Consider the following 72,089-nt stretch of genomic DNA (forward strand, 5'->3'; position numbering starts at 1 on the left):
AGCGTTCTGCCCTTATGGTGGGAAACTGCCACTGAAAGGTGTGGGAATCAGCAATGATCAACGGAATGAGAATGAAGAAGGCTGTGGGAACCACTGCATTAATGACACGTGCCATATATCAACAGTACCTATGGCCTGTAACTGAAAAAAATGCCATAGCGATATCTCCATTGGCAAAAGATTCCAGGATAGTCTACCATTCGGATCTCCGGAAGCGGTTCCCAAGGAGAAGGTGAGAAAAAAATGAATAACAAGGGGAAGGGTAACATGCCACGAGTTGGAGAGTAGAATGTAAGAAGTCTGAACGTGCTAGGGAAGCTAGAAAACATGAAAAGGCAAAAACAAAGACATAATTTAGATATAGTGGGAGAACGTCAATTGAAATAGAAGGGGTTCCAGATCAGACGGGTGTAGGGTAATATCAACAGCGACAGAAAATGATATAACTGGATTACGATTCGTTACGAATAGGAAAATCGGTCAGAGTGTGCGTTATTGCGAACAGCTCATTGATAGGGCTGTTCTTATCAGAACAGGTATCAGGTATCAAACCAACGTCGACAAGAGTAGTTCAGGTATACATGCCGAAATAACAAGAAGAAGGTGAAGAGAAATAAAAAAGTATATGAGAACATTGAACAGGTAATTCTCACATATAAAAATGGATCTAAATTTGTATGTCCCACATATAACCCCCCCCCTCCACCCCCCGGGCCGATTTCAACCGAACGTGGTACACATATACCTTACTGTCAGTTAACAGTTGCTCTGAGGTGTAAGAACCACCTGCCTACCACAGTTCAGGAGATATGACGTCATCAACAATGATATCCACGAAAAAACTCCAGCATCATGTATAACGTTTATTACTTCTGTGGTACTGATTGTATTCGCAATAAATTTGGCAGACATTATCCGCATATGGCGCAAAAATGCACCTAGAAATTATATGATGTTCCCACACATAATTCTGGAGATATGACGTCATAAACACTTAACTGTGTCAAAAATTGCTGCATTGTGCATGACCTAATTTATTGCTTCTTTGCAACTAACTTGATTCCAAATACATTTCGCAGAAAATCTCCACATATGCCGTTGAATGTAACTGCAAAACTATATACCGATCATAAGATGATCATATATCCGTTGGACAACATATTTTAATACTCTTACTCTATTTATTTATGTTAATTGTCTTTGCCTTTAGTTCATATATATTCTCTTCGAGTTAATAACATTTTACTTCAGAACGCCATATGCCGTAGTCTACGTGCTACGCGAAGTTTCGTTGATCTACTCTTGCACGGTCCTCCGTAACATGGCAAGTGTAGATATGTACTCTACACGTCTGTTATAAACAATATATGTGAGGACTGGGCTGTTAACTTCCCTTTTGTAACGTTTGGAATCTTGCTTCTATTTCAACGAGGACAAAAGAGCTGAAATTTTGGACGTTATTCGAGTTCCCTGTACCCTGTAGACACTTCCATCAGCGTTAGCTGACAGCTTCTGCATTATTAACTCGAAACGCATCAATAGGAACAGGAGGCGACAGTTTTGCGACAGAACGGGCTCTGTCGCGTGACGTAAGCCACTAAGGCGGAAGGGACAGCCTGCGACAAGACAAACGGCGCGGCAAAGCGTGCGACACGTGTCCCTCTGCAGGCGGACACCGGAATTAATGTGCCTGATAACGCTGTCGCAAGCCAGCGCGGCATTTGCAGGTTGCCAGATAGCGTCTGCGTCTATCTCTCTCTCTATCTCTCTCTCTCTCTCTCTCTCTCTCCTGCTCTCTCCATACCTTCGTCCTTTCCATCCCCCCCTCCCCCCTCCTCTATCTCTCTGTGTTTCTCTCTGTGACTCTCTGTGCCTCTCCTACGACACAATAGCGACGTAGAGGTACATCAGATGATTCACTTGTGGGTACATCAGCGACGGTAAGTTTAAGTTTCTGATTTCTAGAGAAAAAAAATTCACGATTCTCAAATCCATGTTTAAGGATTATATTTTCTCCTGCGATGATTAATTTCCAGCCATCAATGTGTTGGTTTTTGGGAAAGGCCGCAGGTTCGAGTCACAGTCCGGCACACTAAATCTGCAGTAGTTCCAAATCAGTGCACATACTACTGCAGAGTTTATTCTCAAAAAATGTGGTTGTCGTTGAGTTATCTTAAAATTACTTCAAGAAAAGAAGGCCATTTCAGTAATGAAAGGCAACAAGTGTATATACTGAGAAATAAATACGCAAGCTTTTTAATAATTTTATTTTTCCAAGTAACTAAGGAAAATCCCAAGCTTACAAATTTCTATATCAAGAATAAAGGCCAATAAAGGTAAACTCCAGCGTTATTTAAATACATTTCCAGTTTCAACATTAAATTAGATTAATATTCCTTTGTAAGTGCAACATTATCAACAGCTTTTTACAGTAGCCGATGCGTCTAGCTTTCCACACATGTTCCCTTCGTAAATCGACATAAATTATTCACACAGAAGTGATCAAAGTATTCAGTGATCTAAAACACGCATAACAAGCAATTACAACAAATTTCTAAATATAGAATGAGCAACTGGAATCTTTTACAGTAAAAAATAAATGAACACTTCACAGGAAATCCCATTGATAAAAGATAATGCAACATTTTGTGTAATGTAATTTGAAATTCAATCAACAGTTCTAGAACACATCTGAAATCAGAGGGCCCTCATTAGATAAAAGTTTAATCCTTGAGTATGGCTTCGATAAACAAAGTTTTAGTGAAACTTGGACAAAAAGTAGATATGAAAGTATAAAAATGCCTTCCAAGGGAATGTTTTCAGAATCACATTGAGTGAAATGAATCACACACATGCCAAAATCCTCTCTCTTAAAAAAATAAATAAAATAAAATATAATAATAACATAGAATAGAATATGAATAAAATAAAAAAATAATCTTTACCAAACAAAGCTATAAAAACTTCATTTCTCTTAATACAATTTAAAAACAGTGTGACAACATAGTGTACCACTCACAATATACACTATGTGATCAAAAGTATCCGGACCCCTGGCTGAAAATTACTTACAAGTTCGTGGCGCCCTCCATCGGTAATGCTGGAATTCAGTTTGGTGCTGGCCCACCTTTAGCCTTGATGACAGTTTCCACTCTCCAGGCATACGTTCAACCAGTGCTGGAAGGTTTCTGGGGGAATGACAGATCGTTCATTACGGACTGCTGCACTGAGGACAGGTATCGATGTCGGTCGGTGTGACCTGGCACGAAGTAAGCGTTCTGAAACATCCCAAAGGTGTTCTATAAGATTCAGGTGAGGACTATGTGGAGGCCAGTCCATTACAGGGATGTTATTGTAGTGTAACCACTCCGCCACAGGCCGTGCATTATGAACAGGTGGTCGGTAGTGTTGAAAGATAAAATCGCCATCTCCGAATTGCTCTTCAACAGTGGAAAGCAAGAAGGTCCTTCAAACATCCATGTAAGTCTGTTCTGTGATTGTGCCACGCAAAACAACAAGGGGTGCAGGCCCCCTACAGGAAAAACACGACCAAACCATAACACAACCGCCTCCGAATTTTACTGTTGGCACTACACACGTTGACAGATGACGTTCCCAGGCATTCGCCATACCACACCATCCATCGGATCGCCACATTGTGTACCGTGATTCATCACTCCATACAACGGTTTTCCACTGTTCAATCGTCCAGTGTTTACACTCCTTGGTCTCCCCCTACGATTTTTACCCTCCACGCTCCTCTCTAATACTAACTTGATGATTCCTTGATGCCTCAGAACATGTCCTACCAATCGATCTCTTCTTCTAGTCAAGTTATGCCACAAACTCCTCTTCTCCCCAATCCTATCCAACACCTCCTCATTAGTTATGTGATCTACCCATCTAATCTTCAGCATTCTTCTATAGCACCACATTTCGAAAGCTTCGTCCATGTTTCACTTCCATACATGCCTACACTCCATACAAATCCTCTCAGAAACGACTTCCTGACACTTAAATCTATACTCGACGTTAAGAAATTTTTCTTCTTCAGAAACGCTTTCCTTGCCATTGCCAGTCTACATTTTATATCCTCTCTACTTCGACCATCATCAGTTATTTTGCTCCCCAAATAGCAAAACCTCTATACTACTTTAAGTGTCTCATTTCTTAATCTAATTCCCTCAGCATCACCTGAGTTAACTCGACTACATTCCATTATCCTCGTTTTACTTTTGTTGATGTTCATCTTATATCCTCCTTTCAAGACACTGGCCATTCCTCATTTGAAGACACTGCCCATTCCGTTCAACTGCTCTTCCAAGTCCTTTGCTGTCTGTGACAGAATTACAATGTCATCGGCGAACCTCAAAGTTTTTATTTCTTCTCCATGGATTTTAATACCTACTCCGAATTTTTCTTTTGTTGCTCAATATAAAGATCGAATAACATCGGCGAGAGGCTACAAAACATTCTCACTCCCTTCCCAACCACTCCTTCCCTTTCATATCCCTCGATTCTTATAACTGCCATCTGGTTTCTGTACAAATTGTAAATAGCCTTTCACTCCCTGTATTTTACCCCTGTCACCTTCAGAATTTGAAAGAGAATATTCCAGTCAACATTGTCAAAAACTTTCTCTAAGTCTATAAATGCTAGAAACGTAGGTTTGCGATTTCTTAATCTAGCTTCTAAGATAAGTCATAGGGTCAGTATTTGCTCACGTATTCCAATATTTCTACGGAATCCAAACTGATCTTCCCCGAGGTCGGCTTCTACCAGTTTTTCCATTCGTCTGTAAATAATTCGCGTTAGTATTTTGCAGCCGTGACTTATTAAACTAATAGTTCGGTAATTTTCACATCTGTCAACACCTGCTTTCTTTGGGATTGGAATTATTATATTCTTCTTGAAGTCTGAGGGTATTTCGCCTGTCTCATACATTTAGCTCACCAGGTGGTAGAATTATGTCAGGACTGGCTCTCCCAAAGCTGTCAGTAGTTCTAATGGAATGTTGTCTACTCCCGGGGCCTTGTTTCGACCTAGGTCTTTCAGTGCTCTCTCAAACTCTTCACGCAGTGTCATATCTCCCATTTCATCTTCATCTACATACTCTTCCATTTCCATAATATTGCCCTCAAGTACCTCGTCCTTGTATAGACCCTCTATTTACTCCTTCCACCTTTCTGCTTCCCCTTCGTTGCTTAGAACTGGGGTTCCATCTGAGCTCTTGATATTCATACAAGTGGTTCTCTTTTCTCCAAAGGTCTCTTTAATTTTCCTGTAGGCAGTACCCCCTAGTGAGATAAGCCTTTACATCCTTGCATTTGTCCTCTAGCCATGCCTGCTTAGCCATTTTGCACTTCCTGTCGATCACATTTTTGAGACGTTTGTATTCCTTTCTACCTGCTTCATTTATTGCATTTTTATATTTTGTACTTTCATCAATTAAATTCAATATTTCTTCTGTCACCCAATGATTTCTACTATGCCTCGTCTTTTTACCTACTTGATCCTCTGCTGCCTTCACTACTTCATCCCTCAAAGCTACCCATTCTTCTTCTACTGTATTTCTTTCCACCATTCCTGTCCTGAAACTTTGTACAACCTCTGGTTTAGTCAGCCGCTCGACCTTGAAATCCAAGTTTTCTCACCTCCTGCCTAACTGTCATAGTACTTGCTGTGGTTACTGATGCAGTTTGGAATTCTTGTGTGATGGTCTGGATAGATGTCTGCCTATTACACATTACGACCCTCTTCAAGTGTCGGCGGTCTCTGTCAGTCAACAGACGAGGTCGGCCTGTACGCTTTTGCGCTGTACGTGTCCCTTCACGTTTCCACTTCACTATTACATCGGAAGCAGTGGATCTAGTGATGTTTATGAGTGTGGAAATCTCACGTACAGACATATGACACAAATCACACCTAATCACTTGACCACATTCGAAGTTCGTGAGTTCTGCGGAGCGCCCCATTCTGCTGTCTCAAGATGTCTAATGTCTACTGAGATTGCTGTTATGGATTACCTGTCAGTAGGTGGCAGCACAATGCACCTAATATGAGAAACGTATTTTTGGGGGTGTCCGGTTAATTTTGATCACATGATGTGTAACTTGAATACAAAGTCTTCCAAACACCATCAAAGTATTAAATAAAGTTAATCAGTGGTGTACATTAATACCAGTAATAGCATATTAAGCTGCAAAGTGCTCACCGTTTGCTGGTTTGTTGTTTTTCTTCTTTTCATGCAATGGAAATCCAAAAGCAGTGTAGTGAAAGCAGTGTGCTCAAACAAAAACAGTGTGGCTAACCACTAATAGACTTCCTCATCCTGATCACCTTTATTGTACAATTTAAGTTGGCCAAGATAAAGTTCTGGACCAAAAACGGGACTGGTATGATTTTTAGGACAAACTTACATAGCTTTATTAAATTGATAACATGTTTTCAGTAACTCCCTGTCCATCATTACTAAGCACCCAATGATTCTTGACATAAACCAAGACCCAAACAGGAAGAGAAATGACGCTACAGCCTTGGTTGTACTGCCTAGCCCGTCTCTTAAATGCAGTAGAGATGTTCTGATGGGCCGTATTCCATTTCCGTTCACTTGGTCGGCAAAATGAAGCAGGGTATAATTAGGTACTTTAGTAACATGACAGACTACGTGATCAAAGGAGAACTTCCTAAGTGAACTAGAAAGACAAGTGGCTGCATTATCTGATTCCAAAAACCTTGAGTGTTACAAAACTAGAGAAAATGGCAGTCAAAATTTTTACAGCAGTAGTCACTGTAACTGTCCTGCTATGAAGGAACCAAACAAAACTACTAAATGCATTCACTGCATCAAGTATTTAGCGATGGCAATTTCTAATACGTGAAACTGGTTTTAAGTAATCATTAAATATCTGGGGTGTTTTCACTGGAAGAGCACAACAGACCTCGACACATGTTAGAATTCAGCTTAGATACCTTACATAATTCACATTGACCAACTGCTTAGATACCTTACATAATTCACATTGACAAACTTATTTACTAACATCTTTATAAAGCCACTCCCAAATCTGGTGTTCCTTAATTTTTTAACCATCTTAGCAAACGCAAATGTCCACCACACTAAAGCCGATTATCATAATGAGTTCGATAACAGGGTAATACTTTTCCAATGGAACAACGATGAATTATGTCCCCCTGACCAAGTTTTTTCAGGATTTTCTCACCTCCGGATCCCGTTCTTGCCCTTTCTTCAGATGGCTAAATAACAGCAGATTCTAAGTTAATACAGTAGCAATACTTACAGATGGCAGCTCAGAGCTTCATGAGGGGGTAGGTGGCTCTTCCTGGAACACATGACTCAGCATGTCAGCAGTTTGATTTTCATATTCGCGTGTATGGTGAAGCGTGAGTTTAAATGCTGAGATGCTTGCCACCCGTTGGGTAATGCCACTGATTTTCCTATACCTAGCAAGTACCCTACTCAACGTCATGGTATCAGTTTCTGAACCAAATGTTTTATGTCCGATGTAAAAATTAAACTTGTCCAGAGACAATAGCTAAAGCCCTAAACCATACACTGAGTTTTTCAGATTCCAACAGGAGTCGTGAAGCATGTACAAATGGCATGGGTTTGTCTTCCTTTTCCTTGAGTTACAAAGCACCAAGGCCCCTATTAGGCATGTCTGTTTGCACAGCAAAATCCTGGCAAAAATCCGAGATCCTAAAGGTAGGAGCGCTAACTAAAATCCTTAATCCGGCCTCTGTGACCGAGAGGTTCTAGGCGCTTCAGTCCGGAACCGCACTGCTACTACGGTCTTAGGTTCTAATCCTGCCTCGGACATGGATGTGTGTAATGTCCTTAAGTTAGTTAAATTTAAGTAGATCTAAGTCTAGGGGACTGATGAACTCCGACGTTAAGTCCCATAGTGTTTACAGCCATAATAAAATCCTTTCTAGTTAATCAAAGGCTGAGTCCAACAGAAACCCTCTTTCGGCACAGGCAAGCAAAGGGTCATTCAGGATGAACTTACAAAAGAAACTGAACATTCCAAGAAAATGTGCAACATCCTTTTTATCCTTAGGCGGTCGCAGATCATATACAGGGTGTTACAAAAAGGTACGGCCAAACTTTCAGGAAACATTCCTCACACACAAAGAAAGAAAATATGTTATGTGGACATGTGTCCGGAAACGCTTACTTTCCATGTTAGAGCTCATTTTATTATTTCTCTTCAAATCACATTAATCATGGAATGGAAACACACAGCAACAGAACGTACCAGCGTGACTTCAGACACTTTGTTACAGGAAATGTTCAAAATGTCCTCCGTTAGCGAGGATACATGCATCCACCCTCCGTCGCATGGAATCCCTGATGCGCTGATGCAGCCCTGGAGAATGGCGTATTGTATCACAGCCCTCCACAATACGAGCACGAAGAGTCTCTACATTTGGTACCGGGGTTGCGTAGACAAGAGCTTTCAAATGCCCCCATAAATGAAAGTCAAGAGGGTTGAGGTCAGGAGAGCGTGCAGGCCATGGAATTGGTCCGTCTCTACCAATCCATCGGTCACCGAATCTGTTGTTGAGAAGCGTACGAACACTTCGACTGAAATGTGCAGGAGCTCCATCGTGCATGAACCACATGTTGTGTCGTACATGTAAAGGCACATGTTCTTGGAGCACAGATAGAGTATCCCGTATGAAATCGTGATAACGTGCTCCATTGAGCGTAGGTGGAAGTACATGGGGCCCAATCAAGACATCACCAACAATGCCTGCCCAAACGTTCACAGAAAATCTGTGTTGATGACGTGATTGCACAATTGCGTGCGGATTCTCGTCAGCCCACACATGTTGACGGTGAAAATTTACAATTTGATCACGTTGGAATGAAGCCTCAGCCGTAAAGAGAACATTTGCACTGAAATGAGGATTGACACATTGTTGGATGAACCTTTCGCAGAAGTGTACCCGTGGAGGCCAATCAGCTGCTAATAGTGCCTGCACACGCTGTACATGGTACGGAAACAACTGGTTCTCCCGTAGCACTCTCCATTCAGTGACGTGGTCAACGTTACCTTGTACAGCAGCAACTTCTCTGACGCTGACATTAGAGTTATCGTCAACTGCACGAATAATTGCCTCGTCCATTGCAGGTGTCCTCGTCGTTCTAAGTCTTCCCCAGTCGCGAGTCATAGGCTGGAATGTTCCGTGCTCCTTAAGATGCCTATCAGTTGCTTCGAACGTCTTCCTGTCGGGACACCTTCGTTCTGGGAATCTGTCTCGATACAAACGTACCGCGCCACGGCTATTGCCCCGTGCTAATCCATACATCAAATGGGCATCTGCCAACTCCGCATCTGTAAACATTGCACTGACTGCAAAACCACGTTCGCGATGAACACTAACCTGTTGATGCTACGTACTGATGTGCTTGATGCTAGTACTGTAGAGCAATGAGTCGCATGCCAACACATGCACCGAAGTCAACATTACCTTGCTTCAATTGGGCTAACTGGCGGTGAATCGAGGAAGTTCAGTACATACTGACGAAACTAAAAAGAGCTATAACATGGAAATTAAGCGTTTCCGGACACATGTCTACATGACATATTTTCTTTATCTGTGTGTGAGCAATGTTTCCTGAAAGTTTGGGCGTACGTTTTTGTAACACCCTGTATAGCTTAAGTTATGCCTTTGGTCAATAGATATGCCACTCTCTGAAGAAATGTGACCAAGAACAGAAATTTCATTATGAACTAATTTAATCTTGGAAGGATTGACAGACCAGCAACCTTCTTTAAGTTAATATAAAACATGATTAATGTGTTCAAGACGTTCATAAAACATTTTGCTATGTATGACCACATCGTCAAAGTAATTGTGAAAGCAGCGAAATTGCATATTCCCCAAAATAACATCTAATAATCTCGAAAGCACAGAGGCTCTAGTGGCCAATTCGGAGGGAGGGCGTTTAAATTCAAAAATACAATTAAGGGCCAAAGAAACTGGTACATCTGCCTAATAACGTGTAGGGACCCCGCGAGCACGCAGAAGTGCCGTAACACCAGGTGGCATGGATATACTAATGTCTGATGTGGTGCTGGAGGGAGGGGCTGCCCATAAATCTGTAGGAGTACGAAGGGGTGGAGAACTCTCCTGAGCAGCTCGTTGCAAGACATCCCAGATATGCTCAATAACATTCACGTCTGGTGTGTTTGGTGGCCAGCGGAAGTGTTTAAACAAAGAAGGGGGTTCCTGTAGCCAGTGTGTAGCAATTCTGAACGTCTGGAGTGTCTGCTCTGCTGGAATTGCCCGAGTCCTTCGGAATTGTCAATGGACGTGAATGGATGCAGGTGATCAAACAGGATTCTTACGTATGTGTCACCTGTCAGAGTGATATCTAGACGTATGAGGGGTCACATATCACTCCAAGTGTACACGCCCCACACCATTACAGAGCCTCCACCAGCTTGAACACTCCTCTGCTGACATGTAGGGTCGTTGGGTTCATGAGGTTGTCTCTATACCCGTATGTGTCCATCCTGTCCACACAATTTGAAATGATACTCATCCGATCAGACAATGCTACCGTTAACCAGATTACCTTCATAATTTCCTCACTGTTAACTAAAGAAATATTTTGATTATTGATAATTGTTGATAATAATGTGTTTGGTAATTTAGAATAACTTTGCCAAAATTTTGTTTGCCTGTTATCACCAGTGTAAACATTGACTTATTGCGACTTAACTGCGGAATGTCCAGCGCCATTTCCTCTTCCTAATTTGTCAAAGAAATCACTGAGTGGTATTTGAATCTGAGGACAAAGGGAGACTTCAGCACTCAAAACATTCAATTCCGAAATCTTATTATACAAAACTTTGTACGTCCATATTTGTAGAAGATGGTAACTGGGACGTCGGATGGTCAGTTTGAAGTGAACAGCTATACAGCTTCAGATGTAAATTTTGAACTCTGTATTGCGCTACCGGTTTCGATGTTACATTACATCGTCATCAGGCCCACTGACAAACGTAGAATGGGTAAAAACCAATTGCATGTAGTCGTTTTAGGAACCACAATCAAATATCCGGTGTCCGCAGATCTCTGTGATGTATATGACGTGATCATTCCGTGCGTCTGTCAGTAACTGTTGTAGTTAGAGGCATGGAATGATTACATGGTTTGTACCAGACATCTGTGGACGCCAGTTATCTTATCTTGCCTCTTACAACGATTACATGAATTTGAATTTTATGCATCTAGTTTTGTCAAGGGACCTGATGATAATGTAACATAATGTAACATCGAACCGGTAGCGTAATAAAGAGTTTAAAATATTTGTTTGTTATGCAAATGGTGTCTGGATACGCAGCAGCTGTGATTGCAAATCCCCTACTTATTTCAAAATGTCAACACTTTCACGTGCATCAGTCAACAACGCGGCTCAGGCAGTGCAGGCGGAACTCACCTCTCCTATTGTTGCTACGAAAATGTGAACAGGCTGTTCTAAGAGACACAGCGACCATCGAATAAGTTCACGAATGGCACTTGTTGTGTTCTACTGGCGCTTTACAAGAATGAAGCTCAGGCAGGCCGCTTTTAGATACGTCACGTCCAGCACAGCACGTGGTCCAGATTCGATCCTGGAACAATAAAAAAGACGAACAGTACACAGAACCAAAATAAGTCGTCATTCACATATAGTATGCCCACCCGCCACCACCGAATGAATGCTCTTCCCTTCGCAATGTTGGTTCTGGAATTGGTTGATATGAAACTTCATTCACTGACAACATTCATTCCCATTATTTTTGAAACCTGTTGTCATTGACAGTGTGTGACAGTCGTTTCCATTTCTTATCAATTAGAATGTTTCAGTGACTTATCACATAGTGCTACGCCTGCTGATATGGCAACAAACAAGGGAATTTCATTCACGATATTGTCATGGTAGTATCACATCTGCTCCGTGCACTGGCTACTGAAATTCTCGGAGGTTCAGATGGTGACTGGCACAGTCTCTAACTGCAAACTCGCAGACACAGGTCTCACCATTTAGGTAAAGACCTGCAGTTCTTTACTATCGAAGCGCCAGTACAAGAGAGTCCACTTCTCTTTCTCTCTGCTTTCCTCACCAGCTCGGTAGCAAAGCACATTTACATCTTAGACTACTCCCACTTTGACACAAGCCAATCACGAGCTGGAGCGCCGCATCCGAAGATGGAAGACTGCTCCTTGCTCTGGAAGCACAGGTTTGACCAACCTGAGATTTTAAAGGTAATTGGGAAAAAAGAAAGAAATTCAGCTTTGCGGTCACTTTCCCACATGTTTACACCGTGTCTTTTGCTAACAACGGGACCTGGACGGTACCATAGCCCCCCATAGAAAGATAGTTACCTGCCCTGTTCCGTCAACTTCCAACTTTCCAAAGAACGGCCATAAACTGGCTAAAAGCCTCGTACCTTCGAAAATATGTTTTGTATGTCTGGAGGTCTGGGCGCCAGTAAACTCTTACACGGAAATTCGCAGTAAGCTCACAATCGTCTCATCGTCTTCCTGCCTAACAAGGGCCCATCTTCTGCTTTATTGCCGGTCGGTTTCAATGCACTTCCAATTTCAGCGGCGATCTCTCGGCGCTAGTCAGTCTACCTGAACGCGGCCGCCGACCGACCGTCGCCATCCAACATGTCTGCACAATGAGACCGCGGAACTCAGCGGTCCGCAAATATTTTCACCCAGGTTCCGCAGAAAAAATGCCCCCCCCCCCCCTCCCCCGGCCCACAGCCGCCGTATACTTTTACCCTAGTCATTTAAATCGGCACCCTGTACTAGAAGTGAGAGTGCCCTGCAATATCTCAACTAGTCTCATAAGGTTGCGCACGAACTGAAGAAGCTGACAGAGTAGCCGAAATAGAACTTTGGAAAATGCTACATAATCTTCGCAATATTCCTTCATCAGTGAATACTTTGCAATATCAGGAATAACAAGAACAATCAATGCACACACACCTTCACTTCAGCAAAGTTAATGTGCTGTTACTCCTCAAAGTTGTACATTACAGAAAGTAATCAAAATGGCGACCATCTCATTCAGTACAGCCATAACATCATCACAGAAAATTCTGGTGCTCTTTACTATGTATCACAATTTACAAAGCGCGCCAGGCATTGCACGAACCTCGTGAGACACTGCAAGTACCCTGGAAAGGAGGCTACCGAAAAAAAAGTGATAAATCATGGTGACCACGCTATTGGATCTCCCCATACGTCATGTACACGCAGATAAAAGTGAGCAGGTGCTCTGTCTGCTTGCGTCAAACTACATGTACACAGAAACAGTACTCTGTCCTTGCTGAACTTAAGGCGCACGTGCACTGATCGTCCTCGTTGTTCCTAACTTTTCATTGGCTCTAGATTACTTCCAAGTTCCCATTTCAAACTTGTATTTCAACTCGTTTATCAGATCCTTCAGTTTGAGTACTATGTTCTGAATCTTCATTCATAACCGAAGCTGGTGACCATCAGCATAATTAAAGTTTGGAGAGATAATTTTTATTTAACATTCCACCACGACGGCAAAAGTTCTTAAAAACGATGTTTGGCCGTACATTCATTAAAAAACAGAACGATGTAACATCTGCCATAAAATCCCAACTTCGTGACAATCGATTTACGATATATCTGGCTGGTGTATTAGAGCCTTATCAGTTTTTAAAACGTGGTGCAATGCTCAGTCACAAGATTTATAGACGAAAAACTCGTAGTATAATGAAAGAGAAGGAAATAAAAAAAGTGGTTGTCGTCATGAAAACGTATCATTATAAAAGACCTCATGCACACAAATATTTTGTCTTATTAGTTCTATGTATTACCGAGATACAGTAGAAAGTGCGTTATGCTTTGAGCAGTTTTTCTATATTTCAGTAATGACGACGGTATCGGGTATGCAGTTCTCTGTTGAATTTAATCACATAATATTTTATTGGGAAATGAATTTGCAAAAGCGTCTGGCACATCTTCCATCTGACACGTAATTCTTAGAGTGATATTCAAGTTTATTTTTCTTTTTTTCAGTTACTGATGCGTTCTACAGTTTGATCCTTAGTTTCTCTCGATTTGAATTGCAACACTTTGACTTATAAAGGACGTGCCAGTCTTGTGTACAGACTGTCGAACAATGCTATATTAGCTCCCGCTCCTGTCTCGTCGTTCGTTCTTCGCCGTCGCCCATTTACGGATCAATTTATTCGAGGGCGGAAAAGAAACTTTGTCGTTAGGTAAGAGACTGGGCATAAGTTACAGTCGGGTATGTTTACCACTGAATGTTTACCACTGATAGCGACCAACGCCTTGACTAATAAACTTTTAATGTTCATATAGCACCACAAACTTTTACAGACGTTTACAACAACAAAAAAACTCCATTTCTGATTAATGCAATGACTTCAGCCATTTCATTTTTAACTTCAGTGATACATTTGTCGAGCACATAGGAAGACACACTTCTTATCGAAGCGGAAGCGACCTAAAGAGTTTCTGCTCTGTGCAGTCAGAACAGTGCGTCATACAGCTGCTATAAGATGTACTTTGTTGTGTAACGTACTTCATAATTTTCTTCGCTGAATGTAGTGTCCCACAACGTGCTACTTACTCGTGGCTTAAACGATAACGGTATTCAGTGGGCGTTAGATGTACGCTAAGTGTTTGAATTAAGCCACAGGCAAGTTTCGTAACTGCCGACAACAGCTGGGAGAGCCGTTGTAAAGCACATTGCTCGTGCTGGCAAAGCCGGCTCTAATACCTCAACGCGCTTCCCAGACCACAGCGGCTGCGGTGATTCCGTCTGGCAGGTGGCCGATCGCTACCCAATTTGCGCTAATTGGCCATTAATAAGGAATGGCCGACTGGACAGACACGCGTGATGCTGACTCCTCGACGGATAACTTGGTGGCACAGTGGATGCCGCCGGTAATGCACTGGTGCGCTGATTAAAACATGAATTACTGATGCGGGCTTTCCGCCAAGCAAGTTGCCCCTGTCTGCGCCGCACAGGCAACTCGCAACGCGCTGGAGTGCCGTTCTCAGCGGTCACTGACCGCGAGTTGTTGGCCTAGTATTTTTACCAGAAGTGGCTGCCCTGGAATGCGTCCATTTCAACCGTATTTGGTCCACATGGGTAGACAATTACCTCTACGTATCGAAGTACTTCGCTAAAATTGAAATGTTACAAGTTAGTCGGTTTAAAAATGCAATTTTTATAATATACTAAAATTCTTTTTGCATTAAACATATTGAATAGTGTAAAAAAATTGAAAATGCCATGCGGCTAGGGCCTCCCGTCGAGTAGACCGTTCTCTGGTGCAAGTCTTTCGAGTTGACGCCACTTCGCCGACTTGCGTGTCGATGGGGATGAAATGATGATTATAAGGACAACACTACACCCAGCCCCTGAGCAGAGAAAATCTCCGACCCAGCCGGGAATCGAACCCGGGCCGTTACTTATGACATTCCTTCACGCTGACCACTCAGCTATAAGGGGCGGACATTGAATAAGGTTTAATGCCCCATCGACAACGAGTTCATCAGAGTCGGAGCAAAGCTCGGAAAGAAAAGTATGGGTAAGTAAACTGGCCGTGATAATTGATAGTAACCATCCTGGTATTTGTCTTAAGCTGTCACTGGAACTCGTAAAACGTAACTACGGATGACTTTAAGGTGATTTCAAAGTTCTTCCTCCCAAAAGCGGGGGGGTGGGGGGGGGGGAGGTGGGTGCAGAGTGCTGACACCTGCGCACTTCACTCGGTCCTCCCCACACGTGCAGGTAGTCACACTGTCCGTGTGGATACCTGTCTTGTTGTGTATAAGCCCATTTCATGCAGCAATATGTGTGCCTTATACGATCCTGCAAGGCTGGGTGAACATTATTTGTCCTTTTGGGCGCTTGTCTCGAGAGGCTGTTGAGATCCTGCGTTGTGTTGGATATGCCCTTTCTGAACCCACCGATTCTTAATCATATGATTGTCGTGGGATCACAGTCAACACGGGCAATAATGCCGTGAGTCATTAAACCACATTCTCGATAGCCCATGGTCCTGTCGCTGTTTGACACCAACATATGCTGGTAGACGTTTGCTATCCGTTATATTCTCATATGGAGCGCGGGAAGAATGAATGTTTAAATGTCTCTGTGCACCCTGCAATTAATCTCGTCCTTACGATACCTATCGGAGCCATATACAGGGAGTTTTAGTATATTTCTAGTCATCATTTCAAGCCGACTCTTCAAAATTTGTTACTAGGTTTTCTCAGTATAGTTTCCGTCTATCTTTAGTTTTTGAACATTTCTGTGACACTCCCCCGCGGGTCAAACGAACCTGTGACCATTCGTGCTGCCCCTCTCTGTATGCATTCAATATACTCTGTTAGTTGTATTTGGTACAGGTCCCACACACTTGAAAAATATTCTAGGATAGATCGCACAAGTAGACTGCCTGCATTTTCGTAGTATTTACCAATAAACTGAAGTCTGTTACCTGCTTTAGCCTTGTGCTTGTTTTTCTCACACACGATGCTGCCACAAACAAACAACACTGAAACGCATTTTCTGAATGAGAAACCCGTTGCTTAAGCTTTCCTTGTCGACAGAACGTGGATGGCATTACTTTACCTACTTTGTTCAGCTGCACTGAAACAATAATCATTTGCGCATCTGAACATGTGGTGCACTTGATGCCAATCTGACATCTTTTGCACATCCTGTTCAAGAAGTATGGCCTACATGGTTATTTTCCATTCTGATTTAAGTACTTCATATGTCCATGGATTAACACTGCGCGAGCGATACCAGCTATTGCTACATCGAGACGTCGTTGTTCCACAATTTTTGCTCAATGTAAAACGCATACGGTGCCAAACAGAACAGGTTCCAGCAGCCAAGCGCGGCTCCAAACAGTGGACCCGCAATCGTAAAACTAAGAGCTGTTGACAAACACCACTCAGGTGAAACATGACCTAAAGATACAGATTAAGAAAATGTAAACATCTTAATAACTTAATAGCATAAATCATCAAATCTGCCATCATTATCAAAGAGAAACGTTACTCAGAATTGCACAGAGCGAAGTTCGACAAACTTCCTTAAAATAATTGAAAGATTAAATAATAAATCCAAGAAAATATCCTAAGGCTTTAAAAACAAGCACTTAATAAACCAGATTCACCACATAGCTTATGAGCAATTAACAGCATTAAATACCCAATTTCATTAAACACTAGCGTAACAACAAACGGCCTGACGGGGTCACAGGAAAATAACACTGACTGTGAAGCCACCAGATTTATAGTACCAGACAGCTTGTGGTGTAAACAAGTAATAGTACGGCAAAACTTCGAGTACCACCTATAATGACAAGCAGCCACCATTGCACGTGCGGAACAAGCACTAACCATTAAATGGATCAAACTCAGACAGACCAGTGGTATTTTACAATAATTACAACGGGTAAAATAGTTTTTGAGATACATAAAGCGAGAGTCTCAGAGGCGGACATACTACAGCGCGAGCGGTACCAACTATTGCTACACCAAGACGTCGTCATTCCACAATTTTTGCTCAAAGTAAAGCGCCAGCTTGAAGAAAGCGCTCAGCATGGACATACAGGAAGACAATTCAGCTGAATCATACTGAAGTTAGTGGTGAAGACTTGGGTGCAGGTACACTCATAACTACTCAGTCACCGCACCAATAGAGCCAACAGCCCGCACAGGCGACTGGCCGACTACTGCCGGTGTTGCACTCTTGCCACGTACCCGGATACTTCGCAAGTCCAAACTCTCCGGCGTGTTTCCAATGCTCCGTGCCAGCGATAACACACACGAAGGGTAATTCATGCCACCTAGAGTGGCGCCAGAAAATGAAGGGCGAGGAAAAGCCGAAATAAAGTCGGCACGGCCCACCAAATGAATCCACACGTTTAGTAGTTTCAATAACAGGGCGAGAAATTATTTGAAGACACTTCTGACAAATCTATTTTTATTTTTTGCATCATGCGGTTTTCTGAATTTAAGTCTGCTGCTAGGTATATTCTTTAGCTGCTTGTAGAGAACTGAGTTTTGTTCACTTATACACTTGTGGATCTCTCTAACAGTTGCTGCTTATCTGATTGATGGTGGTGGAAAATAACATAATACAGAAAGCGGCCACTAATTATTCTCACTAGTTCATTTAGTTCAAAACCAACTTCGTGTGCATCTGCAATCTTTTTTCTCTATTGGCGCACAGTAACAGTGCCTATTCAGGTAATACGAAGAGTACCTGAAGCTGGTTTTCAAATATCAGTTGCGGTGTTCCCTTCTTAGCCATATTTTGTAAGTGGTTTTTAAAAATAAGGGTCCATTCCAAAATGTAGAATTAGTATTCTTCCAGATCAACATTTTCTAAAACTACATTTAATTTGCGATTAGCCTCACGGTTATTAAGATGGTAACTATTTACTCCTGTTTTTATTTTCCATTCTTGAAGTAAGCACTCATTGTGTACCGATCTGTTGTCAGAGCTCCTACATATTGTTATAGTTTTCCTGTTTGATAAGCTAGTGCTATATCGCCAGAAAACTGGATATTTTTAGAATTAATGTTGGGCATATCGCTGCTATGAAAATCAGAAAATGTTAGTGATAGCACAGGGCCCTGCGGTAGCCCATCATTCAACTTTCGTCTCCTACTACATTTTTCACCACGGAATACTTGGAATCACTTTTTTCAAAGTACGCTAGTCATTACATTAAGCTGTGGTTTTGGCGGTCATTGTGCCATGCGGTATCAAATGAGGCGATAAGATCAACGAATGCTATTGGTGTCTTTAGTTTACTTTGGAAGCCTGCTGCGATAAAAGATGTCAATGTCAGTACCTGATCAAAGTAACTGCGATTCTTTCGATAAGAAGTTTGCTGGTGTGGAGTTATTTTATCGTATTTACTTTGAATTCTCATGTGCGATTCACACGCTCACAGTGACAATTTTGTGGGTACTTCATGAATGTAAGATAACAATATACGATAGATTTTCACTGGTAGGATAAGCGAATTCCGTTCACAAGGTGTGTGTTTTCGTTCCCTAAAACTGCAGTTGATTTTCTTAGCATTTGAATGACATTATAATTGAAGTAAAATGTATCTTGTAGTAAACCACAGAAAAGATTTCTTTTTCTTTTTTTAGGATTACGCAAGAGACACACAGGATGTGCTAGCAGGATGGTTTCCATTAGACATCAGCACCTTCTTCTGTTTACATATAGTCGCTCAGCCCTCCCAGCATGTAACGCGCGAGTTGCAACAACAACAAAAACAATTTGGATGCAAATTTCTTTCTCAAATTTGCAGACGGCGTCTGGTTACACCAAAAAGCAGCCACTGCAGTCTTAACTTCACTGAACATTACCCTATAATCAGAAAATTCGCCTTTACTTTCGGATACGTGTTTCATTGGCCCAGCACTCCGGCGATTGGTTTTCCAAAATATTTAATGCATACATCACTTCTTCTCGTTTCACAGATAAAATCCGATCAACATGGATAATTTATGCTCTAACACTAACGAAGAAAATTTCATTACCTTTGTCTGAATAAGCAAAAACGTTGAAGACGCATTGGTTATCATCAAATTTAGGACTTTGCCTTCGGTATCCACTGCAGTGTATCTGAAACCAATGTGCAACAGAGAAAACGCTGCTACGTTCTACTTTGTTTCAGTGAGTGCCCACTAATGGAGACGTACCCTTCGCTTCGTGCGTTTGTAACACAGAGTAACCATTAACAAAACAGATCGATCGAGAGCTGATGACTTTTATAGTACACTGTGCAGCGTGTGTATTTTGATATAGACAGCTTAATGGTCTCAGCGCGACAGACTGTCAATCCTAAGATCCGGGGTTCGATTCCTGGCTGGGTCGTAGATTTTCTCCGCTCGGGGACTTGGTGTTGTGTAGTCCTAATCATCATCATTTCATCCCCATCGACGCGCAAGTCGCCGAAGTGGCGTCAAATCGTAAGATTTGCACCAGGCGAGCGGTCTACCCGACGGGAGGCCCTCGTCACACGACACCACCACCAGTGGACCTAGTTGTTCTAAATAATATTCTGACCTTAATACAGAGTTACGTATGGAAACAGGCTTCCCGCAGGACGCTAGCATTAGTATTCTTAAGTGTGGAGACAAGATTATCTACTGGGCAGGAAAATAATCCATGAAGGTGCTTGCACTCACGCTCAGAGTGGCACATTTTACATGGACGCTGAGTTCCACTCCGTCACGCTTGAATTTGTTGGAGTGCAGTTACAAGTTAACAGCACTCTACGACGTGCAGAGAGTTGTTTACTGGCGCCTTCGCAGTTCGCTACGCTGGCCGATGGAGATACGGGACGGAGTGCACGGATTGAAATACAATGAAGGTGAGACGCTTCGACAGCTCTTTGGAATCGAAAACCAAGGAGAAAACTGATAAAGGGAAGGAGAAAGGAGAAGGGGAGTTGCTGAGAGGGAGAGACGCTCTTGGTACAATGGCGGGGATTTGCTGCAGAAATCATGAACTCAACCAATTGTGACGATGCTAACCACAACGTTGCTGTTACTAGTAAAAGTGAAGGGAAACGTAGGTTACTATGGACATGGAAAATGAGGTTGAGGGACTGTTCTGCGTCAAGCTTTGCACTGGAGAAGCCTTTCAACTGAGGCTGAACGAGAAACCTCGGTGCCGAGATCAGCTGGCAGCCGTCTCCGGGGCAGAACGGTGGTAAGACAGAGGCCACTGACCCAGTAGTGCAGGGTGCACGTTCGATGTTTGGTCACTGAGCAGAATAAACTATCTGCAGTCACGACAGCAACAACATTCATGATGTATGCAGAGCAACGTAATGCTTTCCCCTATCCTCAACTTAGATCAGGTGACCCTTTGAGCAACGGGCATTCTTATTCATTCGTATAATTAGCTGTTTAAGAGGTCATGTAGAATAAGTGATATCTATATTATGTCGCAGTTATAATTTTATGCATAATTATCTCCAAACGCCTAACAAAAATGTTTATTTCGGGTTTAATCTAGGTGTAGCGCACACCGTAGGAGGCAATAAGAGACGACGGAGAGATTATGGTAAGCTCGGGGTAATCGTAAGGTTAATATTATTCCCGATAAGTCGATAAGGAAGCATTACAAAAATAACCTGTGCTAAATCTAATAATATGAACTCTGTGACACAAGGCGTAATACATCAAACAGTGTAAGCCATTCCTGATAGTAATTTTAAATAAAACCTGTTGTCGTTCCAATGACAAAATTTAAGATTTATAGAATTCAATTTCGCAACTAGAGTTTGATGCTATAAACGCGTTTTCCCTTTCTGTTTTAACAATCGTCGCTTTCAACTCCATCGCTTGTTATCAAACTGTAGTACAGCCAAAGAAATTATGAGATGACACATCTACTTTGCATCAGACATACGCATAAATGGTTCAAATGGCTCTGAGCACTATGGGACTTAACTTCTGAGGTCATCAGTCCCCTAGAACTTAGAACTACTTAAACCGAACTAACCTAAGGACATCACACACATCCATACCCGAGGCAGGATACTAACCTGCGACCGTTGCGGTCGCGCGGTTCCAGAATGTAGCACCTAGAACCGCTCGGCCACCCCGGCCGGCCGACATACGCACGGTTAACAAAGAATATTAAACGAGAGCTTTCAGAATACAACTTACTCTATTCACAGTAAGATGAAGTGCAAGCGGAAAGGTTCAAAAATGGTTCAAATGGCTTTGAGCACTATGGGACCTAACATCTGAGGTCATCAGTCCCCTAGAACTTAGAACTACTTAAACCTAACTAACCTAAGGACATCACACACATCCATGCCCGAGGGAGGATTCGAACCTGCGACCAGAGCGGTCGCGCGGTTCCGGACTGAAGAGCCTAGAACCGCTCGGCCACTCCGGCCGGCAAGCAAGCGGAAAGGAACTTCAGTCAGCACGAACTGCGAATTTACTCACTATTCAGCTCTCTATCAATCCCAGCAACCGATTTTGGTTGGGGTGGAATGCAAGTTAGTCGTTGTGGATGGCATCAATCGAGGAACATTAGTCATTTCCTAATGTCTCGCTCTGATATGTAGCTCATTAGAATTAATGGACACACATTGAGCTAGCTTTCATATGACTGGATATTAACTAGCATCTATCTAGGGCACTGACCATGAACTTACCGTTGTTACACAGGAGGAACTTCTTGTATGCTGCCCATTGCTGAAACAGCGAGATGTTAGTTCCATCTTCTTGCTTCCAACAACACTGCCGACCAAGAAAATTTGAATGTTTCCTACACTTCATGCTTCAAATCTTACTAATTCTAATTTGAGAAAAACAAATATGATAAAGTATAATTTTTATTATCTCTAGTTTCTGTTTTTACGCAACAGGCAGGGTGTGGCCAAGATTTAGGCTCGTGTGGCATGCCTGGGCTAGAGTGCCAAAGCGCTCAGCCTCGTTATTTTCCCCATCGCTACGCCGATCTGCCTGAGCTTGAAGAGGGCGAAGAGCAGTAAACAACGAAAGCGCCGCATTTAAATGGTAGTACGGTCGTATTGCATGAGACTTGGTTTTATATTTCACATTTCCCAGTAACATACATCGCCAAAAATAAGTTTTCACTATTAATTAATTATTTTTGGTACGCTGAAGACACAATATAATTTTTATGTGGTACAAACTGTCGGCATACGCACTGAAGCAGACAGTTCCACAAAATTTCACACTCAAGTTGCTACGTATTCATAACTTATTGAGTTTCGTAATCGAAAACGAGTCTTTCGCACAAATATGCCAATCTTAATAATGCAGCACTCTTGCAGCCTCTTAACGGAGACTTGGAAAACCTACCTGAGAAAGGAAATGTAAACATTACGGACAATTTTAACGTAAAACATTTGTAATTATAACTAAAATTACCTTGCATTTCAATCAGTTGCATCAGCACTTACACAGGGGCGCTTTCAACCAAAACAGCAAATAGTCTCGGAAACATCTCGAAAACAGATGTAAGATTGACAGTGTTCTCAAAACTTTTATAGAACTATCGTAATTCTTGCAAGGCCTTAATGAATTCTTTAAACCTCGGGCTTTCTTTAACGTCAGTGAGGTAAATGAACTGGATTGTCTTTGTCAGATTTTCTTTGTAAATGCATCTCCGTCAGATCAGGAAGAAATTACCTTGCAGTATCTTGCTGTGGACAGCGTGCGGTAAAGTTCACTCAAAATGCGAAGTTTGCTATACATTCGAAATGTTCTAATTTTCGTTCCTGCGCGCCTTTTTCCTTAATAAACTCAACAATAGCGAGATTTAAATCGAAAAATCGTTCCAAGCACGCCCCTTGGCTTTGCAGTGATATATGGAGTCTCCACACTCTTCATTTCCACTGAAAACTATTCCAACTGAAAGAAATTTTACTGTTCGTACCATCAATTTATTCAAGTGCTACAGCCTACAAATTCAGCAGGAAGTGCTTCTTGGTGTACAGAACAACGCATCCAGTCTGTCGACCTTTATTATTTTTTGCTCCGTCACTATCATATAAAAGTTTAGATTGTTTCTGTATGGTACTACAATGTCGTTTCATAGCAAACATACAGTACCCATCGCTTACGCTGACTGAGAATTCTCATCCGTATCTTGTGATTTTCCCATTCATTATAAAGGATTGTGACACTAGTTAGCTAGGCTGCCTCTCATTGTCAAGCAACCACATGACCTGTGGATATCCTCCATTCCACGAACAAATAGCGAAAGGTAAACAGAGGTGACACCACCATTCTGCCGAAATCAGAGTTATGCCGATCCCCAAATGCCGCACCGCAATGCTAAATGAAATGTGGCGTCGTTCCGGGTGCTTCGGAGAATTAGCGAGCAAAGCCGAATGACAGGCCGTGCTTTGATCCGCCCCCAGCCCACACACGCTGCCCACGTGAAGTTTGGCACGCCGTGGCCGGCCCTGCAATAGGCGGAGGTACGTTGTATGAACAGATTAAGAGAAAATCGTACATTTTAACTGCATAAACCAACAACACTGAAAGGCCATCTCATATATCTTAATGACAATTACACTAAGAATTCTAAATTGATAGGAAAAGATACCAGCCAGTCGGTTGGATCTGAAGAGCATTATGTGGTGATTCCACCCCTTGAAATTGAGTTTCGAAACTTCCCTACATAGTGCAGCTTTCAAACCATGGAGAAGTTTATGAATATCCTTAACCCAACTGCACTATGATTCATTCAAATATTTCATCAAGCCATAACATCGCAGGAAACGACAAGATTGTTTTCCTTCTCCAAAAAAAGGAATCAGATCCCTATGCCAGTGTCTGTACTGTGAGTCCCTGACATCACGTCGGAGGAGATGCCATAGCTGTCGTCTTGCCCCTAGACGTTCTGCCTTTTCCTTCGACAATGTCGAGTGAGATCACTCAAATGCTCTTGGCTTAGTCTGTGAGGTTTATTACCTTCTTCGTCAGAGTCATGGAATATGGGAGGATTGTCGTGTTTTTCTTCCTCCACAATGTCCTCACCTTGAACTTGAACCTCATAATTTTGGGCCGAAGTAGGAGCTGGTAAACTATTTGAACATGGAATAAGTCCAATATCGGAAGGAAGATTAGGGCACTGAACGATTCTTCCTTCTTCATTGACACTTCTGCGTTTTGATGTGGAGTCAGACACAAAGAGCTGAGATAGAAGAATCTTTATTTTTCCAGCTATATTCATTGAGTAACTGAACAAGAGTGGCAACGCAAGTTTATCCTAGCCCCCTACATTCATACCAAAATAAAGCTGATAGGCAGTCTTCACATCATACAGCGTTTCTGTGACGAAAATGTTATGTCACAACAAACGTAACAAAACTGGTCTTTGAACTTAAACATAATGGTGTCATTTTGATTCCACAAATATCATACTTTAAAATCACTTGAAACACGGAAATTCGGCACTAATTACGACACAAACAACATGAAACGCACAGTCATAGCAACAGTAATAATGTACATAATTTACAAACAGCTGAGAAACATTGTGTTTTGCCATTTAATAGGTGAGACTACTCCAAAAATTACTAACACCAAACAAAAAATGTAGTTCGGGAAAAAAATTACATGTCACTGTATCTCCAAAACAATAGCTAATTGACCATTTTTAACGTGACTTTTAAGTCAGCGGTGGGAAATATGTAAGAATAAGCGATTTTTGAGTCCAGAATGTTTCCATTGTCGGGCATTGTAATCTGCAGGCTGTGGTGATAGCAAATCTCGTTATTCCGATCGACAAGACTCGTTTATTATTTCAGTTGCTTTATTCATCATATTGTTTCAGAAATCAGTAGCCGCACGGACAACCAAAATCTACTCGTAATCAAATTCTGCTTCCCTCTTCAGTCAGCCTGGGGTCAGTTGTCTTCCTGACCAAGTATGAATTTGGGTACATGTTGAATTTCAGAATGCTTCGGAAGGAGTGTCATCAAACAAGATACAAGTGCTAAATAAAATTCCAATGAAGTTTCTGTCAAACAAAATATTACATTTGTATGCAGAATCTGTGAGACAGGTGATTGGCCTGTGGACTTATTGACAAAAACATCTACACAAAACCGATGACAGCACGAAGTCGTAACTCCGACGTTAAATTTTGTGCATTACTAAATTGTAGCAGCACGATGGCAACCATGGGTGAGGCAGGCTTGCGTACACAGAGACGCCTGATACGTAACTTCACAAGCGAGCCTTTTTGTACACCTCGAATCGGTCGGGTTAAGCCAATCAATGACTGTGACATCGCAGAAAGGCTTTGCAACGACGGATCGGCCTGTGGTACATTTCCACACAGTTGGGACACAGGTGTTCATCTGTATCTGCCTGGAAACAGTGTAACGTCACAACAAGTGTGCTAGTAAAGGCTACAAATAGGGTTTCATTCTAACACAGTTATGCGCAGTCTGCCAGAACCCTCCACAACATCACATCCACGTTAGTTTCAAGCAGGCTTTGGACCAGCAGCCGATGTCAATCTGGGCAGCCAGCTCCACCAGAGCAGATCATGTTGCTGTCCACCACAGTGGACTTAGGCAGCAATGGGCAGTCATAAGTCAGTGGCACAGCAGCACCGAAATTCTGCCGTGGAGGGCACCCTGGGCAGTACTACCGCTAGCCCTCCACACCGAGGAGAGCTCCTAACCCAGCAGCTCCGACCACTTGTAGGGATCCAGCAGACGTACACCGTCGTTGCCACTGCTCACTCAGGATGGCATAGTGCTAACCAAGGCATGCGCTGCCGAGCGAGGTAAACAGTGTCAGAAGCTTGCGGACGTCAACGGGCCATCACACCACCGCGGCTTTCCGACGAACTCGGCATCGCCGTGGGCCAAGCGCCCGCAGAAGTCGTACTCAGGGGCACAACGCCACTCCGACGTTGTAATCCAAGACAAATAAAACGTGTTGTATCCTGCAGCGGAGTTTCCCTGGCCATCCCCGACCAGCACTTCCACTTCCACAACTCGCCGCTCCACCACGCCTGAACCGCAGCGGCCCCATTCACCTCCGGCTCACCATAGCGTGATGTCAGAAGCACTGGTGGACCACGTTTGGCAACTGGTGCCAATGAAGTCGACCTCCACGTAGCACGGATTCACAACCACAGTACACAGCTTTACCAGGCAGTGGGGTGAGTGAGCAAACTTTGTAACTATAAGGACTAATAGTTCTTGTTGCTTGTTGTTTTTTCCCTCCTGTTTTATGTATAGAGAGCGTGGAGTCTTATGATTTTCAGGGTGAAGTTTGCACAATCATGGGGACCGACAGTTCTTTCGCAATTCTGTGTTAATGCGGCGGATCATTATTTTCAATCTGTAAGATGGGGTCAGCGTAGCTTTTGCATCATGTACGGAGTCAGTGCCAGTAATCTGTATGACTGCCTCGACGCACATTACTATTGGTGATGATACAACGTGAGATATAAGTGTTTATAGTGTTGTATGCCCTGCTGTGAATAAATTTCGTATTCCTCAGTGTACACTGGAGATTAAGCGCAGTCACTAGTCAGGAAGCAGTCCAAGTATTGGTTAATCAAATGGCACAATTGAAAGTGGAACTAAGGGAGCAATCTACTCCTTTCTCATATCCATCAAAAGCCAGTTGATCACGTCCTTCTCTGGAAAGTCGATCGATGACGTAATGTCCTTTGTTGGTGATTTACAATTAACAGTTTATTGGGGGGGGGGGGGGGGTACGGTCACTAGATTATTTATCACAGATGACAAAGTTACGGCTAGTAGGGAAAGCCAAGACATTTGTCGTATGTACAAAGGGATTAAGAGGCGCTCAGACATTTGAGGAATTGAAAAAAGACCTGCTACAATGGTACAAGAAGCAAAACATCAAGAAGTTCTTTCACTAGCAGTTAGGTAGTGTGACAAACAAGCTTAATGAGTTGACAGAGAATTTTGTGGATAGAATACGGAAAGTGCAACTGCACACTTTTGAATTAGGGGAAAGTGACGAAAAAACAGAGTTATAATTCTTGAAGTGGAACAGAAAGCGGTGGGCACATTTTTGAGGGGCCTGCCGTCTGATATGTCTGGAAGGGTGAGCACAAGTACCCTGAGTTTGACGAAATTGATGTAGTAACGGGAGTACAGGATAGGAGAGGAGTATTGTCCGTTAACGTGAGGTGTTACAGATACGGGAGAACGGGAAATGTGCAGAAATAATGTCACCAACCTCGGTGCAATGTGAGGGGCTGTTAGATCCATCAACGTGTTTGCAGCAGTGAAAAGGACAAACAAGGGTCAAATAAGTAGGTGTTAAACACAAAAGGGAACGCCAGGCCCACTACAGAAGTTCCTGATAAATCTTAAAGCAATTAATACAAATGCCGAAGTGAACTGTAGTACTTTAGGAATAGTGGAAGGTAGAAAACACAAGCTTTTATTGGAAACAGGAGCACATGTATCTGAGGAACACATTTGTCAGTGGCAAGCGTGGACCTCGTGGGTCCGAAGCGATTAAACTCTCTGCCTTATAATTCACTTAAGGTTGGTGATAGTGATGTGGAATCTTTGAGCTCAGCAGTGTTGGATTTTTCATGTAAACATTCAGTATTTTGGGCAATGCATAGAAGTCGTGTACCTAGTAAGTGATGGTTACTGCATGATCTTGCGACTGGATTCCCTGACAACACAATTGATCTTAGACAACATGTAGTTGAACTTAGGAGGCCAAATATCCAACTAGGGGAGACGGTTGCCTGTGTAGCACGAATGCAAGGCACACCAGGCTTAACAGGTGAACCACTTACGTATACTGCAGTCAACAACACTGAGGATAAATTCGCATGTTATTGTGCTGGAAGATACCAGGACTTTGGTCTGGGTAAATGTGGCACTGGAACGGCCTGTTAATGTATTGTGCTTGGCAGAAAATGCTGTATTAGGCACGTCACGTCGCTTTTTAAGGAGAAGCATAGTACGTGTACGGGAGGAATTGGATGGGAAAGTAGCGCACATGAATTTAAATAATTTTGAAACTGGTGGAATACACCCGACAAAGGGAATTTTGGTAGCTAATTTGGAAGTCCTGGATGATATGGGAAGACACTGAGTATCAGGACAATGTCAAACCGCCTAGAAAACTGCACTGTATAGGTAGTTAGAGTATCCTGAGATACTGGTAGGATGGAAATTTAGAATTTATTGTTTAAATTTGAGGATTTGCTGTTTCCTCAAGAGCCTTTATCAGCAACGCCTGTAATCCAACAACATATCCGTACAGGCACTGAGACGCCAGTATATCGTACACCTTATCACATACTGCGTTGCATGCAACCAGTATTAGAGTAATTCATTAAGCAATAGTTAACAAATGGGACACATGGGTTAACAGAGGAAAGAACTAGTCCATGGAGTGCGACTGTCGTAGATGTACCGAAGAAGTCACTGGATGGCTGCAGAAGATATAGACTCGGTTGTGACTACAGACTTCTTAACAGCAAAACTACAACCAATGCATATTTAGTCCCAAACATTACTTTAACGAATAATAATTTGGGACAGTGCAAGTACTTCTCTATTGTAGGTATGAAGAGTGCGTACCATCAGAATTATACACAAACGACCATCTGAAAACCACGTTCTCGATCCCCTGAGGCTATTTTCAGTACTGTAGGATGCCATTTGTCCTGAAAAACCGTTTCAGCGTTTCCTGGAGGATTGTAAACTCGTCAGCGCGTGTTGTACTTCTATGACATAGTCATTTTTGTGAAGGATGTGACAGGGCACATACAACATTTGTGAGAGGTTTTTAAAAGATGTGTTTAATATTAAACGTGGAGAAATGTCGTTTTGCATTAGAAGAAGTGACTTATTTAGGGCTTGGCATTAGTAATGGAGGGATTAACATAGATCTCAGGTTGATGCAAGAATTATAGGCACTTTTGATTCCAAGTAATACCAAGGCGTTACAATGTTTTCTAAGGTTAGGGAATCATTATAGAAAGTTCATAAATGGATGTACAGATATAGTGAGACCACTTATGCGACCGTTTAAAATGGGAGTAAAGTTCGAATGGATGAAGGAATACCAAGAGGAGTTCGAGGAGTTAAAGAGAGCATTTACATCACGAGCATTACTAATTTTTCTGGAGTATGAGGAAGAGTGTATATTAGCAACGGATGCTTTAAATCAGACCACAGGGTGTGTTCTCAGTCAAGTAATGAATGAAGAGGAGCTTCCAGCAATATATGCTTCTAGGTAAAGTGGAGGAAATCTACTGAACAACAAAGTTGCTTAGTATGGTATTTGGAATCACATATTTCAGGTGTTATTTATATGGAAAGAGATTAAAGTAGTAACGGACCATGTAGTCCTTAAGTGGTCGTTGGGGCTTAAAGACCCTGCTAATTGGATGGGCATTGACGTTAAGTGAATTCGGGTATGAAGTTGTACATAAGTTTGGTAAGAGACACAGAAATGCGAATAATTTAAGCCACATAGTAGCAGTGATACAGACACTAGGTCACGACCTTGCACAATTGCAAGCAGCTCCATGGTTTGACTCCGAACGTAAACAGTCTGAGTAGCAGCCTCGATTCACTATGTGGGACAGGTTATTGTGTGAGACAACAAGGTTGGGGCACAAGTAGTGGTGCCTGCAAAGCTAAAAGAGTTCTCGAAGGAACGTCTGATGACGTATTGTAGGGAAATGAACTTGTAGAACAATGAACAAACGAGTAGTGGAGCGCTGTTGGTGGAAGTCTAAGAAAGAGGATGTGAATCGGTATGTAAGGGGTTGTGCGCAGTGGCCAGATACGAGCCTAAGTTAATAACTTTGAAGAGGTAATCGGAAGTATCAGAGCCTTTCGGAATGATCGGGTTGGACGTTCACGAACCGCTCGACAAGACTCCAGCTGGGAATCGAGTTGCGTTAACCATTATTCAAAATTTTTCTTCATTTATAGAAATAATTGCAATCCCTAATCACAGGAAGCAATGGTGGCACAAACATTGGTCGAAACCTGGGTGATCAGATCTGGGGTGCCAGAAACTATGACTGCTGAACAAGGGACAAACTTTGTGTCCGATTTGTTAAAGCAACTGTGTAATTTTCTAAATATTAAGAAGTTAAGGACGGGTTTATTGCACTCTCAGGATAACGGTGGGCCATATGGGATGCATAGCACAGTGGGAAAGATGCGCAGTCACTATGTGGGCGTACACTATAATGATTTGGTCGTATATTTATTCTTCATTGAGAGTACTGAGCTCTAGCGGGTTCCCCCTTCGAATTCCTGTCCCGCGCACCTGGTGTATGTCACTTCTCGCGGTTCGGAGCTTGTGGCGCCAGGGGGCGTGGTAGAGCCGCCCTGGGCGGCGTTGAGCGGCAGAGGATCGCACGGGCAGTCGGTGTTTTGAAGCCGCGGGTGAGCCGCGTGGGGTCCGTGAGCAGTATGTGCCGTTCAGCTGAACTTGATGTGCCATGGAGTGATTGATAGCCCTTTAAAAATTTTGTCTATTTAATACTTGAGGTCACGAGTGTTATCAAAAGACGGAACATTGATGTAGACTTGTCTATTTGAATTTGCTATTGGCTCTTCTCGGTGGAAGTCACGTTATGCAAGGAGGTTTATGATTCGAAAAATTGCTTGATTCGAGTCGTGATGCGCGACTTAATACGTAGTGGCGTTGCCTTGTAAGGGGCTAGGTAACGGGTAGCAACAGAAGACACTTGTTATTGCAAGGAGCTTTCTGATTCGAAAAATTACTTGATTTGAGTCGTGATGCGCGACTTAATACGTAGTGGCGTTGTCTTGTAAGGGGCTAGGTAACGGGTAGCAACAGGAGACACTTGTTATTACGATTCAGTTTCCCACGTTCAGCAGTGGATTCGATGATTTGACACTCCTGTACATTGTTTTTGTTTTAAGTGCGACCATATTTAGCCATAGACCAAGTTTTTGAAGAGAATCATCTGAAGTGTCCTTTGATCTGCACAAGTACTGTGGTCACGGGGTCATATTAAGCTAGAATGACAGTGGAATTTAGACACTCCCTTAGACTGTTAGTTTTCTAGTATTGTGGCACGCATTGTCTGTGTTGGACCTCACCCAGTGCGTGGTCATCATATTGTGGCTGTTAACGTCGCCTCTGTACATCGTCTTCATGGAATGCACCACCGCCGGCTAACCAAATTATGTAAGTTATTGTTTGAAATTTCTATTGACATTGTGTACATTTTGATGTTTGGGGCTTTTTTGAGTAATGTGCTTTTGTCGGACAGTGTCGAGACCCGTTAGGAGGCCACATGTTGATCGGCTTTATATGAATCGCACTTGTCGTATCGAGATGTCGTCCGGACTTCTGAAAATACAGCCCATTGACGACAACTAACTGGTATACTTGAGGTTTACGGAGTGTAAAAAGCAAAAGGTTGTAACACAATTAAGTCTTACTATGCTCTGGAGTTTTCATATATGCTCGTTCGCTAGCCACTGGTGAGATGAAGAGTAAAATAAATTTACTCTCTGTCTCAGGGCTAGTTACATCTTACTAGATTTGATTGTTCAAACTATTTGTTTTTTAACTGTTTTCGTGGGGTGACATTTTATTATCTTCTATTTATTTATTTGTTTATATATTTACATTTTGCTACAAGTTGGTTCTGAGTACTAATTATAGATTTTGATAGGTTTTTTAATAGCGTTCTTGAGCCACTATGCATCCACGTGCACTTACTGAATCACTGTTTTCTGCAATATACCTTAAGAGAATTTTCAGTATCTGTTTGAAGGCAGTTACATCAATCTATGGACACTCGTTCTCTTTTTAATTACTGAACTGCTCATTGGGGTGAAATTTAAGGCAACTTGCCCTGACTGCCTGAAGGCAGCTCTATTTATTTGTGCACCTATTTGCTTTATTAAGGTATTTAGATGCCTTTGGAGATGTATTTCAAGAATTTCTTGTCTGGAGACTTCTGTAAGTTACTCTGTCTTTCGGTATAGCTATTTATGTTTTTAACCTTTTGAAATGATATATGCATCTACATTCTCTTAAAGAGCAATCTGTTTCCAAATATTGTTTGTTCATTTTGTTAAGCATATTCTGAGTTGTGGTTGGTAAAGGTGGAAATTTTGAGTCTGCAATTTAAGAAGTGGTCAGACCCAGCTTTCGTCTTTAACTGCAGCCTTATTTAAATTGTAATTAAACTAAAGTGTGTAATTTCTTATATTGCAAAAATCTCAGAGTGTTGTTTGTAATCCTGTTAATCGACCTGGTTTTTAGTTATTTTTGTTATATAAATATGTTTCAATAGAGAATGTTGAATGTTGTGAACCTCAGTCCGTCCAGTCCTTCCACTCTGCTGGACGTATTAAGTGCATATAATTCAAAAGTCCATCCTGCAACAAACGGTTTGAGTTGCAGCCACAGAGTGAGGTAGTCTACGAGAGGTGCGCTCCGTCACCGTTCGCCAAAATACGGCGGAGAAATGGCAAGGACAGCGAGTCCTTTAACAATGCTGCTAAAAAGGTGAAGGAAATTTAGAAACGTGTACAGGGAGCAAACATCAGTACCCTGGAACGCCAAGAGCTGTTCGGGAATCGTGTGTGCACATCACCGCCGTATAAAATTGGTAAGTTGGTAATGTTATCGAATCCGTACGTTTCGAAGCGTAAGGCCAAGAAATTTCCAACTCGTTACCAAGGGCCATATCACGTAGTTTAATCGGCGTCTCCGGTAAACGTCACGCTTTATTTAAGAACTCGTACAACAGTGTTTCATTTGGGGCGTATGAAGTCGTTTCGAGGTGCGGTTGAAGGTAGAACGTGGGTAGCAGGAAGTAAAGGAAGCACCGAAACCTGGCACGACGAGGGTCCAAGGAAGTAAGAGGGAATAGTATAGGTTTGAGCTAGTGTGTACATGTTCTTTGGGAACATCAGTAGTTATTATTACAGAATGAAATGAGAATAGGGAGAAGAAGTTTTGTCTTTTATGTTCATTTGTGTGTTAGTTACGTATTTTAGGGTTGAGGTTTGTAATTCTGTGCTACAGCAGATCTCTTGGAGTAGGGGAGGGGAGTGATGGGATTTCTCTGCTTCCAGGTTGCCGTGGGTCGAATTGAAACATGAGGGGAGTCCTTAGCAGTGTTTCACTTCACCAGGAGTGGCATGGGTGCGCTGAAAGTACTACCACTGGAAACCAGAGTAGTTTTTGCAAGGCAAGATGTAACACTCACAAGTCATCTTTGGGCGTTGAAGCTGACTCTTAACACTTGCGAAATGTGTGACGAGATAAGTAAGACGTTTGGAAAATATGTTAAGTGCGATGGAAGAGGTAGATATACTGAAATATAGGAGGAACTGCGTACGGTAAGCTGCCCCAGTCGTATTAGAAACTGCGAGAGCAAATGTAGCAATTAGTGGAATTAGTGCCACGCCCAGTATAACGTCGTAAGCTGGGTATATTAGACGATCTGCTACCTACATCTTACTGAATTACGGCAATATACAAAATTTACAAGACCTAAGAGAGAACAATAAGAATGGAAGACCAAGAACTAAGCACTTGGATTAAAAAGGTTTCCTTTTCTGCTGTTCCACTTGTATATCAAGAATTAGTTAAAAGAAAGAAAGATTCAGAAATAAATTTAAAACTGAATGTGAAAATATATCCACCAGTGATATTCATTGATCACTATGATGCTCTCTGTGAAACAAGAAGTGAGACAGGAGCTGCTGAATGGGAAAAATAGAGCATACGATTGAAACAGGAGTCTATTAGTATGAAATATAGTACCTGGTAAAGAAATTTTTGAGAATGTGGATCTGGAAGTCAATCGTATATTGAGTGCAAATACGGAAAAGAACCGAAGCCTTTGAGACGTCACCAAGGATACAAATTAAATAGACTAACTGGAAGAGTTTTTTGCAGAATCAGCGGGAAAAGGCTTATAAGACATGTGAAGAAATCATGGTACTAGAGAGAACCATAGAGAGCAAAAATTTTGGAGTAATAAAGAGATTAGAATACACGGAAAACATAAATGAGGACTATAGGTCTAGGTGTCATTCTGAGATGACACGAGAGAGGAAATCGTGGTGGGTCGCATCAGCCTAGGCAGAAAAAAAAGAACGAATTTTGGGCGAAGTCATATATTATCTTTCAGGCTTGACGATGGTCTCTTGTTTTTCCAGATGGTCGGTGACCAGCAAGATTCGTTTCTTGGTGAGAGCTCAACCAGTTGGTACACGGGCTTTACCGGAACTCTCTTTCTTCTGTCTTGTCGCTACGTAGGTCGCACTCAGGTTCTACTTTGTTTCGTCTTTCCTACAAGTTGATAGCAAATTCCTTCTTCAGACGGTCCTGCTGCTTGGGGCAGCGGTAGGACAAAAATGTGGAAACATCGAAAACACAAGACACTGCTATGTCTTGTGCGGTGGCATTCAAAACAGCTTCTTGTCATCTCGAAATGCATAAGTACAGGTCTCTTATGGTTTCTGGGACAACCTACCATTCTTCCTACAAAAAAGCGTGCAAAATAGTGGCAAGTTCAGATAACGATCATGGAGGTTGAAAGCGATCACGCACGCTCCTCTACCGAGTAAACCTTGAAGGTCTAATGATATTGAGGTCTGGGAAATGTGTCCAGGGGAGATGCAATAATTCATCCTCGCGCTCACGAGACCGATCCTGGACGATGCGAGGAATGTTAACAGGGGCCCTGCCGTCCTGGAATACACCCTCGCTATTAGTGAACAAACATTGTACCATGGACTGGACGCGATGAGCCAAAATGATCACACAATCCTTGGTAGTAATGTGACGTTGCAGAGTAACCAGGAGGACCATGAAATACCACGATATGGCTGCGTAAAGTATCAGGAACCCTCGGCATGTACCATTCTTGGGACATAAACTGGGCCAGATGTTGGGAAGAGTGTGAAATTAGATTCATAGTGTGAAATTACATTCACTGGGTTAAATGACGTTCTTCCAGAGGCCTATAGTCCAAGTCTTATGACTTCGGAACCACGTTTTCCTGCGACGAGATTTTCCGTCACTGATGAGAAGTTCTGGATTTCCGTCTCGCCCTGCAAATCTCTGGTTATGAAGCTCTCTTCGTGTTGTTTTGATACCGACAGGATTCATTCCCACAGTGGCTTTTTCAGCTGTCGTCCTCTTAGTTATCATCTCACTATCAGTTCTCTTCAATGGGCTTTTGTCGCAACTAGTTAACACACACTTTCGCCCGCGTTGTGACTTAGTGCATGATGTTTCCACCTATCCCAGTATGCGGTATAAATCTTCGATATCGTGCGTCCGAAACACCTAACACTTCGGTTCATTTGATTGCGAAAGCACACACCGTAAGAGCACCAAAAATTTGCTCATGTTCTAATTCAGTTACCTCGGGCTTAATGTGCTATTCTGACCACGACCAACACTTGTAACGTACTGATGACACTGTTCAAGTGCCGTTCGCGTTCAAGTGCAACAGCACAAATTGCATTAGCTGTGTTTCTACCCATCTCACGTGTAGTTCTCTCTCTGCTTACCAGAAACACTAGCGCTAACTATCTCTGTCCTGGATGGTGTCAGTTTCACTTCGTTCAAAACTACTCTTGAAATGATACTTTTGTAGGAAACGTGCAGGTGTGGAACAGAGTTTCCAATCCTCCACAGAACACACACATAATCTTCTATTTCATTAAACACGAAGTCTCAAATCATTCAGTGCATACAGATTTAACATGAATGTGTTCTAGGGAAACGGCAGTATATTTTCATTTTAGTTTAAATCTTACGTTGTATTGCTCCAAATCGTAACTATCAAAAAGAACTCAAACACAAGATATTTCGAGTCAAGTGTGACGCATAGTACTCTATTCGTGCGTCAAGAGCTAAGCGGTCGTCCGTTTCGTTTTACTGCGGAAAACAGATCACTAGGTTTATAATTAACCCGCTATTATATTTTATGATCTTCTCTTCCCTCTGCACCAAGAGCTTACAGCTAAGTAAATGTTGTGTAAATTGCAGGAAGAGGGCGGAAAATACAAATGCAAGGGAAGGGATTATTGATATCAGGTGCATCGGACTTTGTGCGGCATCAATAGCGACGAGTAAAAATGTGTGTCGGGCGGTATTCGAATCCGGGATCTCTATGCTTACCAGCAAGTTGCTTCAACCACTGTTCCACACCGAGCGGGGTGGCGCAGTGGGTAGACACTGGACTCGCATTCGGGAGGACGACGGTTCAATCCCGGGTCCGGCCATCCTGATTTAGGTTTTCCGTGATTTCCCTAAATCACTCCAGGCAAATGCTGGGATGGTTCCTCTAAAAGGGCACGGCCGACTTCCTTCCCCATCCTTCCCTAATCCGATGAGACCGATGACCACGCTGTCTGGTCTCCTTCCCCAACCAACCAACCAACCAACTGTTCCACACGGACACAGTGTGTATCGCAGCTGCACGGACTATCTGGGCATGCCTGTCGGCCGCCCCACATTCCTAACTAGCTCCATCTATCCTTAGTCCCTTAGTCCCCCCCGCACATGTCCTCCATGCTCGCTACTTAGAGATCCCGCATGAAGTCGGGAGTAATTGTGCATCCGCACTGAATTTGGTGGATCGATTGCTCAGTGAGGCGAATCGATTATATAAATGATTCACGTCGATGCAAAAATTCAGTGCGGCTGCACAATTACGTCCGGTCTCCTGTGGCATCTCTAAGTATCGAGCATGGAGGACGTGGGCGAGGACTAAGGATAGATGGTGCTACTTGGGAATGTGGGGCGCCAGAGAGGCATGCCCAGTTAGTCCGTGCAGTTTCCTTAAACGCTTTTCCCGGGTTCCGCAGTGGTTGACGCAACTGTGTAGCAATCAGGAAATCCCGAGTTTGAATCCTACTCCGGCAGTCAAGTCTTCGAAGAAAGCACTTGGGAATTCACGACATCCAGAAACAGATGTATGCCAATATCGATAGCTTTTGAGAGGTGCGTATGGGGTTTGAAGATGGCATATTGAATTGAGAAACTGGTACCGAAAATAGGATAAAATAAATTCTCAAATTTACACAGCTGTTGGGCGAGTTTACTTGTTAAATATTTACAACTAGTCCAACAGGAAAGCCAACGACCTTGACCCAGTGGTAACACCGGTTCCCGTGAGATCACCGAAGTTAAGCGCTGTCGGGCTGGGCTAGCACTTGGATGCGTGACCAACCGGTCTGCCGAGCGCTGTTGGCCCGAAGGGTGCACTCATCCCTTGTGAGGCAAACTGAGGAGCTACTTCATTGAGAACTAGCGGCTCTGGTCTCGTAAACTGACATACGGCCGGGAGAGCGGTGTGCTGACCACATGCCCCTCCATATCCGCATCCAGTGAGGCCTGTGGATGAGGATGACACGGCGGCCGGTCGGTGCCTTTGGGCCTTCATGGCCTGTCCGAGAGGAGCTTTTAGTCCTTCAGGAAGGCTTCAAGGAACTCCATGTACTGAATGTCGAATGTTTCATTTTGAGGAAATAAAAACGCCGACCTAATCCACTCATCCATACAACGTTTTTCCCCCTCATAGTTTCCTACTTCGAGCGTTTTCCAGCTTCCTCTCCTTTTTCCAAGATTTCTATGCCAATCCTCACAGCAGTATTTTCGATTATGTTCAGAGCTGCTGCTGTTTATTTCATCACTTCGTTAACTGGAAGAAGCGGGACCTCATTAAGTTTTTCTTTCTCGAAGCAGGTACGTTACGTAACGTGCAAAATCTTATGACAGTCACCCAGGTCGAGCTTCTCTAGTCATACTGTTTGGTCACCTGGCTAATGACATTTGAACAATATCATACAACACACAACAAACAAGAATAATTAAATGAAACAACTAGTTTACTGTTGTTTCATTTAATGTCAATAACAGCCAAGGTAAAGGCTAAACTAAAATGTTCGCATTAAAAAAAAAAAAAAAAAAAAAAAAGGAAGGAAAGTAATCCCACAGATGTAGGAAAACAAAACTAACAAACCCAGAGAACGCAAAAATCCTCCACATGTGGCAGCAAACTGCCTTAAAGTGAAGCGCAGAACCAGCAAGGTGTCTCTAGTGTAAGCAAATTAGACTTCTGCTGGTAAAGAAATATGCACAAATTGGAAACTATTTTAATCGGCTTTAGGCATCCAAAATAACAGTTAAATGAGTCTGCGTGGGTTTATGCATTATGATAAACTTTTGAGGGCTGAAAAACCACGAAATTTTTGGACTTTTTTCAGTTTGTTGCTTATAACTCATAAAAGATATATCCGACAGAAAATTCTCAAAACAGCAACATGAAAGGGAATAAAATTTTTGCATAAAATGGCTTTGAAAGTTAAAACGAGATCAGCGGTGTAACGACAATCCATCGTAAAAATGACATTTTTTACCGACTTGACACAAAAGTGAATTATGTTGATGTTTTAACGCCTGTAACTCAACAACTGCTACTCCAAATGAAAAGCGTCGTTTATGAAAGCCGCAGACATCAAAGCCCGTGTAAAAACAGCTCCTAAAATTCACTTACTCCTTTGCGAAGATACGAATAAAAACGTGACAGTCTTTATAATTCTAAAATTTCTGTCAAGAATTTTGTGGTCAGATTACTTTTGAACCACAACATCAAAACACCATTCGTTCAGATATTCTCTCTCTCTCTCTCTCTCTCTCTCTCTCTCTCTCTCTCTCTCTCTCTCTCTCGCACTCGCAACTCACTTATGAACTCACTCAGACACTCTCCTTCTGTTTTTCATTCGGAATATACATACCCTTCTTCCATGCTCCTAGTGTCTCCGCTTTTAATACTCTCAACGCACGGTACTAGCTGAGGACCTTCCATTGATTAATCCTTCGGTACGGTTTCTGTGACGTTCGCCATCATGTTAGAACGAACCTCTTGGCAAGCCTATCAATACACAATTGATCGAACAAAAATGAAGAAATGGCTCTGAGCACTATGGGACTTAACTGCTGTGGTCATCAGTCCCCTAGAACTTAGAACTACTTAAACCTAACTAACCTAAGGACATCACACACATCCATGCCCAAGGCAGGATTCGAACCTGCGACCGTAGCGGTCGCGCGGTTCCAGACTGTAGCGCCTAGAACCGCTCGGCTACTCCGGCCGGCCAAAAATGAAGAGGTCGTGATTTGCTGTCACCTGACTGCCCATATCCACCAGCCGTCCTGGCTCGTTAGTCTACTCCTGGTACAATACTGCTGGAGGAAGAGCGCATACTTTAACATAACAGATCGTATTTCTCCCGATCTGAGAATGTCAAATAACAATACAGAAGGAAAACGATGTTTGTGGAATGAAATCGAATTAAATCGAGCGGTGCTGATGGAATTAGATTAGGAAACGAGGCACTAGAAGTAGGAGAAGAATTTTGCTGTTTAGTCAGTAAAAAACTGATGATAGCCGATGTGGAGAGGACATAAAATATAGACTGGCAACGGCAAGAAAAGCTTTTCCGCAGAAGGTAAATTTTTTAACAATGGATACAGATCTAAGTGTTAGGAAGACTTTTCTGAAAGTATTTGTTTGGAGAGTAGTCCTGTGAGTATGTGACTATGTGAAAGTAGTGAACAGAATTGGGGAGAAAAGGAGTTTGTGGCATAACTTCCGTACGCGGGACACGTTCTGAGACATCAGGGGATCACCAATTTAATACTGGAAGGAAGTGTGTGTGTGTGTGTGTGTGTGTGTGTGTGTGTGTGTGTGTGTGTGTGTGTACGTGTGCGTGTGTGGACGTGGGTGGGGGCCAAATTGTAGAGGGAGACCAAGAGATAAATAAAGTAAGTAGATTCAAAAGGATGCAAGCTTCAGTAGTTATTCGCTAATGAAGAGGCTTGCACATGATACAGTCACGTGGAATGCCGCAACAAAGCTGTCCTCCTAGTGAAGACCATGACAACTCACCTACTAGAATCATTTTTTCTGCTTTCTATTGAGGCTGTCACTGCACACGATGTTTGGTGACTAGGATTAGTTTCCATACGATTAAGTGGCTTGTTGTCTAGGCGACAAGTTACAGAATATTAAACCTGTACTGCATTTTGTGAGTTACTGTAATGGATACTAGGTTGAATAAAAATTAAGCGCAGTTGATTTACTGCCACGCCCATATCTATCAGCTGTTCTAAACCTGTAGTCTACAACTGCAACGGTGGGATTGCGGGAAGAGAGACACATCGTTCCACTCACCTAGACACATTCGCTATGTGTATCAAATACTGAACATCCAAATACGTAAATCTGTGGATCCAAAGTAAAATTAGTTACTAGTAAATGTGATTCAATGTCTCAGCAATGCAGTTTACTGGATCTACGTAATAAAAATTTCCAGCAGTGCGGTATACTCACTAGACGACGTTGAAAATCTCGTTAAATCGCTCATTATAAGCATTCGCGACGGCTCAATTGATTTGAACAAGGATGCTTTATCTAATATGATCACGCAAAGGACTTTTAAACCAACTGCATTTAAATGATCGTTTCGAAGTTCTCATATTTTATCGGAATAGCCATCAAATTTCACCTCAACTGTAAGCGAACTTCCATAAGACGTAGACTGCCTTATAAAGCTACTTTCCAAGGTACTGAATGGCCTCCATTCACTTATTTACATTTGAGAAAGAAGTGGTGGAAGACATTTGGCTTAAGTACAACGTTGGTTGGATCTCGACTAATGGAACGCTGTACTGATATAACGGCATTTTGTTATCTAATAAATGGCGATTTAGAGCCTGAAAAGCAATGCGTATGTATCTACAGAGAACATTGAACTCGGAAAGCCTCACACTTGTGCACGACATCGCGTGACACAGGGAGTTCCGCGTCATGCAAACCGAGACTTAGATCACTCACAGATATGCGAAAGAGATCTACGACGCCATGTTCTGTCAACTGCGTGTGGAAACAGCAGCTCATTTCTTTCCGCGGACGACACATCGTGGCAATGTGTTCGATCCCAGGCACGTGCGAGGCACTGTCCATGCATATGATAGGCAGTGTGAGCCCTAGCATTGACTCCTCTCCTTACTGAAGGCTAGGCTGATAGCTGCATGCAATGTTACTGAAGTATTAGACTGGTGCAAAAATAGTCTTTTCACATCTTTATCGACGTAGACAAAATTACTTTCGTTAGTGTAGTTCAGCATAATATGCTGTAGTGAGATATTAGAGGTTATTAAAAGTTCCTTTTTAGGCAGTGTTTGGTATCTCATTTCCAGTTGTTTGATGAGAATAGCTGTATATAACAGTTATGATAACCTTATAGATAATATAGCAGTACAACATATAACGGTCGGATATTTATACCAACTATCACTGATTAATCCTTAAATATTTTCCCTACACATTCGTTTTGCGACAATATTTCCTTTGATCACAGTATGAAGGCTTTCACGACCGGATGACATATCTTCTGGTAAACCTTCCGGGATGTAAGGACCACGACCTTACATCCCGGAAGGTTTACCAGAAAATATTTCCTTTCTGGAACGTAATAGCATAATGGGACTTTTGTTGTATGCTTTTTGCTTTACTATAATGTAGTTCCATGGCTCTGCAGAAACTATTTTTGTGGTGGAGAGGGATGGGAGATATGTTATCGGACTTCCAAATGGTTAGATCAGCCATCCGCCACCACTTCTGATCACACTCTTCATTTCTGAATAGTACTAATACCCACCGCCTTCAGTTATTTGTTAGAAATTTTGGAATCTCTGTCTTCCTAAACAGTTTATGCACTCTAAGGCTCCCTCTACTGTCATGGAAGTAATTCATTGATGCCTTATCGTTTGTTCCATTATCCTGCCCTACCATTATTCTAGCCAGTGTGAGAGATGGCTGTCTACTCTGAATTTCGTTTTTTCTCTTCTTTGCACGTGTTCTCCAGGAAGCTCATTTATGTGCTGCACATTTGGTTTTGTTTCTGTGTTTTTGTACCCTCATTAGGAAGAGAATTCACATTGCGTGACAAAATTTATTCTTCTTGTGCAACAACCAGCTACCTCCTTATATACTCCTTACCACAGAATAATCTCTGCAAATATGAATGTGTGGGTGTATATAGTCCACATCAGCCGCTGAGGGAAACAGACACTTTCTTGTTCTTTGTGATAGTGCGGTACAAACCTTGCTAGACCTCCTCAGTGATGCTTCGCAAAAATGCATTTTTCCAGTCAATGTGTTCCCGTGTGTTTCTCTTCTAAATACTGATAGTGAGATCCACCGCAGTTCCTTGAGTAAGGATGGTCTTCACGCTGGCCGTCGTTGACTGGTCTATTTCAGCTGTTGGCAATGTTGTTCCACTTTTTCCACTCTTCTGGCTCCCGGAACGATTTGCTATCCACCCCTTCCCTCCCGAAGGGGTCCTCAGGGTAATTACCATTGGCTAGCCTCTTGGGATGTTCAGTCTCTGGCTGGACCCCCAATGTGGTAAGCATGGATATTCCTCGGAACATGCTTTTGTACAGTTTGTGTGAGTGAGGGCACATACTCTTCTTCAGTTAGGAAGCTGCTGCGTTAATTTCGCACAGCGTTCAAGTGTGTTTCATTTCGAACCGTACAGCTAGTTCGAGTAATTTTCGAGAGTGATCTCTGTATTTCAACTCTCCCTTTGTTCGTACCAACACGCTTTACCTTACTTGAGATTTACCTCGTATTGATTTAAAGGCAGTATGTCCCTCCGCCATTCTTCCTCACGTCCTCTAAATGTTCCTAGATTTCTAGTCAATTCCTCAACAGATGTTGTGGATAATGAATGGCTATGGGAACTGAGTTTTGTTACTGTGTAGTCGAGCAGTATTACTGGGGTTCAATTGTTACACAAGTCAGTTTTATGGCCTTCATAAAGTTCGAAAAGTATTCCAGAAGTCGATAATTTCACTCCTGATTAAATCTGAAACGACGCAGAGTATCAAAGTTTTTTCTCACCAGAAGTTTCTCAGCAAAAGCCTCCCTTGCAACACCCTTACAAGCTTTTCAGTCTGTTTTTTACCACACTGTGTATGGTAGCTTGCGTTACTACTCATGCATAATAATAGGCAGTCCTCCTCCGTAACTTACTTCTGGCAGAGCAAGTAAACGTTAAACGATAGTACTACAACAACCTTGAACTCGGAATTTCTTGCAACCTGTCAAATAAAAGGTTGTCGGAAGGATTAGTAGCTTTGCAAGTATTTTACATAGATCCCTTCCCTCGCCAATTTATTACCAGTCCATGTATTTTCAGCATGCTTTAAAAAGAAAACATTCAAAGACTTCGAGTCTCTTCAATTCCGGTTTCCACATTACCCATGCTTCACTCCAGGACAGTGCTGTGCTGCAGACGTATACTCTTATAAATTTATTAATCAAATTATGCCTGTGATGGTCTGATACTTATAACTTCCTACCTTCATCGATGTGAACGCAGATTTATATGCGTAAACGGTGCAACCAGCCACAGTTTCTTCGAATAGAAGAATTAAAATAGACGTAAACTATTTCATGTCTACCATCACCTGAAGTTGAGATTCAGTGTGGCTAGTTGCAGTACTTTTCTCTTTCCTATGCTCCTGGAACATTTTTGGTCGCCATAACTTCTACGTTCGTTATGAAAAACAGTGTATGAGGTATATTTAACAAGACCATCTACCAAGTCAAGCGTCATACTTCCAAGAAAATTTGTTGTGAAGCAAATATTGTTACAAGCGAACGGGATGAAACGAAATAGCTTCGAAACTTTCCTCAAAGTTGATAGAGACAGTTTACGATACAGCGTGAGATAATGTCAAACTATGCAGGGATAATATGTGGAAAGAACATTATCTCTGCCAGTAAACATTATTTAACATTATGCGGGTGGGGGTAAACAAAACTCATGTTTTCATATTGTTCTTACTTAAGGCCAAGATTGTCCTGAAATAGTCAAAATCCAGGTGGTTTGTGCGTGTGTAGTCATTTTTTCCGTTGTTCTTAAAATTCTATATGAAGTTACAACTCAAAACTATGTATGTGCTGTTCGAGGCCTCTGCTGAATGAAACTGAGTTCTTACTATGAAATTTGAATACGGTCCTGCATCTACTATTTACAGAGCAGTATTTTTAAATTTGATAGCTGAATTGCATTTGACAAGTACAGCTTCCATGTGTCTTGTGCTACACTGATGGAAGAAATAGTCAGTCTGAGTAGGTCGTCTCTCACCAGGTTTGCTGCGCTGTTCATAGCTGCATTGGTTTTAGAATTAACTTTTATTTGATGTTTATTAATTTCTACAAACTGTGTGGTATACTTCTTATCCTGCCAACAACTAATCTTATATTGTGACATATTTTCTTATTGTATATATTGTAGATTTAGCTAGACACAAAATATGCTTCAAAGAGAAGAAATAAAACATTTAAAAACTGTTATGCACTACTGAGACCACATTCAGTCGTGAAATTTACTCACAAAGAACGTCGACCTTTTGTTCTGGTCGGTTTCTGGTAAACTCAGTTCTCGCATTTGTAGAAAGAGGTGATCTTTTTTGTATAACTTGATTCACATGGTTTATCATCTGCTCAGTATTTTCATACACATTTCATCAGCATTCATAGTACAAGTATAACATAGTGAAAAGGAAAAATTAGACGTATGACTTACAACTTTCTAAACTATGTGTATTTCGAACTAAGTAACTTGATGGAGCGAAATATCATTACCATGAAAACGAGCTAAATTAGTGAATAATGTAATTTGTCCACTGACTGAATCTTTGTACATTAAAACCAAACAAAAAAGGAGTACCATTTACAAGTATAAAAGTGGGAAGCGGATTAAATTCATGAACACAACACGCTAAATCAACAACGAATTTATTTAAGAGGAGGGGAACATACACATGCAACTTAATTCCTAGACGTGGTCACTTTTCCTTTGGGCTGTTACATTCATCATTATGCATCTTAAATGTTAAAACCTATGAAATGATAGTGAATAAGGAGATATATAAATACAAAATAGTTCATGTTATACGTATCAGTACGGCAAGATGTTTTAAAGGACGATTCTATTCATAAGTTCACGATGTTTCTGCAAGAACAACTCATGGAGAAAAAACACCAGTGATGAAAAACAAAGCAGACACTCGGGCAGATTCAGACGTTGAGCAGGTTAATTCATAAAGCCTGGCAGGTGTTGCATACATAGTAACACCAAAGAAACATTTTCGTGCATTTTGTGGGGTGTTTGTATTCATAAAACTGTTACCGATTATCAGCAGTAAGGCAGCTTTCACGCATGTTTACTTAAGATCGTAAAAGGAAAACTCAGAGTAGGCAAAGTCCCGAGTTCGAGTCTCGGTCGGGCACACAGTTTTAATCTGCCAGGAACTTTCATATCAGCGCACACTCTGCTGCAGAGTGAAAATCTCATTCTGGAAACCTCCCCCAGGTTGTGGCTAAGCCATGTCTCCACAATATCCTTTCTTTCAGGAGTGCTAGTTCTGCAAGGTTCGCAGGAGAGCTTCTGTAAAGTTTGGAAGGTAGGAGACGAGGTACTGGCAGAAGTAAAGCTGTGAGGACGGGGCGTGAGTCGTGCTTGGGTAGCTCAGATGGTAGAGAACTTGCCCGTGAAAGGCAAAGGTCGCGAGTTCGAGTCTCGGTCCAGCACACAGTTTTAATCTGCCAGGAAGTTTCAGAGTAATGTCGATTGCTTTTGAATTGTCTGTCTAATGACAATTTTCCTGGCACATGTTGTTGCTGGTGACGAAGCTTCAGGTTCTTATGTCATGCTTAATAACAACAGAGTTACGTTAATTCCATTTTCCTACCCAGATAAAAACGTTAGAGGTAGTAGCTTTATATCATAACGTTATCATAAACTTATTAAATTTTCGCCTAGACATTTGAGTCTCATCTTTATCTGCTATAATAATGGAGTTGAAGGAATGAATTAATATTAATGGCACCGCTGGGGCGCGATCTCAGGCCGTCTTGGTTACTAGGCAGAAATGCTGACCAATACACCACTGTATCATTATACTGAAGACGGCTGCACAAACTGCCCAAGTCGAATGCCCTCCTCAACACAAACTTCAGTACACATCTTCAGCTTACTTTCACGCTAAATTGTCACTATTTCCGGGGCTTTCCGACACTGGGATAGCACCCCAGCGTTGAACCACAGTTCGTGTAGCAACGTTAATCAGAGTGCTGCGGTGGTGGAAAGATCAGCATCTCGTAAGCAAGAAGACTCGTGTTCGAGTACCGTTCGGGGCACAGATTTTAACTCATTTCTTCAGCTCCCGTCAGTATCGTAGATAAAGATCAGACTTAAATGTATTAGGAAAATTTAATTATAAGATATATAAGATTGAAGTTTATATTAGGGATGGCATTCAGTTTGGGTAGTTCGTGCAAGACTGCTCACCAGAGTGCTGTGATGGTGCAATGGTAAGCATTTCTCTGTAGTAAACAAAAATACCTGGATTCGAGTCCCGGCTGTGGCACAGATTTTAATTCATTTCTTCAGGTTCTCATCATAAACGTTTCCTAGAGTGTAAATGGACTACAGCGAGTTACTTTTATGTATCGTCGAGTCACTACTATTCTGGTTCAAATTCTTTAGCTCTGGAAATTTCCGTCTTAATTTAATATCAGTTGTGAAATCTATTGTCTAATAGTAATCTGCTGGTACGTAAAAATGTGAGATGTCACTGGGTGAAAGAGTGAAAATCTACAATAAGTCGTGATACTTCAAAGTATACACCGACCGACTAAGTCTGGATCCTCACATTAATCACTTACCCACAAAAGTGAAAAATATTCAGAAATATAACGTAACAAACCGATTATGACCTTTTCACTATGTCAGTTTACGGCAGCAGATCATGGTATAGGGATATGAGAACGCAATATTCGATGCGAAATGTGTTTCAAATTAATTATAACAATGAAGTAAGCCAATGCAATAAGACACACAGGCTACGTAATTTCAAAGTAAAATGGCTACTCAAGGCATGTCTGAAACCTGTTCCACTGCCACGTTTCACAGTTTACAACGGTACATTTCAGTACACATATTACAGTCAGAGGCATTTGATAAAAATGAATGCCGTTTTATTCTCTGTATATATGTCTTTTCGATAAAACGATGAAAGAAAATGAAATACCTGAGTTTGTGCGAGATACGCTTGTTATGATATGTTTTACAAACATGCCATACACATACAGCGAGAAATAGCACCACACAGTTTAAATGATGTAACATTTAGGGGTCATTCAGCTAGTTGACTGATGCATGGAGAAGATAAACAAGGTTAAATGTAAAACGTATCAAAAGCTTAGCGTAATTGTTGTTTACTTGAAATTTAATGAAAAGTTTGCTACCGTCAATAATACAATAACTCAGCACAGATTAATAAGGAATAATACTGACCAAATGTATAACAGGAAACAATGAATACTTTTATCTCTGCCAGGATAACGAGACTACTTAACGCATAAAGCAGGACACGGGGTCCTTCTCAGAACTGCAAGGGCCAGCGACATCAACGTTTAACAGGCCGTCAAAAATGTAAAAGGATCGTGTATGTTTGCTACGACTAGGTATATTCGACAACTACTTGCAGATAGTTTCCTAGGTCAGTATTTTGAGGAACGAACTGTTGTTTCCGTTGTGTCTTACGTTGGCAAGAATATTCTTGACAAATTTTTTGCTCTACATGATTATTCTAAAAATGGTTCAAATGGCTCTGAGCACTATGGGACTCAACTGCTGTGGTCATAAGTCCCCTAGGACTTAGAACTACTTAAACCTAACTAACCTAAGAACATCACACACATCCATGCCCGAGGCAGGATTCGAACCTGCGACCGTAGCGGTCGTGCGGTTCCAGACTGTAGCGCCTTTAACCGCTCGGCCACTCCGGCCGGCATGATTATTCTGCAATTTACAACTAAGTGCCTTGCAGAGGATTGATCGAAGCACCTTTAAGTTACTTATCTACTGTTCCACTCTCGAACGGCGTGGGGGAAAAACGAACACTAAAATCTTTCATTGCGAGGAGTGATTTATTTTATTATAATGATCATTTCTGCCTATGTAGGTGAGTGCCAAGAAATATTTTCACACTCTGAGGAGGAAGTTGGTCGTTTGATGTGACACTGCCAAGAAACATAGCTCGATGTAACTTCGAACATACCGCTACACTATAGTACTATAGTATAGAAACTAAATGAAAGAAACACACAATGAGACGAAGAAGAAACTAAATGAAAGAAATACGCAATGAGACGAAGTAGAAACTAAATGAAATAAATACGCAATGAGACGAAGAGAAATGATATTTTTATTGAAAAACAGTGATTATACTAAAGTCATCGCAGTTCATAATGCTCCGCTGTGCATTACAATCGGCGGAACATGGTATTTAATAGGGAGTGTGATCACTGCTGGTGTCAGTGCGCGCTGTGCAACGTAATAAAATACTGAATACAAGGTTGGTAATGAGTTCTTGTGGTAGGGCGATCCATTCCATTACCAGTGGGGTCAACAACTGATAGGTGGTCGATGGTGCATGTGGACATGCGTCCCTCAGGTGCTCATCGGGGGGAACGGGCAGGGCAGTGCTTTCGCCGAGTACCCTCTCGCTCCAAGAGCTCCACCAACTGCGATGTTCAACGCAGTCGCGCGTTGTCATTGACAAAAATTAAGTCAGAGCCGAATGCCTTCCTGAAAACAAACGAAGATGGAGTACAGTATCACGATAACGTTGTCTGGTGAGTGTACAAAGGTTTGGAGGTCAGTACGTATATGCAAAAAAAAATGCCTTTCAACACCATAACACCTGGATCATAAACACGATCGTGTTCGACAACGCTGGACGTTCCTTCAAATGACGAAAAAAAGGAAACACGTAATGCACCCTGGAAGACTGTCGGATACGGTCGTTCTGGTGGTCCTTCTGTTACGGTATGGCCACTATACTCCCAGTCCACGGATACTTTCGGCCTTGACCACATTATAATGGATAACAACGTGAGGCTCCATCGAGCTGTGAAGGTCTAGCAGCTGTTGGAACGAGAGGTTGTTCGGCGAATGGCCTGGCCTGCCAGTTTCCCCGGCTTAAATCTCAAAGAGCACGAGTGAAGTGCATTGAAGAGATGTATTGCAGAATGTCCATACGGACCAATGACCATCCGGCAGTTGTCAACGGCGCTGGTGGTACAATGGACCGGCCTGCAACAAGAACTGCTCGTCAACCTTGTGACCTGCGTGGGAGTACGTTGGAGAGAGCGCATTTCCAACCGTAGTAGTCACACTCCCTATACAAATCCATTCCCCGCCATTAGATATTCTCCGTGGAACACAATTAATCGCGGTGACTTGAGTGTCAATACTGTCTTTGATTGCGTTATTTCTGTTTGTATCACTGCGTATTTCTTTCCGTTAATTCTATACTATACTGCAGCAGTTTTTCTGCGTATGGTACAAGCTTAATCGAATTACGTTTCTTGGCTGTGACACTTCACGCGAAAGTTACTTTCTTCCTGAAATTTTACACTCCAGTGTGTATCAAATGCTACTGCCGATGTCATGATACAAGAAGCCTGCATCTATCTACGTGATTACTCTGCTATTCACAATAAAGTACCTGGCAGAGAGTTCAATGAACCACCTTCAAACTGTCTCTCTACCGTTCCACTCTCGAACGGCACGCGGGAAAAACGAGCGCTTAAGTTTTTCTGTGCGACCCTAATTTCTCTTATTTTATCCTGATGATCATTTCTCCCTGTGTAGGTCGGTGCCGACAGAATGTTTTCGAAATCGGAGGAGGAAACTGGTGACTGAAATTTCATGAGAAGATCCTGTCGCCACGAAAAACGCCTCTGTTTTAATGACTGCCACTCCAATTCACGTATCATGTCTGTGACACTATCTCCCCTATTTCGCGATAATACAAAACGAGCTGCCCTTCTTTGTACTTTTTCGATGTCATCCGTCAGTCCCACTTGATGCGGATCCCACACCGCACAACAATACTCCACAACAGGGCGGACAAGCGTGGTGTAAGCAGTCTCTTTAGTAGACCTGCTGCACCTTCTAAGTGTTCTGCCAATGAATCGCACTCATTGGTTTGTTCTAACCACAATATTATCTATGTGATCGTTCCAATTTAGGTTATTTGTAATTGTAATCCCTAAGTATTTAGCAAAATTTACAGCCTTCAGATTTGTGTGACTTATGGAGTAATCTAAATATAGCTGATTTCTTGTAGTAGTCATGTGAATAACTTCACACTTTTCCTTATTCAGGGTCAATTGCCAATTTTCGTACCATACAGATATCTTACATAAATCATTTTGCAATTCGTTTTGATCATCTGATGACTTTACAAGACGGTAAATGACAGCATCATCTGCAAAGAATCTAAGACGGCTACTCAGATTGTCTCCTATGTCGTTAATATAGATCAGGAACAATAGATGGCCTATAACGCTTCCTTGGGGAACGCCGGATATTACTTCTGTTTTACTCGATGACTTTCCGTCTGTTACTACGAACTGTGATCTCTCTGACAGGAAATCACGAATCCAGTATCGCAACTGAGGCGATATTCCACAGGCACGCAGTTTGGTAAGAAGACGCTTGTGAGGAACGGTGCTTTATAGAGTGTCGACATGTTTCCTTGACCTGCTCCGTCACCAGATCTATCTCCAATCGAGCAAGTATTAGACGTCATCGGACAACAATTCCAATGTCATCCACAACCAGCATTAACTGTCCGTGTATTGATCGATTTATTGCAATAGGCGTGAAACTCCATCCCACAAATTGACATCCGACACCTATATGACGCAGTGCATGCACCTTTGCCAACTTGTATTCAACTTACTGATGTTTTTATCGACGTACCAGAAATTCACATTTTCATTTCATTATGTTAAAGTGTGATCTTGTTGCATTAACCACATAAATATGCTACCTAGACAAATGTATTCCCGAGATTTCAATTTCCTACATTGACTATTCCGTACTGTTGCAACGTTTTTTCGTCAGTATGTAGCTCTGGTTAAAAAGACGAAGTTACAGGTAACCGTTACGGGCATACTGTACAAGGCGATGAATGAATGCAAGATAAACATGAAATCTATCATACCGTCCGTTAACAAGTATCATACTGCAAATAGAGAACGACAAATTCTGGAACGTTCTTACTGTAGAACATTCTAACATCCCACATAATTTGCACAAATGGCTCGTAATGTCAATATTTAATGCGATTAAGTGAATGAAATTGTGGAGAACTCCTATTAATAATGATTTTCAGCAGCCTTGAGGTGCCTTTTCCCGCGGTAATGGTGGCACACTCTCTGCTCCCCTTGTCTGTATAGAGTACCTTATCTCGTGGGTCATGTTCTCAGCGGAACGATCTTCCTGGAACAGGACAGAAACCCAACCCAGCACCAGCCACCAGCGCCGAGCATATATCGTGCGTTCCCCAGTGGGCCTACTTCCTCGCCCGAGTAGCTGCCGTCATAACTTACGTTCGATCTCTCCGGAGTAAAAGCGTTTGGCCGCCTCGGTTATACAGCCCACGCAGCTACGTCATCCTTGCCAGCAAGAGGCTTGAACTTTGTATTATACGTGACAAAATATTTCCCCTGAGTCTTCCAAGTAATTTCGTTCACTTCCGCAATGGAATTAGAAAGCCCTTTCGACAAATGCATCTGTCGTTGACGCTATTAACGTTTTCTTGCTCTTCTAATTTTGAGAACCAACTGATTTTTGTAACGTATGGAGTATTAGAGCGCGTAATGTGTAAACAGTTACAAACTCTAGCATAAGATTAACCGTTATTAAATGATACCTCAAGTCCAACTTTCAGGAATAACATCAAAATTAATTATAAGTGATTTTAAAATTAATGAAAAGAATACAGATAGATCAGTAATAAAGAAAGACGAGAAAATGTCTCATCTAGAATATGAGTGAACACTTAGAGAAAGCTTTCGAGTGCGATAATTAAATGTAGATACTTACAGCTATGAAATTTATAGGAGTGACATAGTGGATAGACTTGGAACACTTTTCAGTCTTTCGTCTCTAATCAGTCCCCTAACAGAACTTTGACATATTTTCTGATTCGATTTAAAATCATAGCATTCGATTTTTGTGGGCTGCAGACTTTTCCTAAGATTACAGAAAGATAATCTGGATTTTTCCAAATGTAAAATAATCTTTCTAGGTTCATCATTGTCATGAACCTAGGAACATAAATTCCACTGAAATTTAAAAGTGTTGCAGTCGAGAAACTATCGTCAACATTGTATTTAATAGACTATTTGTTACACTTTCTTATTAATAATCACTACCTGAAATCAAATTCAGTAGAAGTATTATCAAAAACTAATTGCAAGTCGAATACAATTTTAAACAGAAACTATTGAAAAATAAACAAATTTGCATTTTCTAGAGAGATAAAATCGTTAAAACATTAAGGAAATTCAGTTCATTTATAAGTATCACACGTTCCATAGTAGAAGACCTTCTCCTGTTAGAAAGTCAAAATAGTGCAGAACAGACGAACTATGGCTTGACTATTTACACGTTAAGAAACTAGTTTTAAAAATTCATAGAATGAAACCTACGATACAATTTCGTAACCAAATACATATGCAGCTCTTAAATTTGTAAAACTTAAAATTTTTGCTGGTGCTGTACAAAACACAACCTCCTCTCTCACAACAACAAAAACACAAGAAACTGCTTATGATTCAAACTCTGTCACTAGCTTGAATCACCGACATTGTTCCTTCGTACATGCCCTCAATGTACAACTGTCTCCCCTATATTGCATTTGTTGTGCAAATGAAAATAGAAAGAAAAATATACAAGCTGAAATTAGAAAGCGTGTAGTGTAAGGCCGAATACTATTATGACGCCATTAGAGGAGCACGTCGAAGAAACTATGAAGGTAAGAAAAAGGAAATGGACGTAGGACTAATCATGAGGGGTGTAAAAATTACAACAGTAGCGCTGGGCTTTCAGTCAAGAGTGATGACGAGTTTAAACTAAAATTAAGTAAAAGATTCAGAATAGCTCTTTAACTTGCTTTCATTGCTGTTCAGTTCTGGCAGTCTCAAATGATTTTTATATAAACCATCAAAATGGACTTACGTTTGATAAAGTACGCTGAGATGACAAAAGTCATCGGATGCCTTGTAACATCGTGACGGACTTCCTTTTGCACGGAGTAGTACAGCAACTCGACGTGGTACGGACTCAAAAAGTCGTTCAAAGCCCTCTGCAGAAATATTGAGCCATGCTGCCTTTTTAGCCGTCCATAATTTAGGAAGTGTTTCCGGTTCTGGATTTTGTGCACGAAGTGAGCTCTCGATTACGGCTCGTGAATGATTCGTTCGACTTGTCAAGAATGTTGTTCAAATCAATTGCGAACAGTTGTGGCCTGGTGACATGGCGCACTGTCAACCATAAGAATTCCATCGTTGACTGGGACCTTGAAATTCATGAGTGGGTGTAAGTAGCCGAACATAGCCACTTTAAGTCAATGATCGGTGCAGTTGGACCAAAGGACCCACTCTATTTTCTATAAACACAACCCACACCATTATGGAGCCACCACTAGCTTGCACGCTGCCTGGTTGACAGCCTGTGCCCATGGCTTCGTGGGGTCTGTGACACACTCAAACCGTACCATCTGGTCTTACCAGCTGAAATCGGGACTCATCTGGCCAAGTCACTGTTTCCCAGTATCACAGTCGGCTAGATTCCAACCGATACGGTCACGAGTCCGGGAGAGACGCTCCAGGCGATGTCGTGCTGATAGCAAAGACACTCACGCTGTCGTCTGCTGCCATAGGCCATTAACGACAAATTTCGCCGTACTTTGCTAAGGGGTTCGTTCGTCGTACATCCCATAGTGATTTATGCGTTTATTTCACTCGGTCTTGCTTGTCTGTTATCACTAACACTCTACGCAAACGCCGCTGTTCTCGGTAGATAAGAGACGGCCGTCGACCACTTCGTTGTCCGCGGTGAAAGGCAATGCCTGAAATTTGGTATTCTCGACGCACTCTTTACACTGTGGAATATTGAATTCCTAACGATTTCCAAAAAGGAATGTCCTATGTGTCTAGGTCCAACTAACATTCTGCGTTCAAAGTCTGATTATTCCCGTCGTGCGGCCACTATCACTTCAGAAACCTCTTCACATGAATCACCTGAGTACAAATGACAGCTTCCAATGCACCGCCCTTTTATACCATGTGTAACGACACTACCGGCATCTGTATATGTGCATATCACATTCCCACGACTTTTGTTACCTCAGTTTAAAAACTAGTGATCACATCTATAGCTATAATGTGGGAAGTAAGCACACCGGACAACGTATTATTGTCCCGTGCTGATAGCGTAAAAACTCTGCCTCCAGCCTAGATAACTGTCTCAGTTAGGTGAAGATGGGAGTTCACAGTTTTCTTCAGACAGGTGGCGACAAATGAAACAAATTTTTGTTCATTATACACTACTGGCCATTAAAATTGCTACACCACGAGGATGACGTGCTACAGACGCGAAATTTAACCGACAGGAAGAAGATGCTGTGATATGCAAATGATTAGCTTTTCAGAGCATTCACACAAGGTTGGCGCCGGTGGCGACACCTACAACGTGCTGACACGAGGAAAGTTTCCAACCGATTTCTCATACACAAATAGCTGTTGACCGGCGTTGCTTGGTGAAACGTTGTTGTGATGCCTCGTGTAAGGAGCAGAAATGCGTACCATCACGTTTCCGACTTTGATAAAGGTCGGATTGTAGCCTATCGCGATTGCGGTTTATCGTATCACGACATTGCTGCTCGCATTGGTCGGGATCCAATGACTGTTAGTAGAATATGGATTCGGTGGGTTCAGGAGGGTAATACGGAACGCCGTGCTGGATCCCAATGGCCTCGTATCACTAGCAGTCGAGATGGCAGGCAACTTATCCGCATGGGTGTAACGGATGGTGCAGCCATGTCTCGATCCCTGAGTCAATGGATGGGGACGTTTCCAAGACAACAACCATCTACACGAACAGTTCGACGACGTTTGCAGCAGCATGGACTATCGGCTCGGAGACCATTGCTGCGGTAACCCTTGACGTTGCATCACAGACAGGAGCGCCTGCGATGGTGTACTCAACTACAAACCTGGATGCACGAATGGCAGAACGACATTTTTCGGATGAATCCATATTCTGTTTACAGTATCGTGATGGTCGCATCCGTGTTTGGCGACGTCGCTGTGAACGCACCCACATTGGAAGCCTGTATTCGTCACCGCCATACTAGCGTATCACCCGGTGTGATTGTATGGGATGCCATTGGTTACAGGTCTCGGTCACCTCTTGTACCCATTGACGGCACTTTGAACAGTGGACGTTACATTTCAGATGTGTTACGACCCGTGGCTCTACCCTTCATTCGATCCCTGCGAAACCCTACATTTCAGCAGGATAATGCACGACCGCATGTTGCACGTTCTGTACGGGCCTTTCTGCATACAGAAAATGTTCGACTGCTGCCGTGGCCAGCACATTCTCCAGATCTCTCACCGATTGAAAACGTCTGGTCAATGGTTCCGAGCAACTGGCTCGTCACAATACGCCAGTCACTACTCTTGATGAACTGTGGTATCGCGTTGAAGTTGCATGGGCAGCTGTATCTGTACACGCCATCCAAGCTCTGTTTCACTCAATGCCCAGGCGTATTACGGCCAGAGATGGTTGTTCTGGGTACTGATTTTTCAGGATCTATGCACCCAAACTGCGTGGAAATGTAATCACATGTCAGTTGTAGTATAATATATTTGTCCAATGAATACCTGTTTATCATCTGCATTTCTTCTTGGTGTAGCAATTTTAATGGCGAGTAGTGTAGCTTTTATAGTTACGAAATTGCAGGTATACACTTTGCTACGTTTCACTCAGCGTTCCAATGAATCCGAGACATTCTACATGGGATTAAGGTCGTGTGATATAGGGGGTCAATAGGAATGCCTCAGAGTTCTTCAAGCCACGAACGTATGTGTGCAGACTTGCGAGTAGTTGTTATCATTTTGAAAGACGGAGGAATATATAGCATACTTATCAAGAAGATGTAGAGCAAAGGGCAAAACTTGGTTATCGAGAATGACGAAATAAACATGCTTCACGTTTACGGCAATCTAAATGAGTGGGTCCACGTTGTGGAACGAAAAATGACCTCAAAACATCACACAACCATTTCCGGCGTTAGCTACACCAACCATTCACTTTGGGTGGTCCGATGAATGCCAGGGACCTGAGTGAGAATTGCACACTAGTCATGTCGACGTAGCGCAAGCTCAGCGTTGGCCTGCTGGTAGTCTCAGCGCCTTTGTAAAATGGCGACTCTTTGAACCTCTCACCTCCAGTCAGTTCCTGTCCAGTTTCTGTGTTGTTTAGCCCACAGAATACGTACAGTTGTATGCATCGCTGTGAGAAATGCCATGTCGTGAGCTACCGGACTCCAAATGTCCAAAGTTTGCAGTTCCTTTCGTAACGATTGCTCGTAAATTCGTTGAGATTGGCCTACAGTCAAGGACGGCAACAATTTGTGTGTGGTTTGAAACCTATTGTGATCCCATAAGGACCGCGACGCAAGATTAGACTAATTACAGAACGCACAGAAGCATTAAAAAAATTTTCCCGCCTTTCATACGTAAATGGGAAGGCCTGATAACTAGTACAATGGGACGTACCCTCTTCAATGCACTTCACAGTGATATAGATGTGTGGTCATGGGAATGTTTAAACATAATACCTCAGCTGGTTTCGTACAACCAATTGGCTTATATACACCACACCATTACTAAGACGTCAGCAGGCTTATAAATACTACACCATTCCTATGACGTCAGTTGCGGAAGGTCACGCATACACCTGGCATCAATTCTACACCATTTACTGCTCTCCAAAGCGACCAGTACAGCATTTTAAGAGAGTGATTAATATTCTGTCTTGTGAGCTTACGCTTGTCAGGATCTAACAACATGTGCCGAACAGTCAACCCTTCGAATTATTTGGCCAAGGAGCAAGTTAATATTCATAGATGGATTTATGTCCATCTGTTTATTAGGTGCATGAGTAACAAAAAGTTTCAGTGAGACGCGTCATTGCAGTCCGACAAAGCACTAGGTTTGTCTTTACTGCATAGACTGATATTCCAGAATTGGCGCGAAACGCCGAATGAAATTATTGGACAAATGAACTGTAGTCACGGCTCCATGTAATTCGTGACGTGCTGCAACAACGCTAAATTTCAGCTACAGCTAGGTGAGTACCCAAACAGTACATCTCCGAAATAAGTAACGTTCATCTACATCTACATCTACATGGATACTCTGCAAATCAAACTTAAATGCCTGGTAGAGGGCTCATCGAACCACCTTCACAATAGTTCTCTATTACTTCAATCTCGAATAGAGCGCGGAATAAGCAAACACATATATATTTCCGTGCGAGCTCTGATTTCCCTTATTTTATTATGATGATCGTTTCTGCCTATGTACGTCGGCATCAACAAAATATTTTCTCATAAAGAGGGATGTTATGGCTTAAAGTGCCGGCACTCCAGTCGGGAACGATAGAGCAGAGTGGGCTGTGACAAGGTGTCAGCCAATTGCACGCTGACCGACCCTCTCCAGGATGGCAACGCGACAGCAGAGGCCTCCATGCGAAGAGAAATAAAGCGCAGCGCCCGACTAGGCGTGGCCCAGTTCAAGAATAGCATCGGAACCAGTCATTTCGTTTCTACTATGCAGCATTGTCTACACTGAAGAAACTTGCTTATTTTGCCTGCCCCCCTTTGCTTGCGACACGTCTGTGTAAATACAAATTTAAGTATTCTAACCACTTCCTCTTGTAATAAAATTCATTAATACGATTTGTTTGAATGTTGTCTAGCGATTCGAGAACGAAGGTTTCCTAGACACCCCTTATTTGATGAGTAGGCAGGATTCAACATTTGGTGACGTGTTATCAGAAGAACCTAGTGCATGGCCGCCACGGATTTTCTTTTCTGTTTTGCTGGCGCCTTAATTCTACATTGTCTTTCTTTTGGAAGGGTGCGTTTACTTGCTTTAATAGTGTTTCTTATAGTATTTTTGCTAATCAGTGTTTTCGGGTGGGCCTTGCAGAACTTTCCTTCGCTTGTGTGCTTATTTTTATTGCTTGCCTTGTGTGTTTATTGCATTTGCGTAGTCCAATATGACCTACTTACCACTCCAACCCCCTGCTCAGGCTCCTCAGCTGCAAGCGATAGATGCAACACAGCTAAAACAGATGTTTCAGTTTCAGACCCAGCTAATTGCCTCGCTACTAAATACAGTACAGCAGTATTTGCAGGCTCTGAACCACATGTAGATGGAATCTGGGCTGTCTCTTACAAGGCGTATGTATTGACAGAATACCAAGAACACAACGATATCTTGAGGAATGAACAATGGGAGTCAGCACTTTATGTGTTTGTTAAGGCGATTCACCTTAGGAGAGGAATCGAGATACAGTTCACGTCTGCTGATAGCTTTTAAGAAGCGGTACGACTTGCTCTATTTAGGGTGGAGGCAAACAGTTTGTAACATCTGTAAGCTTTGCGATTGAACGTCGTTATGTCTTCTTAACCAGCTACCAATGTAGCCATTGCCAACGACCGGGACATCAAGCACATGAATGCTATGCACCGTCTTACACATGCCCTAAGCTACAACATCACCAAAACACGAATTTGTCGAGTGTTAGAGCTGGCCACAGAGGAAATTCAGAGAACGCATCAGCAGACAGAGTAGCCACTGCTCCAAGTTTCCACGGACTCATATTAATGCTGTAAAGGAAAAAGGATACCATAGGTGGTAAATTTAACGCTGATTGGAGAAATAAGGAAAAAAGTGAGGATACTTTTTGATACTGGACAACAGGTGAGTGTAACATTCGACACTCTTAGCGACAAGCATGCCTTACGGCAGCTTTGATGTCATCTAATTGAGATATGTAGTGAAGTAATATGCCCTGTAGTCACGTGGGAGATTAATTTGAAGATTGGCAAGGAAGAATTTGGTGTTACAGTAGTGTGGCAGTCACAGTAAAATCCAGATTTGGACATGCTCCTATGGAGTGTTTTCCTGTGTTACGTTCATGCTGGAGATGACTCTGTGTCACGTACTGTCTGAATAGGTGAACAAAAATTCGTATTTGGCAGTGACAGTACTTTACAGGCGTCTGAGAATGGTAGGAGGGTATCTGTAGTACCGTTCTTAGAACATCGATTCACTTCAGTGCTTAAGTCAACTGATCGCAAATCTATGCATGGTGAAATAGGAAGGATTATTTTGGTGAAGGTTCAGTCTAAATTCCCCACTCACTCAATTATTCTGGTGGATCATATACCCATAAATGAGGTGCTCGGTGAGCTGCAAGTGCATGTGAAAACAAGTATATGTCAACCTGTTGTAGTGACTGAAAAAGTATTTTTGCTAGTTAGAACTGATAAGTTTGGCAGGGCAATGTCTTGACAATCAGGGGAACATATGTATCAAGTATATAAGAGTTGTCAGCAAATGCAGAATGGGAAGACAAGGGAAACAGGGAACAGGAGGAAATTAAGATGTAGATGAGTATATGTAAATAATGTAGATGTCTCAAACCCAAAAAAGGTGTTTGAGGAATGGCAGGATTTGCCTCCAACAAATTCGCTGCAACATGCCATTCACAATGGAGGTGCTAGGTTGATCAGTTTTTAACCACAATATTGGGAACCTGTTCTTGAACAGAGCGTTGAAGAACAGTCGGAAACATCATACAGTCTCAGACCTCCATTATTGTCATTGCACCAAAATGAACACAATATGGGGAATAAGCTTATGGATTATATGTTGACAACCAAGCTCTGAATAAAGTGACAACTCTGGACTAATTTTGCCTCACCAGAATAGATGAAACACTGGAACATTTAGGCAGTTACCAATACTTTCCAAAGCTAGACATATTTTCTGACCTGAGCAGTTGAGTCCCATAGTGCTCAGAGCCATTTGAACCATATTTTCTGGCTGCTCGCCCCAGCAGATTGTAAGAAAACTGCATATGTGTCAACAGGGCACTACGAATCTTTGAGGATGCTTCTGGGATTACGAAATGCACTGCAAAATTCCAAATATCTATATGACATTGTTGTGTTTACTATTTCTCAGAGGAACACGCAGAGTGACTAAGAGCTGTAATTTGGCATATACAAAACACAATTACCTGCCTGAAATTGGTGAAATCCAAAACTGCAGAACCACAAGTTAACTATTTTGGCCACATAATTAATGGCTTATGGGGGTTCAACCCAATCAATGGTTAACTATTGCACTAAGAGACTTTTCCCCCTCTCGTAACATGAAAGAATTACAATCGCTTCTTGGTTTAGCAAACAGTTACTGTCGTTTTGCCGCAAAATGTACCACTATCATCAGACATCTTACGAATTTTTTAAGGAAGGTTCTAATGTTTAAGTGGATCTCCGAGTATGAAAGGGAAATATTCAGACATTCAGATTAAAGGAAATCTTTTCATGATCACTTGTTTTGGCATATCCCATGTTGGAAAATCATTTATACTCTCCACTGACACTAGCGATTTCACTATCAGGTATTCTCTTAGCCAAGTACATGGTGATTTTGAACGCCCTATTTGATATGTGTCTTAGCAATTAAATCAAGCCAAGCTCAACTCTAGCACAAGAGAGAAGGAGCTACCAGGTCCAGTGTATGGGGAGAAACATTTTTAAATGTTGCTTATATGGGATAAAATTTACTGTTGTGATTGATCATACTGCCTTAATGTGGTTGGCAAGCGTCAAGGACCTTTGTACAAACTGATACGGTAGGCCGGCAAGTTTCGCAAATATGATCACTCAGTGAGCTACAAGACAGGTAAGCTTCATCAAAATGCTGATACTTTAAGTCGAAAAGTTCTGTATATAGTGTCTAATGGGATCCTGATAGCTGAACTGCAGAAAGAATAGAAAGAGGATCAAGAGAGCAAGCAGATTGGAGGATCCACAGATGTCATAGTTGTTGATAAAATCCTTTATCGTAAAACACTCTAAAGCAACACAGTCCTCAAACCTCTTGAATCGACTGCCTTTGACATTGTGGGACCATTCCTGATTTAATCTTAAATAATAAACCTGTTTTATCAATTATCGACCATTCTTCCCATTTTTTGCTTCTAGCAGATATGATCTTGAAAACACTCACCAAAGCCTTTGTGACAAATCTTATTTCACCACATGGAAGTCCTGAATGCACCATAACAGAGCATCATAATAGAGTAACTTCTTATCATCTGTTGGCATGCAAGTTTGCAAGTTATTAAATATCAAGAAGTGATGAACTGTACCTTTCCATTCAAAAATTAATAACCGTGTAGAGCGTTTTCATAAGTCCATTCTCATACTGCTGTTGCATTATGTAAATGAAAGCCATATAGCCCGCATCTCGTGGTCGTGCGGTAGCGTTCTCGCTTCCCACGCCCGGGTTCCCGGGTTCGATTCCCGGCGGGGTCAGGGATTTTCTCTGCCTTGTGATGGCTGGGTGTTGTGTGCTGTCCTTAGGTTAGTTAGGTTTAAGTAGTTCTAAGTTCTAGGGGACTTATGACCACAGCAGTTGAGTCCCATAGTGCTCAGAGCCATTTGAACCATTTGAAAGCCATATAGACAAGGACTGACTGCTGCTGTCCAGAGCCACTACATATAATGTGGGAGAGCATGAATTGATTGGCTGCCCTCAGTTTGAGGTGGTGCACAGACGCATTCAACCTAGATAAGCTGGGCCCCAAATGTTGACGCAAACAAATACACAAAAACGTGCCTCTGCTGTCACTGGGCAAAGAAGCCAAAAGAATGTGAGAATTCCTGATTATTAGCCTGAGCACAGGTGCAGCCAAGGAATCTTGCTGCAAAATGGTGATGGACTAAAAAGTCCACACCTTTCTGGAAAGTCTCCTACTGAATAGTATGCTTAACGCCACCAGTAAGTGCATAATTATAGCTGCCAGACAGACTGTACTTTGACCAGTTATAGTTATATCATGTATGATATGGCAGTGATTGGGAGAAATCAGTCGACACAGCGTCCCAGATCTGTAAATGCCAGTTGTGTGTTCCAGGATCACATCGTAGTGGGAAATGTACACTCCTGGAAATGGAAAAAAGAACACATTGACACCGGTGTGTCAGACCCACCATACTTGCTCCGGACACTGCGAGAGGGCTGTACAAGCAATGATCACACGCACGGCACAGCGGACACACCAGGAACCGCGGTGTTGGCCGTCGAATGGCGCTAGCTGCGCAGCATTTGTGCACCGCCGCCGTCAGTGTCAGCCAGTTTGCCGTGGCATACGGAGCTCCATCGCAGTCTTTAACACTGGTAGCATGCCGCGACAGCGTGGACGTGAACCGTATGTGCAGTTGACGGACTTTGAGCGAGGGCGTATAGTGGGCATGCGGGAGGCCGGGTGGACGTACCGCCGAATTGCTCAACACGTGGGGCGTGAGGTCTCCACAGTACATCGATGTTGTCGCCAGTGGTCGGCGGAAGGTGCACATGCCCGTCGACCTGGGACCGGACCGCAGCGACGCACGGATGCACGCCAAGACCGTAGGATCCTACGCAGTGCCGTAGGGGACCGCACCGCCACTTCCCAGCAAATTAGGGACACTGTTGCTCCTGGGGTATCGGCGAGGACCATTCGCAACCGTCTCCATGAAGCTGGGCTACGGTCCAGCACACCGTTAGGCCGTCTTCCGCTCACGCCCCAACATCGTGCAGCCCGCCTCCAGTGGTGTCGCGACAGGCGTGAATGGAGGGACGAATGGAGACGTGTCGTCTTCAGCGATGAGAGTCGCTTCTGCCTTGGTGCCAATGATGGTCGTATGCGTGTTTGGCGCCGTGCAGGTGAGCGCCACAATCAGGACTGCATACGACCAAGGCACACAGGGCCAACACCCGGCATCATGGTGTGGGGAGCGATCTCCTACACTCGCCGTACACCACTGGTGATCGTCGAGGGGACACTGAATAGTGCACGGTACATCCAAACCGTCATCGAACCCATCGTTCTACCATTCCTAGACCGGCAAGGGAACTTGCTGTTCCAACAGGACAATGCACGTCCGCATGTATCCCGTGCCACCCAACGTGCTCTAGAAGGTGTAAGTCAACTACCCTGGCCAGCAAGATCTCCGGATCTGTCCCCCATTGAGCATGTTTGGGACTGGATGAAGCGTCGTCTCACGCGGTCTGCACGTCCAGCACGAACGTGGGTCCAACTGAGGCGCCAGGTGGAAATGGCATGGCAAGCCGTTCCACAGGACTACATCCAGCATCTCTACGATCGTCTCCATGGGAGAATAGCAGCCTGCATTGCTGCGAAAGGTGGATATACACTGTACTAGTGCCGACATTGTGCATGCTCTGTTGCCTGTGTCTATGTGCCTGTGGTTCTGTCAGTGTGATCATGTGATGTATCTGACCCCAGGAATGTGTCAATAAAGTTTCCCCTTCCCGGGACAATGAATTCACGGTGTTCTTATTTCAATTTCCAGGAGTGTATTATTATGTGTTGGTATGATCTACGATCAATAGCTCCATATCTCCTTTCTAAGGACTGAACAGCTACCATGTGTGAGAGTAGAAAGATTAAGATAGTTATTCCTAGCTACCAGGAAAGTTACTATTTTAATGCACGCTCGATGATTAAAAAGAAACGACGCACCGCAAAGAAGTTACAAAATTTGTCACAAATTTATACTCATACAGGTGTCGACGGAAAATAGAAAACTGTTAACTTTGTCAGCCAAGGGAAGAATGTGTGACGGTGCAGAGAAATCTCAATGCTCAGCTGGGAAAGATATATAACAGGAGAGGTGTTGATACCGCGACATCAAGTCGTATTGAATCTTATTCCATGTACTCATCAGGATAGTCATTATGTCTCACAGACAGGCGCATGAAGAATATACAAAGATGTCAGCATTTGAGAGGGGACATATACGTAGTTGTGCTCAAGGAAGACGATTGGAGTAATCCATAAATCGCTCAACATTTGAATAGAAGCGATGCCACTGTTCGACGCTGTTCGCAGGAATGGGTGAACTATGGCGAACACATCAAGAAGGAAGCGGTCGACCTAGAGGGACGACAGAGGACCTAGCAGTCGCCAGAGGGGCTCTCAGAGCCCTTGATTCTCATTATAATCTATCCGACGTGCAACTAGAGCGTCAGTGTCACAAGTATCATTAATAGTGATCACAGAAATGGAGCTGAGCTCGCAACACCGCTTCCGCCGACTATCGTTGACCTCTTTAGGCCTACAAGCCCGCTTGCAGTGGTGTCGGGAACATTCGGCTTCGAGTCTCATTTACTGGAATATAATTATCTTCAGTTATGAGTCCTGCTTTGAACTGAGTCCCAGTGATCAGTGAAGATGTATTTGGAGATGCCCTGCACAGCGATGGGATAACAACCTGAATGTCGTTCGCCATTTGGCCAGACAACAAGGTATGACGGTTTAGGGTGCCTGCTCATTTCATAGCAGGCCCTCTTTGCTTGTCATCCGTGACATTCTTATACAACTGCAGTTAGTTTCTGATACTCTGCGCTCTGTTTTCTTGCCCTTCATGGAAAGCTATTCTGGGCTTACATGCCAGGAAGATATTGCTCACCAGCACAGGACAAGAGAAACTACTGCTTCTCTTCGGATGTCTCCCCACTTGACAAGGCAGTGCCCACAACCAGCCCGGGATTGTGGCGATCTGATGGGCCAATTGGAGAGAATTTGGCACGATATCCCTCAGGAGGACATCTATGAATCAATGCCAAAACAAATAACTGGTTGCATTAAGGCCAGAGGGGAACTGATACGTTATTCACTTACTCAATTTGTGATGCCCTTTCTCCAGAATTGGTCATCCAGTTTTTCTAGAACTGTAATCACTTTTTATCTATACACATACACACATCTATCCATTTCCATCCCATTCAGATAAATCCTTCGTGGAGCGTTTTTCTTACTTTTGTCTCTGTATATTTAATTAAAGATTAATACATAATTGTCTAATTTGATGTGTTATCCACTTTTTCCCTCATTTTCACGTGAACTGAATAAAAATTACAAATGTGGTTGATAACAGTCTCAATGCTATCACAAGGTAGCAACCCCAGAAGTCACTACTGATGTGGAGAATGACCTACAGAGGACTGATGAACGATTCGTGCTCTGGTCGTTGACCCTGAACATAAATACATGTAACGTATTGTGATTACACCAGAAAGGAACAGCAGAACTATACTGCTGATGAGAAGTTGTTGGAAATAGTATCTACCAAAAAATATCTAGTAGTAACTATCCAGAGCGACCTTCAATGGAATGACCACTTGAAATGAGTGGTAGGAAAAGCAGATGCCAGCCTGAGATTCGTACGAAGAATTTAAATGATATCTAGCTCATCCACGAAGTAAGTAGGTAACAAGATCCTTGATCGCCCTAGTCTTGAGTAGTGTTCATCTGTTTCATCTATGTGGGATCCTTATCAGATTGGACTGATAGAAGAAACAGAGAAAATATAACAAAGATCAGCGTGTATCATGCGGTCGCTTAGCTAGCGTGAAAGTGTTACCGAGATACTCACAACCTCAGTTGGCAGACGTTTCAGGAGAGAAATTGTGCATCACGTAGAGGTTTACCATTGAAATTACGTGAAAGTTCTTTTCGGGAAGAGTCGGATAACATATTGCTTCCTCCCACATACATCTCGTGTAATGACCACTACGTGAAAATTCGAACCGACTCATTCTTCCCACTCGCCATTAGAAAGTGGGACAGTGTAAGCGGGATCAGTTAGTGGTACTAGAAGCGCCCTTTACCACATACCATTAGTTCTTTTGTGTTTGATGCCTCTAAATGATGCAATCAGCAGCTTTAGTGTTCCGGCGTAAAGTCAAGCGCTTGCACGTCAGTGCAAGAGGGCTGTGAAGAAGACGTCAGCCAGGTGCACGCTGACCATCCCCTCTCCAGGACAACATCGCGATGGCAGCGACTTCTACACGAAAAGCATAAGCGCCACGCCGACTGGCAGCGACCCAGTTCTATGAGTTTTACAGAAGCGTCAAGATCAGCGACGTGGATGGAAGAATCCACTGTGTTACTTAGCATGTATTGGAGTCGTCATACTGATAGACATTGATTATATTGGATGTCGCATTTTGCTTGTGACACATCTATGTATTTCTCAGAGTTAAGTATTGTCATTGATTCATTTCATAATAAAACTCCGCCGGCCGGAATGGACGTGCGGTTCTAGGCGCTACAGTCTGGAGCCGAGTGACCACTCCGGTCGCAGGTTCGAATCCTGCCTCGGGCATGGATGTGTGTGATGTCCTTAGGTTAGTTAGGTTTAATTATCTCTAAGTTCTAGGCAACTGATGACCTCAGAAGTTAAGTCGCATAGTGCTCAGAGCCATTTGAGCCAATAAAACTCCTCAATAGAATTTGCTTGAATTGTTTTCTAGCGATCCGAGAAGTAGGTTTCCTAGACACCCCATATTTGACAACTAGGCAGGATAAAACATTGGTGACGACTATTAAGAAGACCCCAGTCCGTGGCTGCCACAGAATTTCTATTGTGTTTTGCTGGCGCCTTAATTCTGCTTTGCCTTTTTCGTTGCAGGGATGTGTTCACTTCCTTGAAAAGTGTCTTTGCTAATCAATGTTTTCAGGTGGGCGTTGCAGAAATTTTCTTTGCTTGTGCGCTTATATTTGTTGCTTGCCTTGACTGTTTATTGCATTTGTTGCTTCGAACATGCCCACCCCACCTCCCCTGGCAAGGTGCCACAGCTGCATGCCGAAGATGCAATGCAGCTAACACATGTTTCAGTTACTAAATGCAGTACAGCAGCTGCTCATCACTCAAGCCACCAATGTGGCGCAGCAGGTACGAGTACCTACAGTAGCACCGAGTGCCTTACCACCTTTTCGCCAGTTTAATGTACAACAAGAGGAATGGGTTGAGTGGTTACAACAGTTTGATGCCCATGTAATTGCTCACTACGTATCAGGTACTGTGAAACTACATTACTTTTCTCAACAGAAGGAAGTGCAGTGTTTCACCTCATTCAGAAATTGTTCCCTAAAGCTATTCTGAGTGAACTTCCCTATGATCAGTTTGTAGATTCGCTAACTAGCTATAATGATCAAAAACTGAATGTGGTGGCTGCTAGGTACTGATGTCAAAGTTAGAGAACAGATTTTGAAACAGTCTGACCCATCATATCAAAATGTAGTGCGAATTCTTGATCAGTGTGATTTTGGTGCCGTGTCGGCCGATAGATCTGAGTAGTCCCCAATTTGTCCAGTTGAGTCGCCCCTTGCTTACGACCAGCCCGGTAAGCATCAACACCAGGCGCGCGCCACGCTGCGTAAACAGTTCTCCATGTCATGTAAATAGTTCTCTAAACAGGCAGCTACACAGGCGAACAAAATTAAGTCATGCCCTCAGTGCTATTCACAGCACAAAAGCCAAGTCTGCCTGCCCGACAAGCTCAGTGTTATGCTTGTGGCAAGAAAGGTCACGTGCAGTCCGTAAGTTTGCAATGGAACAAACATAAGAATTATCCCCTCTTACAATAATTCTCATCACAAGGCCCATGCGATCAATGCAATGTATTCAAAGCTTGCTGTAGGCATTAGCAAACCTAGCAGGCAAATGTTTCTTCAGTGCTCCGCCAGTCAAGAAAACGTTTTGCTTATTTGCATATTAGTGGAAAACGTGCGAAATTTCAGTTGGATATGGAGGCCTCTGTTACATCGCTGAATCGTAACACATGCGAACTGTTAGGCTCCCCACGCCTGTCTGCAACTAGCACGCACCTGACGGCTTATAACGGACAAGACATTCCCATTCTCTCATGTACTTTACCTGCCATGTATCGCTCGTATATGCGAAATGTAGCTTTCACTGTGCTACAATCACACATGAGAACATACACTCCTGGAAACTGAAATAAGAACACCGTGAATTCATTGTCCCAGTAAGGGGAAACTTTATTGACACATTCCTGGGGTCAGATACATCACATGATCACACTGACAGAACCACAGGCACATAGACACAGGCAACAGAGCATGCACAATGTCGGCACTAGTACAGTGTATATCCACCTTTCGCAGCAATGCAGGCTGCTATTCTCCCATGGAGACGATCGTAAAGATGCTGGATGTAGTCCTGTGGAACGGCTTGCCATGCCATTTCCACCTGACGCCTCAGTTGGACCAGCGTTCGTGCTGGACGTGCAGACCGCGTGAGACGACGCTTCATCCAGTCCCAAACATGCTCAATGGGGGACAGATCCGGAGATCTTGCTGGCCAGGGTAGTTGACTTACACCTTCTAGAGCACGTTGGGTGTCACGGGATACATGCGGACGTGCATTGTCCTGTTGGAACAGCAAGTTCCCTTGCCGGTCTAGGAATGGTAGAACGATGGGTTCGATGACGGTTTGGATGTACCGTGCACTATTCAGTATCCCCTCGACGATCACCAGTGGTGTACGGCCAGTGTAGGAGATCGCTCCCCACACCATGATGCCGGGTGTTGGCACTGTGTGCCTCGGTCGTATGCAGTCCTGATTGTGGCGCTCACCTGCACGGCGCCAAACACGCATACGACCATCATTGGCACCAAGGCAGAAGCGACTCTCATCGCTGAAGACGACACGTCTCCATTCGTCCCTCCATTCACGCCTGTCGCGACACCACTGGAGGCGGGCTGCACGATGTTGGGGCGTGAGCGGAAGACGGCCTAACGGTGTGCGGGACCGTAGCCCAGCTTCATGGAGACGGTTGCGAATGGTCCTCGCCGATACCCCAGGAGCAACAGTGTCCCTAATTTGCTGGGAAGTGGCGGTGCGGTCCCCTACGGCACTGCGTAGGATCCTACGGTCTTGGCGTGCATCCGTGCGTCGCTGCGGTCCGGTCCCAGGTCGACGGGCATGTGCACCTTCCGCCGACCACTGGCGACAACATCGATGTACTGTGGAGACCTCACGCCCCACGTGTTGAGCAATTCGGCGGTACGTCCACCCGGCCTCCCGCATGCCCACTATACGCCCTCGCTCAAAGTCCGTCAACTGCACATACGGTTCACGTCCACGCTGTCGCGGCATGCTACCAGTGTTAAAGACTGCGATGGAGCTCCGTATGCCACGGAAAACTGGCTGTCACTGACGGCGGCGGTGCACAAATGCTGCGCAGCTAGCGCCATTCGACGGCCAACACCGCGGTTCCTGGTGTGTCCGCTGTGCCGTGCGTGTGATCATTGCTTGTACAGCCCTCTCGCAGTGTCCGGAGCAAGTATGGTGGGTCTGACACACCGGTGTCAATGTGTTCTTTTTTCCATTTCCAGGAGTGTATTTGGTCTTGACTGCATCCAATGTCGAACACAGTGTAGCTAGCTTGCTGAAAGAATTCCCTGCACTCTTTTCTAAAGGTTTAGGCAAGCCTAACAACTTTGTTGCACATATTAGCATGAAAGACAATGCTCAGCTGAAATTTTTCTGGGCCAGAACTGTTCCCATTGCATTTCGGCACAAATTCGCTGCTGAACGTAACGAATTGCAAGATAGCGGAGCTATTGCGCCCGTACAAGCCAGTCAGTGGTTTTGCTCCCCAAACCTCCAGGTTCCATTCGCCTCTGTGTTGACTTTAAGTTTACAGTCAACCCTCAAACTGTGATTGGTACTTATCCATTGCATGCCCAGAGTATCTCAAGGCCAGATTAGGCCTAGTCGTTACTTTTCAAAAATTGATTTGCGCGACAGGTATCTTCAAATACCACTAGATGAAGAATCTAAAAAAGTGTGGGTTGTGAACATTTATTTGGACTTGGTTAAATATTTGCGTTTCCCTTTTAGCAGTGCTTCCGCGCCCACCATTTTCTAGCGGTATTTGGAACAGCTGGCTACTGTTCAAATTATTTGGATGATACTGCAGTAGCAGATCGTACACCTGAAGAACAAATTGCAAATTTGCGTGCTTTGTTTCGTGTGTTATCTAATGCAGGACTTAAGTGTAGACTGGACGAGTGTGATTTTCTTGGAACCTGCATTGCAGTTTCTTGGTCATGTCATAAACAGTCCAGGTGTACATCCTCTTCAGTCGCATTTCTTAGCGATACGAGATTTTCCAGTTCCCCGCAATGTCACGGAACTGCAGTCAGTCTGAAGGAAAATGAACTATTATATTCGGTTGATACAAAATCACAGCTCAGTTGCGTCACAAGAATGTCCCCATTGTTTGGACAGATGAGTGCCAAGTAGCTTTTCCAAAACTTAAAGATGCACTGCTCAGTGATCGACGCTTAGTTCAGCTTGATCTTGACAAATCATTTGTATTGCAAGTTGGCGCTTCCTCTTACGGAATCGGTTCAGTGCTTTCGCACAGAATTGGTGATAAAGACAGGCCTATTCAAAAAAATGGCTCTGAGCACTATACGACTTAACTTCTGAGGTCATCAGTCGCCTAGAACTTAGAACTAATTAGACCTAACTAACCAAGGGATATCACACACATCCATGCCCGAGGCAGGATTCGGACCTGCGACCGTAGCGGTCGCTCGGCTCCAAACTGCAGCGCCTAGAACCGCTAGGCCACTCCGGCCGGCACAGGCCTATTGCTTTCGCATCAAAAGTGTTGTCCAAAGGTGTGTGTAACTACTCGCAAATTGAGAAAGAGGCTTTAGCTATTCCTTTAGCTATTGTGTACAGTCTCACCAAATTTCACCACTCATTGTAGAGAGAAAATTCCACTTAGTAACGGATCACAAACCTTTACACTCCTTGTTTCATCCGACGAAACGGGTTCGTGTACGAACTGCCCAAAAATTGCAAAGATGGGCTTTGTTGTTGTCAACATCAGTACAAGATCGTGTATCGTCCTACAGTTCAACATGATAATGCGGACGCACTTTCCCGTCTTGCGATTGGCCCTGATACAGACCTTGACTTTTTTGCTGCATCTTGATGACATGTTGATGCTCAGGATTTTGAATTGCTTCAGTCTTTTCCGCTGAACTATAGGAAAATTGCACACGCCACGTAAGCTGATACAGATTTGAACATTTTGTTAACATACATTCGCACATCTTGGCGCAGTTCCTTGAATAGCATAAAGAACTCTGTAGTGCGACGATACTTTGCACATCGGCATCACCTCGCTATACAGAAAGGCGTAATTCTTGTTCAAAATGATAGTGTACAGTCACGTGTGTTGTTCCCTAAAGCTTTGCAAAAAGAAGTGTTGCAGTTACTTCATCAAGGACACTGGGGGATTGTTTGTACGAAACAGTTAGCGCGTCGACACTGTACTTGGCAGG

The sequence above is a fragment of the Schistocerca cancellata genome, chromosome 2 (genome assembly GCF_023864275.1).
Source record: "Schistocerca cancellata isolate TAMUIC-IGC-003103 chromosome 2, iqSchCanc2.1, whole genome shotgun sequence".
NCBI lineage: Eukaryota > Metazoa > Arthropoda > Insecta > Orthoptera > Acrididae > Schistocerca > Schistocerca cancellata.